This window comes from Halichoerus grypus, chromosome 9 (genome assembly GCF_964656455.1).
Source record: "Halichoerus grypus chromosome 9, mHalGry1.hap1.1, whole genome shotgun sequence".
Classification (NCBI taxonomy): Eukaryota; Metazoa; Chordata; class Mammalia; order Carnivora; family Phocidae; genus Halichoerus; species Halichoerus grypus.
In genome coordinates this window covers 101708516-101780604 of record NC_135720.1, presented here as the reverse complement: position 1 = coordinate 101780604, position 72089 = coordinate 101708516, and the positions used below count along the sequence as shown (strand labels likewise).

Genomic DNA, 72089 nt, shown 5'->3' with positions numbered 1-72089 from the left:
TACCATGCAAATTAAGAATATACAAAGTGTTCAGGACAGTCATATGACATTCCTGCATTCTTTACTGGAATACCAATCTCCAGTAATTATCTTCTGATTCAAAGTCAACAGCAATGATTCCTGCCTCTGCTTTGCTTTTTTTTTCATTATTTCACTGGAAATCTGGTTCTGTTTATCTTGTGATGTACTGAGGAGCATACCTTCATTCCATTCTTTGCCACCTCTTCTACATAAGTCTTCCAATTCAATATGTCTACCTGTGATGACTGCCTATTCAATGAAACCCAGCCGACTCTTGCTTCTTCACCTAATGCTTAGACCCCAAGAGGAGTGAACAGTAAGGGATGCATAGGACCAGTAGTGCTTGCACCCTCCCAGTACAAAAGACGTGGCCAGGACAGCACTCTCCATGGCATCCTACCTTTAAACTAAGCTTCCTATCTTTGTGACTAAAAACGGAATGAATGAATCCAAGAGAAAGCACTAGCCATTATGATGAAGATCACTCTATTGGAGAGAAAATGAAGAATGGTTTATTGAGAAGCAGAGCTAAGAGGTTATGTTACAGGATCTTGACAATAGAGAAAATAGGCAAATTTAGTATTTATGTAACTTATTTATTGTGAATTTTTTCTTCACTAATTGACCATACTATTCCACAAAGGATTTGAGCTAGTCTAAAGAAGATAATAAAATAAACATATAAATTAAAAAATAAGGCTAGAAAAATATTGATAATATAGCAGGGACAGATGGAGGGAAATTTAGAAAATACAGCAATCTGTGTTCTTCACCATCCTGAAGTCACAGGGAGAGAAGTGTTCTTTGGTTCTTGCTACAAAGACTTTTCCCATGCGTTAAAGGAAGCCTGGTCCCTGGGGAAGTTTACTGTAATTCACGTTACTCTCCCTAGTAAGCCAATTTAATCTTTTCCCTCTAAATAAATATAGCTTTTTGACGGCTCCTTGCTTATTATCCTTTTTACTTATAATATTGAACTTCCTGATTACTGCAAGTGATATTTTTTTAGCGTCCAATTAAAAGTTTAGGCTACTAGTGACTTTGTAGAGCACAGCTCTTCTAAATCAGCCAACTGGTGGACAATATTCACACATTCTTGGTCTTTGCGAAACAAGTACTGAACGTGCAAATATAAAGGAAAGTGTCAGTTTCTATAATGGCTTGTTTCCTATCCTATTTCTGCATGTATTGAACCCAAATGAACCTGAATGGTTCATTTTTTTTCTAAAAGTAGCTTCTATTTTATTTTCTAAAAAAAGAAATAAAAAAGAAAAAAAAGAAAATCCCTTTCAGCTATCCACCAATTGGCCCAGAAATTAAATATATTTTATCTATTTATGAACCATGATAGTTAACTTTGTTAATGCATTTATTACAGAGCAAAGCCCATTATTATATTCTGGTGGTAGGAAGTTCTGGTTTTAGTAGATTAATACTGAATGATCATTTCAGAAGTCCTACCAGCGTGAATTAGAAATTAAGTTGTATTTAAAAAATGCCTAATTGGAACATTCAAATTATAGATGCTCATGATGCTATAGTGTCTTTCAGTTTTTGTGTGATTCAGGACTACCATTAGGTAAGATCTCATTTTTCCAAGCTAATAAAAAGTATGTTTTTAAAAAATGTTTAAAATATAGTCTTTAACAATTTCACTAAAAATAATGTCTAAAATACCCTCTGAGGTTCTTTACTATACTAAATACTTTAATATGTATTTTAAAAAAAATACATACTATTTACATATGTATAGATATATATTATTTTGAGTTCTGTTATTATGCAACATTTATTTCTCACATGTAACTTTGTATTATGTTTTCCATACTTTTCATTTTAATGATCACATAATATATGGTCCACTAGGCATATTTTTGCTTCCTTGAGTGTTATATTGGCATTGGGCACTTTTTCTTTCTTTCCTGCTTGCTTGCTTGCTTTTCTTTCTTTCTTTCTTTTTGGCATTGGGTATTTTTTTTGTTTTGTTTTTTTTCCCCTCCACTATTATAAATGTACAGCAAATATACCATAAGCTTTAGAACATAATTTTGGCAATTCAAATTCTTTAAAAATTATTGAGACTAGCTGTAGGGCCCACTGTATGATCAATTTCAGTAAATCCTCCTTGTGCACACGAAAATCTGTGTGTTCTACAGGTGAATGCAGTGTTCTATACATGTTAATTAGGTGAAGTTGATCATTCTTGCTTTTCAAATATTCTATGTCAGCACATTAATGTTGCCCACATATATAATTCTTATTTTAAACTTTCTAGTAGGCACATTACAAAGTAAAAGAATGGGTGAAATTAATTTCAATTATATATTTTACTTAATGCAATATACCCAAAACATCATCATTTCAATGTGTAAGTAGTATAAAATTAATGAAGCTATTTTTTTATCTTTAAATTTTCCTTCAGTATCTGATATATATTTGATATTTACAGCACATTTCAATGCAAGTGCCAAATTTTGACCTTTATTTAGATTTCACAAAATTTACTGCTTAAAAAATTGATAGAGACTCACATATCCGGGTTGTTCCACCCAAACTTAAAAGTTTTCAATACCTCAATTAAGTGCCAAAAATAATTCTCCTTTAATATTTACATTAATGTCAAGAAAACTGGTTTATCTGTTTTAGAATATTTGATTTAACTTTTGAGGCAAAAGCATATAATTTTCAAAACTATACCTGTTCAAGTTTAGTAAATTGACTAACTTTTGTGCCAACTCAATAATATTAATATCAATTTAAATGCATATTGCTAAAGTTGAAAAGCAATTTTAAATTTATCAATATCAAGAAAGCATCATTCAAATTTTCTTATAGTGTTTGCAGCCAATTTATATAATAGTGTTGATTACAATGAAAACTTCTATATGTTGATTCATGTTAGAAAAATGTGTAAAACTAAGTATTACTGACTTGTATTATGTAAAGTTGTGCTGTTAATATAGATTATTGTACCTATTTAGCTAGATTTAATAAGCATTTTCTTTCCTTAAAACCTGAAAATTTAGCTCATTCATATGCAGTGTGATATCAGTGAGGAAATACAAATCACACTCCTAAATTTTTGTCTTTTTGATTATTAGATATTTGAAAGGCATCCTTTGTTTCAAGGAAATCTTGAATTGGAGTTAACAGTACAATAAATATTTGTAAAATCTTCCACAATGAACATTGGCAAAGAACATAAGATAATTAAATTCACTGTCTTCTATTTCTTTCAGTAGGTCCACAAATTGGTGATGAATCCTACCACTTGCATATATATATACTGAACAATTTTTTAAAAAGATTTTATTTCTTTATTTGACACAGAGAGAGAGAGAGCACAAGCAGGGAGAGCAGCAGAGAGAGAGGGAGAAGCAGGCTCTCCACTGAGCAGGGAGCCCCATGTGGGGCTCGATCCCAGGACCCTGAGATCATGACCTGAGTCGAAGGCAGATGCTTAACCGACTGAGCCACCCAGGAGCCCCTATACTGAACAATTTTAATAACTTCTATGCATGAGATTTTTCATAGAGACTGTTTCAGAAAGGTGAGCACAGTATTTTCAATATGTATCACATATTAAAATGAATTAATGAGGAAAGCATGAATTTCTTGTTTAAAATTCCAATAAATATGGATTTTTGATCTAAAATTACTGGAATAGTATCTGCTGTGTCAGAAACTAATTTTTAAAAATTTAGTTTAAATTTTCTTTGACAGCTGTAAAAGACTTAAGAATATCTATGCCATCAGGACACAGTTTTAGGCTGCAAATTTCCAACTTTTTTGTAAGTTGGGAAGCCCTTGATACATGCCCCCCAAATTAACTGGGCAGAGTCTGTTATATTATATAACTCCTTTAAAGCTAAAGAAAAGTATTTGCATTTTATGGTCTTGTATGTTATGGGCAATGGTTTGGTGGCTTAATTAAAGATCTTTTACTTTGTGTAAAATTTCTAATTTGGGGCTTTTCTTATAACTTTCTGGCTGACTTTCTATATTTAAAATGATAATTTTCTCATATCTATATCTAAAAATGGTTTTCTATTTTGTGCACAAATCAAGCTGCTTTATAGCTGGACAAAGTTACAAGTCTAGCTCCTCTCAAAAATTGTTTAACACTTTTTATTGGACATTCAATTCTGATTTCAAATGGCTAGTTTTGCCAATTCTTTTTTGACTGTTGAAAGTGAACATGGAACACTACATCAAAAACTAATGATGTAATATATGGTGATTAACATAACATAATAAAATAAAAAAAAGAAAGTGAACTTCTTATATAATGCTGAAAATATCTCTTAATATTTTCACTTTATCTTTAAACAGTTTTTTAACCCAACAAACAGCTTTTTTGCTTTGTTCTGTCATAAAAAGTTAACATTGCCATTTATTGTGAAATTTGTAGCATCTGTTTTCCCAGTTTTTTTATAGTCACTGTATCAGTTATAACACTGGTTTCCGCATCTATACTCATGTCTGCATTTGTAAGGTGCCTTAATTTTAAATTAAAAAATTGTTCCTACTAATTTTTTAAATTAAAATATAATTTAATTACATTGTAATTAATTAATTACTAATGCAATCTACATAGTCTTTAATTCTTGCTGTCTCCACAAAATATTCACATAGGCATATTAAAATGTTACACTGGTATATAGAAACAAAGTCATTCCAACTTAATCAGTTTGTTGACACCAACTAGATTGATATCTTCATATATTTATTATATTGGAACTGGTATAAGCACCTGACACATGTATTACATATGGCAATAATATCTTACAACAGCTAAGAGTGAAATGCACTTACCAAAACACAATTGTGTTTAGCAAAAAAATATTTTATAGTCCTTCAGTTATAAAAGTTGAATTGAATGATTTAAAATGATAAATAAAATTAAAAATTCAATTCTTCCGTTGTAGCCACAGGTGGTTCATGGCTAGTAAATTGGACAGCACAGTTCTAAGTTGTTATATGTATTTTTACATTTGTTCTATCAGATAGAGTATGTTAAGCTCGTTCACTATGATTGGGAAACTTTATTTTTCCTTTTAATTCTGTCAGCCTTAAATATTTGAAGCTATGTTAATATCTAATTTGCTTTTTAATTTATTTATTGTATTTCTAATTTCAGTTATTATATTTTTCAGTTCTAGAACTTCCATTTTATATCTCTTCTTGTTGATTCTAGTTCTCTGGTTCATTATCTTTTTATTAAATTTTGAACTTGTAATCACAGTTTTTGAAGGAAGTGATTCTGTTCATTAATTACAGTATCATCTGTCCTATGTCTTTTATTTTCTCTGGATATATGTGCTTGGTGATGTTTTATTGTATATGAAATATTGTAGAAGTTTTGGATGATTATTTTCTTCCAGAGAAGAGGACGTCATCTTACTTCACTCAGGGCTTAAAATGATTCTAAGTTTTAATCCAGTCATTTAAAAGACCTGATCAATTTCCACCCAACCTTAATTTCTAGGATGCAGTACTTCTGAAGGCTCGGATTGTTTATCCCTCCAAATAAGCACACATCTAAACTCCAGTTTTTATCTTCTCAGCACAATGAGATTGCCAATAGTTGTGCGGAGATTTTCAGCCTCTTAGCAAGTACTCTGTTGACCATAGGCGCCAAGTTCACTTTTCCGAGAGCTGCTCCTCTCTATAGGATTTTGGTCCTGATTGCATTGGTAGCTCTAAACTACAAATATGTCTTTCCAACCACTGGAAATTCTACTCAAATTTTCTTCTATTATCCAAGTTTTATTCGGCTTTTATCTCTTTGCCTGTATTACTTATGAACCAACAAATGCCTTGAAGGGAAAAGCTTTGAAGAAGGTTAGACTCACCTCTTTGATGTCTGTCTATAAAATCCTGGCTGCCTGGGTGGCATTTTGATACTTGCATTCAGATTTTTTTTTTTTTTTTGTATTTTACAAACTTCCCTTGTTATTCTCAGTGGGAAAATTGGTTTTCTCCAAGGTAAACTTTTATAGCTGGAAGCGAAAGTCTTTCTAAGTCATAGAAACTAGCACTGTCTATAGATTTTTTTTTTCCCTCTTGATTACAAAAGGATACATATTTATTGTAGCAACTATAGAAGACTCAGAAAATATGAAAATAAGTCATTCATCTTCCAGATAATTACTTTTAACATTCATAAATGCTATGGACTAAAAGTTCGTGTCCACGCAAAATATATATGTTGATGCCTTAACCCCCAATGTGATGGTATTTGGACAGAGGCCTTTGGGAGGTAATTAAGTGATGAGAGCAGAGCCCTGCTCTGGGGGGATTAGTGCTCTTATAAGGGAGACACCAGAGAGCTTGCAGTCTCTCTCCCTGTCATGTGATGACACAGTGAGAGGGCAGATGTCTGCAAGCCAGGAAGGCAATTCTCACCAGAACCTGACCATGCTGACACACTCTGATCTCAGACTTCCAGCCTCACAGAACTGTGGGAAATGAATTTCTATTGTTTAAGCTACCCACCCAGTCTCTAATATTTTGTTATGGCAGTCTGAGCTGGCCATATATACATATATGCAGCCAATATCTCTACTATATACATATCTTAGTTTTTGACTAAATGGAATCCCATATATGCTTTTTATAATCTGATTCATTTAAATGTATCAAATATTTTTTGTTTCATCGAATATTATTCTACTACATATTTTACTAATTGCAGAGTATGAATATGTCCAATTAGATTTTTCCTAACTTTTTATTATTTAAAGTAATGTTATGATGAACATATGCATGCATAAAGTTTTCTGTTTGTCACATTTCATCATGATAGATTCTTCAATGTGCAATTTACTTAAATAAGGAAATAGTTATGTGTATATATGTATATGTGTATATATACAAATATATAAACTTCTTATTCTAGAAAATTTTAGATACAGAAAAGAGTAGAGACGTAGTATAATGAACCCCTAAGTACCTAGAATCCAATGTCATCATTTCTGCAAGCTTTTAAAAATATGAATTGGTCCTCAATTTCAATAATGAATAAACAATTGATTCCTACATGTTAGGGAACTTTAGGAAGTGTTAGGATTTTGTTTTTCCACTCCAAATATTTACCTTTTTAATTTATTACATTGTCAATGTACAATAACCTCAAACTTCTAGAAGTCCAATTGATATCTATATTCCTGATTTCCTTGAACATCTGCAGGGCTAAATTTACATTGCTACTTCAGGAACTCTAGAAAGTCACAGCAAGATCTCGGGCATTTTATTTTTCCTTGGGGACCCCAGAGGGGTTGGGAGAAGAAGAGGGAAACATAGAAAGGGGACTTTGGGCTCAAGGTCAGGTTCCTAGAAAGTAGAAGAATTAAGAAGGGTACTTATGGAAGAGTTGGGTCTGAATCTTGGCTGCAAGAATGAAGGGATGTGTTTTTTCTTTGGGAGATTGGCCATGGTTCTTAGCAGAAGTTAGCTAGGAAATGTCATTTTGAAACTTTCCAGACTCAGGTTCTATGGGACCTGAGAACCTGTCCCTCAAGGAACAGATGTCAAGTTCAAAGCAAAGGGTTACCTTTTGAGGACACAAACCACTTGGAGTCTGATGATTTAAAACTGGCTGAAAGAGCTGCATCACCTGAGGAAAATTTTGCTGCGTTGAGACTGTCAGGGCCTAATAAATGAGGCCGTCATCAGTGCTGGAGAGGAGTTAGAAATGGTCAATAAAGCAGAGCAGCGATAGAACAGACACTGGAGGAGTTAACAGAGAACTGAAGGTGAAGAGCACCACTGGTGGAAGGAAGAAGCAGCAGTGGCAGGTCAGGATGACATGTGCTCGTGACTTGAAGCCTAAGAATTGGAGGGAGGTGGGGTGAAAAGAGTGGCTCAGGCCAGCGTCCTCTTGCTTCATAGTCTGGGCTCTGGATTTTCATCCTGTGAACAACATAGCCTAAGAACATCATATGAGATTTGCTATTATTCATTTCGTTCCAAGTAACTTCAACCTATTTTCTTCCACCTGGAATAAACCCATTAATCCTCAGCAAAGTGGGACCATCATGAAGGAGGTGGCTCTTGAAATGGACCTTGAACCTCATGTAGGATTATAAGAGTAATGGTGGAAAAAGTTTAGACCAAAGTACATGCACTAAAGCTTAGAGGCACAAAAGCAGGTCAGTAATTAGCAAGCAGTGAGATACCTGGTGACTGCCCCACAGGTTTTCAATAGGAGGGGAGGACCAGCTGGAAAGCACATTTGAGGCTGTGGAGCAGACGACGGCAATGGCAGCAGGAACCGGGGAATTAGCAGAATCATTTGGGAAAAAATTACTTTCTTCTGATTTCTCAGAGTAATAATCTAAAATCTCCATCCTCATTTTTTTCTTTAAATATTTTCTTTGATTTAAAAATCAATAGGGGAGTTTAGAACATTTGGGAGAATAGAACAAGAATAGAAAAAAAAAATCACCCATAATTTTACCACCTAGAATCAACCTTTTACATTTTCTTCTACAAATTTTAATTTACATATTTGTGACATATGAGCATTTACTAAGCTTTGAATGTTTAATTTATATGTATAATATTACATCCTAAGCATTTCTTCATGCTATTATCTGGTTTTCATAAATACCAATTAATGGCCTCCAGTATTCCATGATGTAGGCATACCATAGTTTAATCATTTATCTCCTGTTAGATTTATGGATTACCCCTTTTATTGGGAGGATAGTGAGCTTGCAACACAGTGATAAAAAAGATCTTTAGAGTTTAGAATAATAACTAGAAAGAAAGAAAATTTAGTAAGAATGTATGAGTCTTTTGATAAATTAATTCATATTTTAGTTTCAAAAGAATAACAAGTACCAGTAAGATACCAGATGAACTCACATGAAAAGGACCCAGGAGCGTTATTTAATTGAACTCTCATTGAAGTGATAGTTGTGACCTGTGATTAAAAATAAGGAATATATACTTGGTCTTCATCCCCGTCTCTGGCACAGAGTTCCTAAAAACCTTGGAATTTCCTAAGTGATGAGAGCAAGTAAAAATGTCTTTTGTTATGTTAATTAGGACCCTACTAGGGGTTCAAGGCTGGTTGTCATGGAGCCAACCTTGTGATTAGAGGGCTGAACTTTCAGTCCTACCCACCTCCCCAACCTCTCAAGAGAGGAGAGGGGCCCACGAATGACTAATGGTTAATCAACCGTGACTGTGTCATGAAGCCTCCACAAACCCCAGAAGGACAGGATTTGGGGAGCTTCCAACCAGGAAGCTTGGTGAACACATATAGACTTGGGGAGAGTAGCAAGCTCTGAGAGAGCATGGAAACTCTGTGTCTTTTCCCTGCACTTGCACAGTTGCATCTCTTCCATCTGGCTGTTACATCCTTTTATAATAAAATGGTGATCTAGTAAGTAAAATATTTCTCATAGTTTTATGAGCCACTCTAGCAAGTTAATCCAACCTAAGGAGGGACTACCATTTGTAGGAAATTCTAGTTTGTAGCAGCTTGGTCAGACACACAGATAACAACCTGGCTTTCAACTGGCATCTGAAGTTGAGGGGGGTGGTGGAGGAGGAGCAGGCTTGTAGGAGTGACCCTTAACTGGTGAAATTTGATGCTATTTCTGGATAGATGGTGGCAGAATTGAGTTGAATTGTAGGACACCTTGCTGGTGTCTAGAGAATCACTTGGTGGTATGGGGGGATGTCTTCTTGCTATACACATGTTGGAATTTGTCTCAGAACCAAAAGAAACCAAATAGCTAATGTGATCTTAGGTTTTTAATAAACACAGTGTCACAGTAAAAGTAAGTAAAGGTCCCTCTAAACTCTGATACATTTATTAAGGAAAAAAGAATTACTTGAGAATAAATGAGAACAGGACAAAGTCAATACTTCCCAAGGCAATCACCTTGAGAAGGATATATGTAATGATGAGCTTGAGATTTCAACTTTTAAATGTAAATTGGTGTTGAGAATGAGTAACATTACTTTCCAGGAATGCTTCCCCATGACATCATGCTAACAGTTCTCTCGGGGTCCAGGGTATTAAATTAAGGAAGTTGTTGGACAACAAATGCTAATTTCCATTTTGTGCAGTAGATGAATCAGCAAAAGGCAATTAGAGTCAAATTCTTTAATAAAACCTAACCACTCAGGTCCTTAAATTCTGACCATGAGTTTATAATATACATGCAATATGTAGATGCCAATGAGAAAGGTTCAGAGATCGGGTTGAATGGAAATGAGGACCCTGGTGTATTGCATTGAAATGTTAAATTATAATTACTGTTTACTCAATATGCTTTTTTGGAATGCTTCCTAGGAGGCAGGCAAGGTGAAGATGTGAAGCATACAAAGATGATGAGCAGAACACAGTCTCTGTTTAAGAATTGCACAATAAAACGAGGTCAGCAAGGGCACAGAGGATTAACTGAGGTACAAAGCGACGTGTGCACAGGAGCTAGAAGAACTGAAATGAGTGAGGAATTAGTGACTCTCTATTGGAGTGTGATGACAAGACTGGAATGATACATACAGGTGACATTGAACTGATTGTGGAGGACAGAGGACGAGTATTCCAGAAAGCAGTGGTAGCGTATGAGAAGGTAGAGATCATCTCTTTGACAAAAGTCACATTCTAGCTAGGCAACAAACTAGGAGGTTTCTGGGGTCTATTAAGGCTTGAAAGTAGATAAATATATTTCAGAAATCATTTTAATAAAGTGGTTGTAATCAAAGACATTTTCTTCCTTTAGTTAGCCAGAAATGTATTCATAATTTTGTTGAGCAGTGTGCATTACGGGCCAAATATCATTTATTCTTCACAACTCTGTACCGTAGGCATGATATTGTTATCTCCATTTTGCTTCTGGGGCAACGAAGTCTAGAGAGTTCCAGTATCTTCTTAAGATCACTCAGGCAGTCCTGGTATTTGAACCCATGTGTTTGTCTGTAAGAGCATTCACTCAACTGCTTTTTGTTTTGTGACCATTCGGTTTGCAAGCTTTTCTCTATTGTGTGAGACTTCTTTTCAGTGTACAGACCTCTGTGGGCAGATGCACATATACAGTGGTGGTTTATTATTGCCTGACCACATGGATCATATTGTTCATTTTGTAGACATCCTTTGGAATCATTAACCCTCATTCCTCTCCTGTATAAATGTTGACAACAAACCTTTCCATGCATTGTTCCAAACACTGCCTCTATTAACTCATTTAATCGTAAGTAACTTGCCCACAAGCAAACAACTAGGAAGTAGTGAGTGGAGCTGGTGTGTGAACCCAGGATTTAGGACTCCAGAAGCTATGCTCATAACCACTACAATATTTTCCTATTTAAATCTTAGTTACCCTTCAAATTCCTACACTTGAGCTCATCTTGCCTGTTAAACTGTCTCAGACTATGTAAGGCTTCTAACTTACATCTAAGCATCTAACTTACGCCATTGAATTATGGCACTGGAACTTTCCTACATTATGTGGTTAGATATTGCACTGCACATCCTAATTTTTCTGCTCTTACCAGACTAAAAGCCCATAGAGGTAAGCATCTATGACTGACGTCATCATAAGCCACATCTCTCCCTTCAATATTTGTCACCTGGAAAACGCTTAATAAATATTTGTGTAGTTACTAAGATCATAATTATGGATACTAATATTCCATTATTGCATTGTGCTATAAAACATTGATGATTCCAGGTGCTATCACCATACGCAGAGCTATTTATCTCGACCCTAAGTGTCTCTGCATTTTGATCTTCTAAGAAATTCTTTATTTTGTTATATATATATGTATATAGAATTATATACATAACATATATATATTTATAAGTATATCTCTATTTATATATATATCTCCCTTGCTGGTGACCTGTAATCATGTCTTCTTTTGATTAACAAACTCAATTTTTTCCAGTTTTAGGTTCATACCAAAATTGAGCAGAATAAAACTGCTATAAACATCTGTACACAGATGTGTACAGGTTTTTATGGGGGCATAAGTTTTAACTCACTTGAGTAAATACCAAGGAGTGTGACTGCTGGATCATATAGTAAGAGTATGTTCAGTTTTGTAAGAAACCACCAACTTGTCTTCCAAAGTAATCACTTCTGTTTTTGGGATCTCTAGTTTTCCTCTGTACTTTTTTTTTTAATTATTGTGGTAAAAACGCATAACATGAAATTACCTTCTTAAATTGTTTTTTTAAAGATTTATTTATTTTAGAGAGAGAGAGGGAGCATGCACACAAGTGGGAGGGGCCAAGGGAGAGGGAGAGAGAATCCCAAGCAGACTCTGCACTGAGCATGGAACCCCATGTGGGGTTCAATCTCACGACACTGAGATCATAACCTAAGCCGAAATCAAGAGTTGGGTGCTTAACCAACTACACCACCCAGGCGCCCCTACCCTCTTAAATTTTTAAGTGTACAGAATAATATCATTAACTATATGAACATTACCATACAGCAGATCTCTAGAACTTTTTTTATCTTGCATGACTTAAAATCTATACCCATTGAACAGCAACCCATTTTTACCTCTCAGAAGTCCCTGGCCACCACCATTGTACTTCCCGCTTTTATGAGTGGACTACTTTAAATCCTCATATAAGTGATTGAGCAGTATTTGTCCTAAGTACAATCTCACTTCTGAACATTTATCCAAAAGAATTGAAAACAGGATCTCAAAAAGATATTGGCACTCCATTGTTTATTACATTCACAACAGCCAAGGGTTGGGAACAACCTAACTGTCCATCAACAGATAATGAATAAAGAGAATACGGTATATACATACAATGGGATATTATTCAGCCTTAAAAAAGGAAGGAAATTCTGTCATATGCTACAATATAGATGAACTTTGAGGACATTATGCTACCTCTGTACTTTTAATCTCTTTCCAACATCCTGTGGTCAGGGAAGCCAGATAACTAAGCTTGTTAGAATTGTGTCTAAAGTAACAGTAAAAAGCTACACAGATCTGATTAAAGAGGTTCTGTGATGCACACACCCACATGGATATGTATGAATGTAGAGACTTTTCTTGGTCATTCTTGTTTTATATTTTATTATTCATGGTATACATTGTTACATAATTGTAGTCAATATAAAGAATATAACTAGAAAACAGGAACAAGCAAAAAATGTTTGCATTTCATTTTGTGTTAAAGATATGTAATGAACAGCAGTAATAGTTTATATAAAATTTGTAAATAAAATCTATTGTTCAGAAATCATCATGTCGAAGTCCATGATCCCCACCGTTTTTAGCTGACTAGCTGTCATATTTATGTTCCTGGTCAACATGAGAAAGGTCGGGAAAATTTTGTTTGTTGTTAAAATAAATTTTGAGGGTTGATAGATTTTTAAAATTCTGTCATTATGTTATAGCATTTTTTCATTGAGAGGAAGTGTCACCTGAGGGATTCTCCAATTATATCTGAATGGAAATTTCAGTTGGTACGAAAATAACTACGTTTTAAAATATCATTTACTTCACTTCATTCACTTTTTTTCCTTTTTGAAAGTCTCTGTGAAGTCTTTCTGCACTTTGCTCCCTGTAAATCTCTGGAGAGCCAATTCCATGAGAACTTCTATAAATTCCCTTCAAAACACACACCCACACAACTCTTTTTCAAGGTTTTTTTTTTTTTTTTTTTTAAATCTGACAGGCTCCATGTTTCATTTAACCACAACATTCAGCATTTATACGTGTTCTGGGGACTTGCGCTAGAACTCACGAGTGTGCCCAGTAATACTTCAGCTGGTTTGGACTCCATCTTCCTTGCTGCTTCATTTGGGCGGGAAGCTGTGCAGAATCAAGATCAGTGGCTGATATGCCAGCAACCCTACCTCCTCTTCTCTGAGAGCTTTTAGGAGCTTCTCTTTGGGAGTGTTGGATGGAACATGTGGACAGCCCCACACTACCTCCCCTGTTGGGTCTTAAACTGATAAGCCAGGATAGTTCATGGAAGTTTATGTGGTTCAATCAAGGAATAATAACATTTAATAACCTAAAATGTGGATATGATGAGCATAATTGCCTTGTTGATCTAGGGTGAAAAATTCTTGTGAAGTTAGCTTTTGGGACTGTTTCCTTCCTCATTCTTATAAGGCAAATACCACTATTAGGCAAATACAGTCTCTCTCCCTCCCACATACATGTGCACATACTTATACAAGTATAGGTTTGGCATAGAGTAGTGACTCAATAAACAGTAGGGAGTATTGGGGCACCTGGCTGGCTCAGCTGGTAGAGCATGCAACTCTTTATCTTGGGGTTGTAAGTTCAAGCCCCATGTTGGGTACTTAAAAATAAAATCTTAAAAAAAATCAGTAGGAATTATTATTATTACAATCATCACCATTATTTTTTTAACATCATCTTAGTTATAGTCATCAGGTGAAAAAAAATTTTCTTTAGGTAGTTGTGGTAAGTTTCTCCATGAGGTGCTGTTTGATCTTTGTTTCTCTCACTCATTTTTTTTTTTTTCGATCTTTGTTTCTCTTGAGAAGTTTGTTCTGTCCTCATTATTTTAGAACCTATGGACCCTGACTGATATTTCAGAATGTATGTAGCTGATTTCATGTTTCACTGTGTTTTATATTCTATCATGTTTTGAGCAATTATCTGGAGGACACTGGGTTCTCCTGTTGGGTTTCATGGATGGCATCTTACGTTATGACTTGGGGCATGTTGTGATGTGAAGGGTCCAATGCTCTTCCCATTTCTTGCTCTCTTGATGTCACTGCTCACACACATTCATTTCTGAGGAATTGTTTGCTTTAGGAGGACTCTATCTCATTATTTCATGAGATGTGAGTTCATAAGAGTCATGAGGAGGGTTTTAAATATGCATAATAAGACCTGAATTAGAATCCCCAGTGGGGCCCAGGCACTTAAATGAGCTTGCTAAGGGATCGTAAGATTCAGTTAAAGTTTTAAATCACTGAGCTAAACCTGCATTGTTATAAATTTCATCCTCCCACTGTTCAATCATTCACTGAGGCAAATGCCATTGGATACCCAATTCCTTGGCCTGTTCTTTCTTTCAGGAAACAGTTTAATGGCCATTGCTGGTTTTATTGATTTTTCTTTATTGTTTTTCTGTTTTCTGTTTCATTGATTCTCATTTTTATCTTTATTACTTCCTTTCTTCTGTTTATACTTGTTCTTTTCTCATTCTAGTTTCTTAAGATGGAATCTTAAGTCATTGATTTGAGAAACTTCTTTATAAATTATGTGTTTACATACTTTTGATGAATTCAACCCTTTATTATTATGAAATGACCTTTATTCCTTGTAATTTTCTTCACTCTGCAATTTACTTTTTCTGATATTAATATAACCACAACAGCTTTCTTTCGATCAGTGTTAGTGATGTAGTTTTTGAATGTAGGTGAGATCCGGGGTTAAGAAAGAATTCTTGAAATGACTTTGGGGCAAAATAGTGGCTTTATTAAAGCACAGGGACAGGACCTGTGGGCAGAAAGAGCTGCTGCACTGGGGTTATGAGGGATGGCTGATTATATACTTGGGAGTTGGGGTAAGGAAAAAGGGAGGTTTTCAAAAGAACTTTCATACGCTAAAGAGGACCTACAAGATACTGGAAGCCTTGCCATTGTCAAGTTGAGGCTGTTTTTCCCTCTAATAAAGCATTAACATTAAGACAGTTGGGAGCTTCCTGGGAAATGTTATGCTCTGCCTGCCTCAAGTATTTGTCAATGGGCAGCGGTTATAAAGACATTAATTTTATCTACATTTCCTTCTGGAAGTTAGGTTATTGGTAAGAATGCTTTTTCCTTGTAAATCACTAAGACATTTGTAAACTGAGGGAAACTCATGTCTTGCAGGATTGTAGTCTCTATACATTAACCATTTGTTTTTCCTTCCCTTAGCTTTAGGGCAGCTAAGAGTACCTGAGGAATGTCACACATGTTCCACCTGGGAGTGGGAGGAGGTGTTGTGGGGTGTCAGCTTGTGCTTTGTCCTCAGCTTGCCTTCTGCTCCCTCATCACTAGTATGATATATCTTTTTCATCTTTAATTTTTTTTTACCTATTTATGTCTTTATATTTAAAGTGCATTTCATGTAGGCAAAATGTAGTTAGTTCTTGCTTTCTTACCCAATCAGATAATATCTGACTTTTAATTTAGGTGTTTAGACCATTTACATTGAATGTGGCTATTGATAGTGAAGTTTATATCTCTCATCTTGTTGTTTGTTTTCTACCTGTCCCATCTGTGATGGCTAATTTTATGTGTCAATTTGACTGGGCCACAGAGTGCTGGATATTTGGTTAAACATTATTCTGGATGTGTCTACAAGGATATTTCTGGATGAGATTAACCTTTGAATTGATATACTGAGTAAAACAGATTGCCCTCCCTAATGCAGATGGGCTCTGTCCAGTTAATCGAAAACCTGAATAGATCACAAGTGTCCTCCTGCAGTAGAGGAAGACTGTGTGTCTTCAAGCTGGGACCCCAATCTTCTCCTGCCTTTGGACTTCACTGAAACTTGCACCATCATCTATCCTGGTTCTTAGGTCTTAGGCTCACACTGGAACTGTATCATTTACTCTCCTGTGTCCTTAGCTTGTCTAATGCAGGTCTTGGGACTTCTTAGCCTCCAGAATCATGTGAGTCAATTTCTTATAATAAATCTCTCTAACACACACACACACACACACACACATCCTATTGGTTGTTTCTCTGAAGAACCTTGACTAACACACCATCTAACTTTTGTTCTTCTTTTCCTCTTTTACTTTTATGATACCATCTTATTTCTGTTGTTGGTTTATCAGTTACAACTCTTTCTTTTGTTATTTTGGTGATTGCTTTAAGAATTATTATATACATCTTTGATCACACAGTCTACCTTCAAGTGATAGACACTTCACATATAGCATAAGAACTGTACAATATTATACTTCTGTTTCTTCATTCCTGTTCTTTGTGATGTTGTCATTCACTTTACTTTTACATATGGTGTACATCCTACACTACATTTTTATTATTTTTGCTTAAACAATGAAATTTCTAAGAGATTTAAGTAATAAGAAAAATATCTTTTATGTATATAATTATATTTATGCATATAATTGTATTTCTATTGTTCTTCACTCCTTTGTGTAGACCCGTATTTCCATCTGGCATCATTTTCCTTCCACCTTAAAGACTTCTTTGAACACTTCTTGTGTAGTGTCGGTTTGCTGCTGCTGAATTCTTTCAGCTTTTGTGTCTCAAACTGTCTTTATTAGCCTTTGTTTTTGAAATGCATTTTCTCCATCTATAGAATTCTAAGTAAATCTCTGCCCCTGCCCCCTTACCCCTTACTACTTTTAACACTCTGTCCCACTCCTTTTTCTCTTGCATTGTTTCTAGTGAGAAAATCTTTGTTCCTCTGTGTGTGATGTGACCTTTTTCTCTGGCTTCTTCTAAAATTTCTTACAATCACTGGTTTTAAACAAATCAATTATGATGTGCCTTGACGTAGTATTTCTTTGTGTGTCTTATACTTGGAGTTTATTGAATTTGGATCTGCGGGTTTAGAGTTTTACTCAAATTTGAAAAAAATGCAAATATTTTTTGGAACATTTTCCTGCTAAAGTGACTCCAATTACACATATATTAGGCCATTTGAAGATGTCCTACAGCCCACTGATTCATTTTTAATTTTTTTGTTATATTTATCTGTTTTTAAAGAGTTTATTTATTTATTTGAGAGAGAGGGAGAGCAAAAGCAGCAGGGAGTGACAGAGGGAGAGGGAGACATAGACTCCCCATTGATCAGGGAGCCCAACTAGGGGCTCCATCTCAGGACCCCAGGATCATGACCTGAGCTGAAGGCAGACGTTTAACTGACTGAGCCCCCCAGGGGTTTCTGATTCACTTTTAATTTTTTTGAATTTCTCTTTTCTCTATATGCTGCATTTTGAGTTTTTATTACTTTTTCTTCAAATTCACCAGTTTTTTCTGATCTAGTTTGTCTAATGTACTGTCACTCCCATCTAGAATATATATATATATATATTTTTATCTTGGACATTGTAGTTTTCATTTTTAGAAGTTTGCTTTGGGACATTTTTATATTTTATATTTTCCATGCCTCTAGGTAACTTTCAAACATACATGTGGAACATAGTCATAACAACTGTTTTAATGTCCTAGCCTGCTAAATTCTAACATTTGCCTCAGATCTGAGTCAGTTTTGATTGGTTGATTTATCTACTCATTAGAGATGGCATTTTCCTGCCTTTTTTTTTTTTTTTTTAACCTCCCAACTCTAGCTCTTCAACTTGGGAAGTCTGGATTCTTCCTCCTTTGGTCACACTTGGAAACTCTCTCAAGGCAGAAAGTGGTGTCAGGGAAGGACAGAGTGACATAGGAGTCTCATAGTTTCATAGGAGGTGAGAGGGAAATCCTTGAAGATGTCTGCAATGTGAATCTTCCAGCCGGAGAAAGGGCCAAGGCCCTGAGGAGGAAATAAAGAGAACTGAAAAATAGCTAGCTATCATAAAACTTAAATGTTGTACTAATTTATTTATCAAGTAATTTGTTATAGGGCGTGGATATCTAAAATAATTATTGCATCCTGTGAAATGATTTAGATAAATTCAAGTTTGTTCCCAGCTAAGATGAAAGCAATCCTTCAAAACCATGACCCCAGAAACAGTACAGGCTAATATTCTGAAAATAAAATGTTGCTAGATAAATTATTTGTTGTAGCTCAAGTGACAAGTTGGATTACTTCAGTTTAGTTGATGCATAGTTTTTTGTTTTGTTTTGTTTTGCTTTCTGTATGGAAGGAACATTCATTGAGATGGCTTTTTACAATGATTGCTTTCCTTATCTAAATGGAGGAACAATTCTGCATCTTTCTTGATGCCCAAGTTTATATGTTAAATTTCAGGGATGCAGCATTAACTTGAAACCATCTCTTTGAGTGTTATTGGTGATAAGTCAAGATGACAAGAAAGGAGATTAAGGAAAAATGAACAAACAAGAAAGTCTTCCTTTATCAAAATCTGGAGCCTGAGGCTTAATAAAGAGCTTATAAGTAAAAGGCTGTATTGAAGGGTCAGAAAAATAGTACCATGGCTAATCATCTGAAGAATTTAGAAGCAAGAAAGAAGAGATAAAAGTAAACTCAGACTCCTATACTCTTTTTCTTTTTTCATGAGGAGATGAGTCAACATTATCAAGTCTCACTGTATAGGATCTCGGCAATGTCATCCTGGTTCCATGCCTCTTGTTCTACTTCTAACACGGAACTCTTTTCCTTCCTCCTTTTCACCAATTGATTCACTCAACAAATATTTCCTGCGTGCCTACTGAGTATGTTTCTGATATTGTGCTTGGCCCTGAGAACACTGTCAATGACCAAGAGACATAATTTCTGTTCTCATGAATTTTTCTGTCAGGCACGTAAAAAAGGTAGTTGCCAGTTTTACAAAGGAGAGGTTCAAGATTATTTGGGACTATGTAACATTTGGGGATCACAGTTCAGTGGACTAGATGCTAGAAACTCTTGTCCTGGTGGTGGCACTGAGATACTTTTGGCTGAGCTCCTGAGGTGTGTGAGATGTGCACTTCACAGTTTCTTGTCTTGGGTGGATACTGGGGTCCCAACAGCGGTTAGGTGCTGGATCTGATAAAGGGATTCTTGTCCTGGGTTTGATGTTTTTACCTACTTCAGTATCCTTAGGAAGTATATCCTCTCACTTCCATTGGCCCATTTGTTTATTTCTAAAATAGTGATTTACTGCCACAAGATTTTGGAGACATTTTAAATTCCTATTAATGCTTATTGGATAGGTATTTATCCCAACTCTAATTAAAAATTTTTGTGTTGTAGGATACAAAAATACTGATTTGAAGAGATACATGCACCCTAATGTTTATAACAGCATTATCAACAATAGTCAAATTATGGAAAGAGCACAAATGTTCATCGACAGATGAATGGATAATGAAGACGCAGTATATATGTATACAATGGAATATTACTCAACCATCAAAAAAGAATGAAATCTTGCCATTTGCAATGACATGGCTGGAACTAGAGAGTATCATGCTGAGCAAAATAAGTCAGTCAGAGAAAGACAAATGTCATATGATTTCACTTATTTGTGGAATTTAAGAAACAAAACAGATGAACATGGGGACTAAAAAACAAAGAGGGGCAAACCAGGAAACAGACTCTTAACTATAGAGAAAAAAGCGTTACTGGAGGGGAGGTGGAGGGAATGGGTTAAATAGGTGATGGGGATTAAGGAGGGCACTTGTGATAAGCACTGGGTGTTGTATGTAAGTGATGAATCATTAAATTCTACACTTGAAACTAATATTATACTGTATGTTAACTAACTGGAATTTAAATAAAAACTTGGAGAAAAAAATTTTTTTGTGTAGTGACCTTGAACCCCCATTAAAATGGAAACTCTATGAAGGCAGGAACAAACTTTGTCTTTTTACTGTTGTATCCTCAGCACCTAGTAGATTTCCTGACTTATAGTGGACAAACTGATATTCTTTTCTTTTAAATAGAGAATATTACCCTTTTGTCATATGGACACTATTATATCACATAGATGATGTCAACATCTTCCAAACCATTGGTGTCTTCTCCTTGAAATTCAGTGTTTGGGCTTCTTCTTGGACACTTAACTCTGACTTTCTCTAACTGCTAGTTATCTTTTCATACAGACTGTAAGGGTAACTAACCCTGGAACTTGGGTCTGCTGAATCTACAGTCAGAGATTTCATTTTGTGGCAAGCCTGAATTTATACACAAGGGGTAGTTTGATCTTAGTAGAGAATCTGCAGGCACATCAAGGAAATCAGTGTTCTTTGTACTATTCTGTACCTCTCCCCACAACCCATTTAAGCATCTTTTCATTATTCTCATTCCAGCATCATTCTTTGGAGAGATATATAATGACATTTAAGTTTTAAAAAAATCATACACCTCCAAGAAAGACAAATTTGTCCTCTAAGTCCAGGCTTTTAAAAACTAGGTATCTTAGGAGCGCCTGGGTGGCTCAGTCGTTAAGCGTCTGCCTTTGGCTCAGGTCATGATCCCAGGGTCCTGGGATTGAGCCCTGCCTCAGGCTCCCTGCTCCGTGGGAAGCCTGCTTCTCCCGCTCCCACTCCCCCTGCTTGTGTTCCCTCTCGCTGTGTCTCTCTGTCAAATAAATAAATAAAACCTTTAAAAAAAAAACTAGGTATCTTATCTCCAGACGAAGAGTAAGTGGGTGCGTGGGAGATGAATTGAGGCATGACTTATGATGAGAATCTTTTAAAAAATGGAATCATATGGATAGCAAAATATGGAAACAACTTAAGAGTCCATCCAAGGATGAACAAAGAAGATGATATATATCTATCTATCTATATCTCCATATAGATATTCGTATACATATATAGAATAGAATATTATTCAGCCATGAGAAAGAAAGAAATCCTTTTGTGAAAACATGGATGGACCTTGAGGGCATTATGCTAAGTGAAATAAGCCAGGCAAAGACAAATACTGATGGTATCACTTATATGTGGAATCTAAAAAAAAAAAAAAATCAAACTCAGAGAAACAGTAAAAAAGCGGTTGCCAGGCCTGGGTGTTGGGAGAAATAGGAAGAGGTTGGCAAAGGGTACAAACTTTCAGCTATAAGATGGATAAGGTCTGGCGACTAGAGTTGATAGCACTGTACTAGACAATTGAAATTTGCTAAGAGAATAGAACTTCAATGGTCTCACCAAAAAATAAAAATAAATAAATAAATATATACATACATACATAAATACATAAATAAAATATGTGAGGTGATGGAGGTATTAGTGGAGGGGAATTTTTTCACTATGTATATGATGTCCACTTTAAATATCTGAGAATTTCGTATGTCAGTTATATCTCAATAAAACTGAAATTAAAAAAAATGAGATCATGGTGCGCCTGGGTGGCTCAGTCGGTTAAGCATCTGCCTTCAGCTCAAGTTGTAATCTCAGGGTCCTGGGATCGAGCCCCACATCAGGCTCCCGGCTTGGCAGGGATCCTGCTTCTCCCTCTCCCTCCTGCTCATGCTCACTCACTCTCTCTCTTTCAAATAAATGAATAAAAAAATAGATGAGATCATATGATTGGAAAAGCACAATCACAGTGTTGGTGGGATAGGATATTTAAAACAGATTATATTGGAAAATCTGGGAAAATTTCTTTTTGGGGCCTGGTCTGAAATCATCTTGTTTTTTAGAAGGCTTGCCTAAAATGACTGTGTTTATTGAGACGTTAACGTTTTTTTTTTCTTTAAAATAAATAGAATTACCCAGTTTTCCCCATGAAAACTTATTTGAAGCATTGTTAGGTGTGGGTTAAGGGCTTCCCTGACCTAGTCCCAAAGTTTAACAAGAGTATCCCAGGAGCTGAGCAGTATAAACTTTATGCAGGTGCTGAATTTCTCTGTATCCCAGTATTCCCATCAACAGAAAAAAAGGGTAACAACCAAACCTTCCTCATAGCATTGCTGTGGTCTTGTACGGAACAAGGCGTGGGAAGCGCTAAGCACCGTGCGGGTAATGGGGAGCGAACCTGTTCCGGGCTGGACATTCGAGCCTGAGGCTGCTTCATGCCGCAGCAGAAAAGCCTCATTTTCCTTGCTGACACACCTTTTAGGGCTGTAATCCAGGTGAGGAAAAAGTGTTAATTTTTAGGATTTAAATATGATGTGTGAGCCTCTTTTTCTATTTTCGTGGTCTTTCTCAAGCAATTATATTAGGTAATTGAACAGAGTATGTTTTGATAAAAAAAAAAAAATGGCCTAAGAAGACAAACAATTAATAAAAGCTTTCGGATTTAATTCTTGATTATTTAAAGATTGATCTGAGATGTTGAAAACTGCAAAGAAAAAAAGCGAGGATACGGTGTTTTAAAGCACAGTCAGCAAACGGTGTTATTCTAGTTTCCGATCAATATAGGGGCCAAGTAGCTGCTGCTGGTTTTTTAATCACCAAAAAGTTAAGCTTCCAAAAATTGCATCTCTCCTCATAATTCAATAAGATGAGATTATTTTTTCCAAAGATATGATTGGTCTTTTCAGCAGAGGGGTGGAGAGAGCAGGAAAGTCTAGAAAATGAATACCTTTCACTTGATAATGTTTAAAAGCAGTTCAAGTGCACAGTAGTAGCGTTTGCTTTGGGAAGAACCAATAAGAAGACATTGCAAGATCTGAGTAAACCCAGTCCGAGAAGCCCAGGGAGAGAAACTTCTTTCTGGCAGTCCTTTAAATTGGTGAGTTTTAACCAGGGGATGGAATAACTAAGAAACAACAGATTCTTAAGATTTACTGTTTGAAAATAGGACTTTGCATGGAAAGGTCAGTCGGAGGGAATTATGAGGATGGGCGAGTCATGATTCACCGGGCACACAGACAATGGGATCCCCTGCCCTCCCCTTTGTCTTTGTGGCAGTGAAAGCTAGGAGCAAGTTAGAGTCCTTCCGTCTGCATCTTTATTCTGAATACCACTGTACATTGATGAAGTTAATTGGACTTTTTTTCTCCTGTTGAGTTTAGGCCGAAATCTATCAACTAAGGCTTATCAACTTTATGCTTCGAAGACATCTCAGAAACAGAATTTCAGAGCAGGAATAAAACAAGGCAGGCGCTGAGCAGTAGAACAATGGGAAACTGTAAAACTGCAGTTTCTGATCCGTCTGAAGTATCTGGGTTTCGTGCCAAAAACTGTGTGTCTTCTCTATTTGTTCCTCCTATTTTTTTTTTTTAAACCTTGTGTGGTGTGGTTTTCTTTTCGAGAAGGAATGAATAGATTCAATTGCTTAAAATTCTGCATGTGCTTCGTGTTGGCCGTTATAATTACCGAGGGCAACTTCATTGCTATAAATCACTGCTAACCTGATCTGTAGAGATGTCTGAGTTCAGGGTTGGAGTATTTGAATTTGAGAAGTAAAAAGGGAATTTCTGACCCTTTCTTAAATGTTGTTTTACTTTGTCCAAGTGTCTTTTTACACTAAAATTTGAGGGCTGGAGGGGGAAAGAAAATGTTCCCAATGAAGGTGCAGACAAAAGTGTTCCCAATTCGAGCAGGATGGGCAGGTCTGGTGTTCTGTAACAATGTTGACGGGAATCCTGAGGGTCCAGTTTCATCTCTGGGGTTGACAGTTTCCTGTAGGCTTGAGGCCAGGTGCCACCTTGATTATCTGCAGACTTTTGGGCTGTGGGATTGCTTCCCAAGGAAGGGCTCGGGTGTATTGGGTGCCGGGGAGAGGAAGAGAAGAATGGGCCCCAGGCCAGAGCCCAGCAATGTCATCTGGAACTTGAGTTGGAGGGACCCCTTGTTCTGTGAGTGAAAAGTATCCAGGGCTGGCAATTCAAATGGTAATTATTATATGAAATTTGGGCCTCATTCCTTTTACCTGGGGGAAGTGAGTGGGTTGGAAAGAATGTGGGGATAAATTAACGTAAAACTTGTTACTCAGAAATTCAGGAGAGGAGAGATGGTTGAAATAGGAGTTACATGACAGTGGATACTTCAAAGAATTAATAGGAAAAATTAGAGATAATATTAAAGCAGGCCTTCCCATGGCTCACAATTCTCCTATTACCTGGGACTTGCCAATTTGGTTCAAGCTGAATCTGCTTCGGAATAAATTGACCCGGTGGTTATTATTCTGAACAGACAACTCTGCCCATTTTTACATGACTTAGAAGTTATCGAATTGAATTGATTGCTCTCTTGCTGGCTTGGTTCTGTAGAGGAAAATATTCTTCTTTCCTTCCTTTTTGCCTCCCTGCCTCCCTCCCTCCCTCCCCATGTTTCCTGCCATTTCTAGTGAAGCGGGTTGAAAAAAATTCGAACTATTTTTTTTCTTCACTAACATCATATTTAACCATGGCGGAAAAAGCTGAAGGGTGTATATGCATTTTTGTGTGACAGCCCACCTCTGCTGATCAAAAGTTTTCTTTGTGGTTGTGAACAGTTCCCCTGTAGAGAAGGCAGGGATCTCATTAGCACCACTAATAGATAAAGGTGCCCTCTCTGCTGACCTGGATGGGGGGTTTCTGAGCCCCCACATTATTACTTTTATTTCTTGACTGCCACTTTGCCTGTTGAACTGCTGTAACTTTCCTTTTAACATATAAAAGAAAAATACAATATCCTTATATTTGCCCAAGAATCCAAATCTTTGGGTGACAGATTTGATCGACAACCTATTAGTATGGGTATTGTTACTGCTCGATGCACAGGAAGCACTTGTAGCTGCTCACACAGAAAAAAGAAATCATCATGAAGAGCCCGGCTGTGCTTATTGAATTTACAGAACACTCAGTGAGCAAGAAGAGACAAAATTACTGGGGAGAAAATCCCCAAGGTGTCACCTGGGGCTCTGACCTGTGGCCGACATACACGCAACACAGTGCTGGCTCATGATCAGGAGCACGGATTTGAGCTGCTGCTTGTGTGGTGGGATTTCAGAGCTCTGAGTAGAGTCCTTTGCGGAAAAATCTTCTATCTCAGCTCCTGTGAGGTGCCCCATTAACGGCAAAGCCCCAGGGGAAGTAACTCATGGACTCAGAAGGGGCCTGGTACATAATCTGTGGTCATTAAATATTTATACAAATGAACACATGGATGAGTGTAGACTTTTTTTTTTTTTAAAGATTTTATTTATTTATTTGACAGAGAGAGACACAGCGAGAGAGGGAACACAAGCAGGGGGAGTGGGAGAGGGAGAAGCAGGCTTCCCGCCGAGCAGGGAGCCCGATGCGGGGCTCGATCCCAGGACCCTGGGACCATGACCTGAGCCGAAGGCAGACGCTTAACCGACTGAGCCACCCAGGCGCCTGAGTGTAGACTTTTCATTAATTATAAATAATCTTAACAAATCCTTTATTAAAAATGTGGACGATAGATATGAAAGTAACAGCCATGTTGCATAATTAGAAAATAGCTGTATCATCAAGTACCCCCCCAATAAAAAGTAAACATTAAATAATGTTTTATTAAATAATTAATTAATTAATTAAATAATCCCTCGGCATATATTTTTCTAAATATTTCTTTCTATACTTTTCTTTCTCTTAAAAAAGTTTCATAGCTCTTCAATAATTAGGTTTTTTTTCCCCAAATATATTGTGAACATCCTACCACGTCAACAAAATGTATCAACTCCATTTTTTTAAGAGAAGAATTTGACAGGAAAGGAAAGGGGCCACGGCAGGAGACACCTGTGCTCCACCGGGAGGCAGAGCGTGAGGGTGAGGAGGACAGAGTAGAACAAAGGAGCCAAGGAAAACTCCACTTCCTGGTCTGTAATCATCTCCTTCCTGCACAGTGATGGACCTGTGCTGGCCACTGGGCTTACGGAGCAAAGATGTCTGGTTCTGTGTTGTTAGCCCCTCACCATAAAACACTAGTCTAATGAGTGGCACAAATTTCTGGAGTTGATGGCAAAATGAACCTAACCACAGATCTTTCTTTTGGACTTATTGTGGGTAATCCTTGAAGACAGTAGTAAAAATGGGCAAACACCCACTTCATAAAGACCTATAGAAGCCATCCATAGGACTTTCAAATTTTTAAAAACGTATGTTGCCTTGCTTACGTTTTATCTTTATAAACTCATTCTTTTTTTTTTTTTTAAGATTTTTTAATTTATTTGAGAGAGAGAGAATGAGAGAGAGAGAGAGCACAAGAGGGGGGAGGGTCAGAGGGAGAAGCAGACTCCCTGCTAAGCAGGGAGCCCGATATGGGACTCGATCCAGGGACTCCAGGATCATGACCTGAGCCGAAGGCAGTCACTTAAACAACTGAGCCACTCAGGTGTCCCAGCTTATGTTTTATCTTAACAACATAAGATAAACACTAACAAATTTACCCGTAAAATTTGAATATTTCAATTCCTGTTGCTCATCTTTCTTTGACATCCTTTCCCTAGCTTCTGGTTGCTTCTTTGTTAACTTTTTAGACATTTCATGATCCTCATGCTCTTTCAAATGTACCCAAGGATTACACAGTTTCCACCTCCTTTCTCTGTGCCATAATTGATAAAAGCTCTATCACACCTAATTTCATCTCCATTGGCTGCTGCTAGGTATCAAGTAATTAATTTCATAAACTCCCTCATGTTAAAGTTTTCATGGGGGTTGATAGACTAAAATCTTTTATTCTCAGATAATATATACCTAGCAATATATTTTGGGGTGATAATCCCTTAAGGCAAAAAATGACAAATGTCTCAGAGGCCAGAGGAGGCCAAAAGCAGGTGCGGAAGCTCATTTTGGGCAGAACGCTCTCAAACATTTTGCATAAGTAGCCATTCACATGCCCAAACCTTTTGCTAACTCCTGCCCAACACCAGAGACAACTTAGCCCATCAAAGGGAAAATTTAGTGCCTAACATTTTTTGAAGATAATTCTAAGACCGAATAAAGTGAACAGAATTGTACTGACCTCCTCAATACTCATTTATTGTGTTTATTTCCTCTTCAGAGGTGCTTCTTTGCCATTCTTTTTTCCATAGTTGCTAAATAGCTGTTTTGTAAGTGTGTCCAGTTTAGACCTGAGGATTTGGGTCTGCCTATGTCTCAAGTTACCTTTCAGTTTTTATTGTGGAATCATAAAGGATTTTTTTCAGGTTAATTTTAGTAACACAAAATATTTAAAATTTTTATGAGTGATGAGGAATGGGGATGTTTTCAGATTTTTCTGTAATAAGCTATTATGAGAACAGCCTTAACAGTATAATTCATGGTCAAAAGGACCATTAATTAGCAAATGTGAAGGCAATAGGGTATATTTTATTGCTTAAAGGCTTATGCTGATGTGAATAATGTGAATAATCACATATAATTTACTCCAAGAGGTTACTTTGTATCTTTGCAGAGAATCATAAATTCAGTGGCGATCTTGAGAGGTCATTTATTTATTTTTTCTCCACTGTTAGACAGGATGCTTCTCTTGCAACCTTCTCACACCTTCCCTGAAATATTAGACTCTTCAAATAAGTTCTTCCAGTGTTATGCAATATTTCCATAGCAGCCAAAAGCTCCTGTATTTCCACTGAAAGCTAACTTTCTCTACGTGCCATATACTTGTAGAATCTCCAGTCACAAATGCGTTATTTTAATTCTTGATTCTTTAATGCAGCTTACTAAAGCAGCATTTCTCTGGGTATGCTGTCTCTCCGAGCACTAGTACCAGGAGATACTGTGACAGAAAAGAAAGTTTCCATGGCTCCAGAATTTGGTAGGCTCTGACTACTATTGGACTCTCTTGGAAATGATCTTTCCATAGCTATCATAGTCTCTGGAAGTTGTCCTTCGACCACAGTGTTTGAAGAACAACTAGAACACAACCAATAGCTAACACACAAAAAAAGCGAAAATAAGTGTGCAGGTGATTCAGACGTGCAGCTGGTGGAGAAGTGTTGGTTTTGATTGCGGGTGTTCTCCCAGGGATCGGCAGATATGGTGGTGAAGGGTCTGAGCACGTGGGAAGATGGGAAGCCATGTGCCATAGGCAGTCTTCCGATACAGGAGGTAAAATGGGAAAGCACATAACCAGTCTTATGGTATTTACACAGTGAAGTAACTCAGGCCCATTCAATACTGAAAAAGGAATTCCCTTAGACGGATCTCTGAACAAGTAGAATCACGACTATGGGTTTCACTCATATTTTAAGTAGTACGGTTAGTGTCGTTCTGCAGAAACCCTTGTGATGGTCCCATTGCTTCATCCTGCTTTCATCCTACTCCAGTGATGAAACAACACCCCCACAGAGTAATGAGAATGAGCCCTAGCCAGTGATGTTCTGTTTCTATGCATTGGTACCTCCACCTTTTCCCTTTAGGACTAAGAGTTATTTTACACACGGGTGGGTAAACAAGAAGAAGAATTAAGTAATTTAAGCATGATGAAGTACCTCTCAGGGAACTTTAAAGAGTGAAGGGAAGAGAGGCTCTTTCCTCAAGTAGGTATTGAAGGAGCCAGATTCACCTTCCGAAGGATGTGGACTGTGGACAGGGACCTGAGGGTCAAGTGGAATTTGAATAAGTCTAGGAAGAAAGGGTACAGAAGCTACATGTAGGGGGCACCCCATGTGCAAAGTGTGGAGTTGAAAATGAGCTTGCAGTGTATGAGGAAGAGTCCCAGAATAACCAATATGTTTAGGATTTTCCACTTCCGAATTGTCTCACTCTGCCTCAGGAAACTACCTAAGTTGTACTTTTGAAAAGAATTGGAAACACCTACCCTCAAATGTTTTATTGCCAAACTTGAATAATACAAATTCTGATCAGTGGATCCAGAAAAGAATAAGCCCACATATGATAACGCAAAAGTAACTTCTCTGCCAGGCATGTTAGGTCCTCCGGAACAAGATCCCATTTCACCAAGCCAAGGTGGATCTCACTTCTCACCATCATGGACTCTATTCCCTGAAGCAGATAGCTTCTGTTCTTTACATGCTTTATGCTCAGTTTTGCCTCCAGACCCTTGCTTATGTCATTTCCCGGCTGAAAACACCCTCCGTGGTTCTCACTGCCCATTAGAACTCCCCATCTAGTTAATTTCTCAGATCACATCATTATTTCCTTGTTTTAGTAACAAACTATAGAAATGATCCCTGAAAGTATAGTCTTTATTTCCTTGTTTTAAAACCAAATATGTCAGCATTCTATTGTTTTATATTCTTGTATTATTATTTTCTGATCATTAATTGTGTCTTTTTTTCTCTGTCCAAAATGAGAGTTATACTCCTTAAGTCTAGGTAAGTCTGTGATACATATCTCTTATCCTGCCTTATCCTGGGTTAACAGTAGATGTTCGATAATTACTTCAATTGTTACCCAAGCATACGTTTATTTGGCATAGGACCCCCCAGAGGAAATTTGTCATTCAATAGTATACTCATGGATGGGCACGTTTGGGAAAAGCAGGTGTCCCAGCACATAATAAGCAAACAGTACTCCCCATTTGCAATGTGCTTTCACATCCAACGTCCTACTGTTTCTACAAGAAGCATGAGTGGTGGGTAAGAATGATATTACTCACTTTATAGATGAAATGACCGGGGTCCAGAGAGTTCAAATAATCTGCTCCAGATCAGAGGGTGGGTGTCGCAGCAGGACCCAAACCCTTATCTTACAATTTTGCATCTAAAGTGGAGGACAGGACAGGTCAGGCAGTGGGAATGGGAAATCTGTGGCGAGGAGAGAATTCACCAGAAGGAGGCACAATCAAAAGGGAATTAGGAGTTCTACAGGTAAATTTGGACTTGGGGCAACACTTGAGATGGTGAGGATGGGGTGTGGTGGTGGGGGAAGGGAGGCTGGCAGCCAGAGGCTTCTCTTTCCGACAGCTCCACTTCTTAGAGCTCCTAGGAAGAAGGATTTTGAACGAACATTAACCACATGACTGTCCTCAAACTGTGTGTGGAAGGTGACAGGAGCCCCAGCCACTGGGCACGGGGAGGGTCATGGGTGGGTTGAGAAGTCCTATGTTTGCTGTAAGTTGGAAGTTAGGAAGAGGTTAAATCTGTGTCTTTCGGAGAGGTTGAGGCATCCTTAGGTGTCGGCTCATCAGTCTGTCACCAATTATGGGGCATAGGACTCCAAGTTCCACCTGGGTTCTGTCCCACATGGCTTCCTAGAAGACTGAACAGTGACATCTATTGGTTCAATTTGAAATAACAAGTTCAAAAGTGGCAGAAACATCCATGATTAGTATTTCTCCCCCTTGCAAAACAAACAATAACAATCATTCCAGAAGAAGTTATGACATCAGCAGTGTGCTTTATCTCGGGAATAACACATCAGTCAACTTTCAATATTGGGGATAGGGTGTGACATATTTTTTTTTTTTTACAGGGCCCATCAAAGACTTCTGTAAGGCTTTTAAAATCCAAATTCAATAGAAACACTACAAAGGCCTGTGTGTTTTGGGAGTTCCTCATTGCTAAAGATTTCATCCTGGAGCAGGGCTGAGCAAATTTAGGAAATGGATTTGAAGGGGTGGTGGTGGGAAATAATGAAATTGCTTTCTGTTTTAGGAAACTTGCAACCCAAATCTTCCTGTGCATGAACCTTGTGAGTTACAGCCAAGATTGAATTCATTTCTAAAAATTTCAATATATCCTTTAAAATCTCCTAGTTCTCAATTTCACTTAGTGAAGATCTATGTTCCTTTGTATTCAATGCTCTAGTAACTAATGACTTTATTTCTTCTTTTGGAAAACCTCTAACACTCACTGAACATATAACCAATAGAGGTGCTCTTCTGGGCAATTTGGATAATTAAAAATATATCATACTCTGGAAAATTAAAAAACATTTTATATATTTACAATATATTTTAAATATTGTTGGAATGCTTTCCCTCTCTCCCCCTTTACATATAGATGTATAGATGTATAGATCTATATAGACATACAGATATAATGTACACTCCCTATAAATATCTTCTCTTAGCTTAGCCCTTTATAAAACTTGCTAAGCAACAGTAAAATGGATGGGGTTTGGCCTTCAATGTCTTATTCACCCAAGGGAGGGGTGAAGTGACAAGAGAGTAGCATGATAAAGAAATGACATAATGTAGGCTTGGATACTCAACGTGGACACTGAATAGTTGGATGCTGACATATTTGGTTCTTTGAAGAAAAGTGTTAAAATACTCACCAGTTATTAATTAGGGAATCAAGCATGACTCCAGAAACTTGCATTTTCATTTTAAAAGAGGGGGGCATGGTTATGAGCTGGTTCAAGTTGGCTTATTCGGGTCTGTTGCCATCTCTACTGATTTGCTTTCCAGACTCCTGTCCCTTGAGCACAGCATGGCGCTAAACCACACAGCCCTGCCCCAGGATGAGCACCTGCCACACTACCTTCGAGAAGGGGACCCCTTTGCTTCCAAACTTTCCTGGGAAGCGGATCTAGTGGCTGGCTTTTACTTAACAATAATTGGTAAGCTTCCTTAATTTTTCTGTGCGAAGACTGCATCTAGAAAATGCACAGGCTAATATATTGATCTTGCCCAAGGATTCACAAACTTACACAGATATTTTGACCGGAGGTGGAGAGTGGGAGGAAGGTAGAAGATGGGGGCCACATTGCGGGGTTCAGTGAATGTTTCATAGAAATGACTTGGTTATCTTTATTATTCCCTCAATAATTAAAGAAGTTTTACAATGAAATCATTTATCTTGAGACTATTTTGGTTGCTTTAGGACTAGGTTTGTCTTCTGAATAACAAAATTAATGATAATGATATCTTATTTAAATAGAGTGCTTTTACTTAAAAAAAATGCTTTTGATACAATCATAAGATGATAGGCTCAGAATGGACCTTAGAAATCACCTAGTTCAGCCTCCTCTTGTCACAACTGAGGAAACAGTCCCCGGGCTGTGGTCACAATGGACACACTAAGTTTGCTGCACCTAAAGTAGAGTTGCTCTATGATGGCATCACTAAGTGAGTTTGGTGAGAGTTGAAAAAATGTATTGGTAATAAAATGGGAGTCAGCCCAGGGTCAAAAAGTTTGTGCATCATCCAAAACATGGTGCACCTGCTTCCAGACTATGCTATCCAATGCCATGGCCATGTGTGGCTGCTGAGCACCTGAACAGTGACTTGTCCAAAAGATGTGCTGTAGTGTGAATATACGCGAGACCCTGAAGACTTAGCACTAGCGAAAATAATGTGAAACAGTTCATGACTAATTAAAACAATTTGACTACATGTCAAACCCATACCATTTTGCCTATACTAGGTTAGATACTTTGTTTAATGTGGCTACCAGGAAAAAATTGAAATACATATGGCTCACATTTCTGGTTTACATTGTATTTCTATTGGACAGCATTAGTCTAGGCGATTAGAATTCGACCACAAAACTTCTTAAATTTAAGACTGTTGTTTTAAATTTGGGTCACCAGTACACAGGTGGGTTACGTCTTTAGGTGTGTCTGCCTTTAATCTTTTCAGATTTGGGTCAAGCTTTCTCTCTCTCCCTCTCTCCCTCTCTTTCTTTCTCCTTTTCTCTCTCCCTCCTTCCCTCTCTCTCATCTATTTATTACGGGCTAAGAATTTCATTTAACCTCCTGAAATTAGCAAAAATCATTAGAAAAGTCTGGCGACACCTCTATGGTCAGTGCTTGAGGCAAAAGGAATCGGTGAGATTGAATCAGAAATTCCACTGTAAAGGGATTCCCTGGGTCCTTGGCTTTATGATTAGCAATTATCACACTGATTTAAATTCTATTTCTTATCAATGGACCCTCGTGTCCTTTCAAACACAAGTATATATTGAGTGCTCCTTCTATGCCACTGTTTAAGTTTCTGGGAATACAACAGTGAACAAAATGGGCAAAGTCTCTTTCTGCACAGGGACTATCTGGTAGTAAAACCCACAATGCATTTTCATTTAACATAAGTACTTTCAATTATCAGAAAAGGCGGAAAAATTGACATCTTAAAAATTGAATTTGTCTCAACCAATTGCAAGAATTGAGTTAAAAAATAGCACTCCAGATAAACAAAAGAGGGAGAGGGATCACAGTCCATTCCCCACCCTGGTATGGAAGATCTTAGGAAGAGAGGCAATGAGGCTGGGTGGGTGGGGGAATCAGGAAAATTTCTCCCTTGTTGTATGGGGGGATGGAAGGAAAATTCACGGTCAGATTCAAATGGGCATGCCGAGGTGAAGCTAGAAAAATAGGTCCAAGAGGAGTCCCCAAACAAAGGGAACATCAGGTGACTCAGGGAGCTGGGGGTGGAGCCAAAGACATGTTCCAGAACAGTCATTCAGGATGAGGCCAGGGTCATTTGGAGGGATTTGGACTCATCTAGACCCAGTCTTGGACTTGGTGCTATGTCTGGTTTTTACCCCTCCTAGGATAGGTATGGGGATATGCCCAGATATCTTTTTAAGGGACCAGAGTGAAATGACATTCTCAGTGAGTTTTGTTAAATCCTGGAAGTCTTAGGGAAAACTGGAAGATGAAAAGATAAATCTGAGTTTGGAATAGAGGAGAAATAAATTAGAGACCCATTTCCACCCTTCAACTCTTTTATTATAGATACTTGGTTTATTAACAGTCTATATATGAGATTTCATCATTTTGTATTCCTAGAAAGATTCAGGATTTTGATAATCAAAAAATGTCCCTCCCCACCCCCACCCCTGCCTTTAGCCTTTAGCTTCTTAATCTTGTTTTCCTCAACTATCATCAAAAATGTTTGCATTCTCTTGATAATCCCCTACGGATAAGATTGCCTATAGGAATCACCTACATGCAGCTCATAGAGAGTTGACTATTTTTTGATACTGCTTTGGGCACATGAAACACGAGTAAAGATAATTTAAGAAAGGAAAAATAAGAAAACCAATATTCTTAAAAGAGAAGTAGGAAGACAAAGGGTGCTTAAAGGAGCTTTGTGTATCAACTGCATATGTATGCTTATTGTTTTTAGTCTTCTTGGATACAAAGTAGAAAGCATTTGTTTAAAATTCTTCAAGCCATGTTTGCATATTAATTTCCCAGTGTGCCTTGCTAGCTGGTTTCCTTTAATGAGATGTAGGTTTCATTTTAGTTGGTTTGCTCTAGAACTCCGTAATCTCGTCTATTTTTTCCTCTTCTGTCTTAGGAAAGCTAAAGAGGTTTTAACAGACCATTAGGCAGCTCTGACTCCAGGGATTCATAATTTCCTAAGAGCACAATGCAGTTCGTTCCTGGTGGTTTCATACCATCAGCTGAAACACACATTTCTTTCCTTGCCCCCAAAATGAATTGTGGTGGAGAAGTAGAAATTAAAATAGAAAAATCTGGGTTTCTCCTGTTAATACTCTCCTTATTCCTTACTACTAAAGGCAGCTGTACCAGATTCTCATTTATACACAGCTACACTATGAAGCAAGAATTCCTGAAGAAATCTACTCTACATGTTAAGCTATGGAAGTAGGTGTATTCTTTTCTTAAATAAAGTCAGTAGGGATTGGGTCTTTTTGGATTTAAACTGGGTTTGTAAGAACTTTTGAACAGTATCATTGTAATGCCAAAGCCAACTAGTCATTAATAAAAGGATATAAAAAAGTGGGAACACATTTATACCATTTTTTGCAGGTTGGTGGGTTGAGGGTCACATTCTCTCCCTTTGGTGGGAGGGGAGAGCTCATATTATCCACTGTCACCTACTTCCCCTTAATACCTAGTCCAGAAGTAGCTGCAGACACCCAGCGTCCATGTGTCCTCAGGAGGCAAAAAGTCCTGGGATGTGTCTCCAGGAGATGACCCTTTCCTTGCAGGGGGTTATGCCAGCCCACTCTGGCCTCTGCCTCTCCTGAATGCTGGTGCTCCCTCAGCAGTCCACAGTGATAGTGAAAGCACCTTGTCTGGTTGGGGTCACTTCAGCATCAGAATTTACCAAGAGCCAAGGGGTTAACCCTACTTCTTAGAGGGAGGGAGTTCTATAGAGCCGATACTCGGTAAAAATGGCGGAGGAAATACTCCATCCTGGGGGCCAGTACAAGAACTGACCATGGGGATTCCCACCCCCTCCTGAACTTCACTGGGAAGTTAGCAGTTCCTTTTTCTGGGTAAGTTCAGTCTTACAATCCCTGACTCCTATCCCTTTGGAGGCAACCCATCCCTCACCTGTCACTTGCAACTCATGCTTTTTACTTCATCTTCTTAATTTAGATTTTTATTTAGAGTCCTCTCACTACCCTCTAAATCTATGGTGTCCATTTTTGAAATTGAGAAGTGTTTCATATCTGAGTGAACTCCAAATCTTGGTGCTGACAATGGGAATTTATATTTTTCCTTGTAGGGATTCTGTCCACATTTGGAAACGGGTATGTCCTTTATATGTCTTCTAGACGAAAGAAGAAGCTGAGACCTGCGGAAATAATGACTATCAATTTAGCAATCTGTGATCTGGGCATTTCAGGTAACACAACCGTTTCTTCTTTGGGGGTTTGAGCTGTGCCCCATTCTAAAGTCCTCACTGGCTCAGAGATCACCCCTACCCCACCTCCTTTCGCTCCTCCTTTCACCAATCATCTTTACAGAGGTTGTGGTAAGTCAACGGAGTGTCGTCAGGCTAAAGAGCTCATCCATTTAACATTTGTTGAGTCCTTTCTGTGTGCTGAGCATGTTAGATGCTAAGGAGACAATTTGGAATGATGCATGATACCTTGTAATGCTACACCTCAAAGTGTACTGGCTAAATGATTGAGAAGACAGAAACTTACAGATCACTGTGTTGAGCTCCTTTACACCCCTGCCACCCACACGGGACTCTGTTAAAATAAACACCAAGGGGCTAGGTCTTGAAGCTTAAATGATGGGCGAAGACAGTGTGAGAGGTGAGTATAGGAAGACGGGAGAGCTGACCTGCTGGTACATTGAAGTGTGGCTTCGGGACTGATTGCAAGCATAGGAAGCCTCCAGGTCAGTTGTTCTCAGAACTGGATGCACAAAAAAGCCACTTGGGAAACTTAAAAAACACAAAACAAAACAACAACAGAAAAGCAAAAAACTTCACAGCTGGGTTTTATATCCAGAAATTTCTATTGAATTGGTTGAGAATGTTACCTGGGCATCAGGATATTTAAAGTTGGTATTATCAGGTAAGTTAATATGAGGTCAAAATTGGAAACCACTGGATTATTTCTTGCTTCTTTGGCTTCTCTGATAACCCAACCAAGGAGGAACTGGAATAAAATTTCTCTTTAACTGTAATTAATTTTTATAAATATAAATGATTTTGGATAAGTAGCCTCCCTTTGCTTTCATCTATAAAGTCCCAGGGTTGCCTAGATACGCTCGAACGTGCCTTTGGATCCCAAATTCTGCTGTTTGGAGTATGGTCTTAAGTTACTAGAATTGGGGAAATTGAGTGTGGACAGCACACAGCAACTCCTCTTTCCACTGGAAACCTTTTAGCAGTTCCCCATCTAAACGTCCTTTTAAAAATGTTTTCTGATATTTGTTTCTCCCTTCATAAGTGGATTTTTCTGCCGCTGCCAATCTCCAAAAACAAGGCTCAATAAATAAGCCTCTACCTATTGAGTCACTGTTTATCACTAGCAGATGTGTTGCCCTTGAGAGTCTGCGTGGTGTTCGTTACTTGGGAAGGCTTTACTCAGTATGGACAGGCTTAAATATCATGAGCTCTTATCGGACATGCACATGCACATTAAGAGAAGCATATTGTGTCAGGCCTCCTGGGATGAAAACAGCTGAAAGGAACCCCGGGCAATTTGCAAGGCTGCACAATGGCTGCAATTTTAGTAATAGCCACACGATGGCGGTGTCGCAACATGAATGATGGCTTTCCCGGTCACCTCTCCTGAGCCCAGACGGCTCTCTCCCTGGTACTGAACGTAAAATGCTCGAATGAAACCTACCATTTCATCCACATCCTTCACCAGCGAATAATACCAGGTTCATGTTTAAGGCTGAATTAGGCTAAGCTTGAATAAAAATGTCCTTCAGTGGTCTAATACACTGAAAATGCTTTCCACCAAGCAAATCTGCTCTAGAATTGCACAAACCACCTCATTACTCTGCCTATGTCTTCAGAGTAATTCATCAAGAAAGCATTTTCTTCCATGTGATAGCTTTTGCAGATGAACCCAGATCATTTTTCAACTTTGAGTATCTCTAATACATTTTCCACCCCAATAAACCTTAAACATTTTTGTCTGTTTTATTTTTTTCCTTGGTCAACTATATCCCATTATAAGCACCTTGAAGTGCATAGTGGAGACCAGGTGTATTTCATCTATATAACTAATATTTGTGGTTACATGCCGGTGGCTCTCAATTGTATATATGTATTAGAATCACCTGGGGAGCTAAAAAAAAAGTATATGGAAATATATTGATGTCTGAGCTTGCTCCAGATAAATTAAATCAGACTTTCTGGAGGTTAGAGTCCTGGAAATTGATACTTAAAGTAAAACAAAACCAAGCAAAACAAAGCAGGACAAAACAACTCCTCCAGTGATTTAGTGTGCAGCCGGGTTCAGAACTATTCTATGAAGTGAAGAAGAGAGACGCATTCTAGATGATGTTCCAAAGGTTTACCAAAGGCTCCACTCCAGAAGGAAGCTGAAAATAGTCCCAGCCACAACAGACACTAATTTCACTGCATCCGAGTCACTTTCACTTGTCTCTTGATGCTTTTAGCATCCACCCAGCTGACACTGAGCTCAAGCTTTGAGTTCGTGTCTCCTCCGCTTAGAATATTTCCCCTCTAGACATTTACCTGTGATCTCTACCAGTGATTTAGACATCTCCCGAAATGTCACATTCTCAGAGAGGTCTTTCCTGATCCCCTGATATAAAACAACAATTTCTATCTATCTCCTTCTGCTTCATTTTTCTTCTCAGCACTAATGACTATCATTCCATCGTATCATATCTTATATTACAAATTATGTATTTCTCTTATCTGCTCTCCCTACTATTAAATACATTTGTCAGTCTTGACCTCCACTTTGTCCCCTATCACCTTGCTCTGTAATTGTTACATAAGAGGCACTGAGTAATTAGTTGCTGAATAAGAAACAGTTCTTTTACACTCAGTTTCCTCACCACTGGGATTAGGAAGCCCTAATAGGGGGGTGCACAGTCCAGCAAGATGGAGTGTGAAATTAGCTACCTGGACAACTAGACAAACTAGAGGAGATGTGTGTCTGACTTACAGATGGCATTTAAGAAATATGTGTTAACTGACTACACTAACAGGAACTTGGGTGTACCTCTGTTTACTGAAGAAGGGACACACCTGGGGGCAGGGCTGGCACCTGTGAGTATCAGTTACTTGGTTTTCCTAATGCGATAAGTTTAGGGAGCCTTATGATAGATAGATATAGATAGACAGATAGATAGATAGATAGATGATAGATCACATAGAGGTCGTGGAGAGCTTCTTCAGCATGTTCCTGTCCGGGAAGGTGAAGATTGAATACAATAGCTGATTACAAAGGGTGCGGGGTGTAAATTAAAGTAGAACAATGCTTTCTAGAAAGTAAAAAACACAAAAACACTAACAGAGGCTGAGGAATAGTTTATTTTTTATTATTTATTACTTATTTTTATTTTTTTGTAATTTAATATTTTTAAATTTAAATTCAGTTAATTAACATAATGTATTATTGGTTTCAGAGGTAGAGGCCAGTGATTGATTCATCAGTCTTTTGTAACACTCAGTGCTCATCATATCACATGCCTTCCTTAACGTCCATCACCCCGTTACTGCATCCCCCCACCACCCTTCCCTCCAGCAACCCTCAGTTCGTTTCCTATGATTAAGAGTCTCTATGGTTTGTCTCCCTGTCTGATTTTGTCTTATTTTATTGTTTTGAGGAATGGTTTAAATCCCAGAAATCTGGGTGTGGTTGCAAACAGTTTGAACCTAACATTAACTAAAATAGCTGTCTCTTGTCTGAATAGAATATAACTCAAGGGTGAGTTGAGGCAGGTGGGTAACCTTAACTGGAGGGAATTTCCCTTGACAAATTGCTTGGCGCTCTAGTTGTAGGCAAACCGTTCATGATCATCTCTTGCTTCTGTCACCGCTGGGTGTTTGGCTGGATTGGCTGCCGCTGGTATGGATGGGCTGGATTTTTCTTTGGCTGTGGAAGTCTCATCACCATGACTGCTGTCAGCCTGGATCGATATCTGAAAATCTGCTATTTATCGTATGGTAAGTATGAAGGCTTCTCATTCCCTGATAGTCAAAACTAGTGGATTGTCAGACTGTAAATATTGTACCGATAGGTAATGAACAAAGATTACTAATAACCTAAGAGACTAAGAGTATCTCTATTTAGAGCCCATTTTGTTCTAACATAAGTTTAAAGATTTGAAACTGTGTCAATGTAGATTTCTTTTAAAGATTTTTTATTTATTTATTTGAGAGAGAGAGAATGAGAGAGAGCAAGCACATGAGAGGGGGGAGGGTCAGAGGGAGAAGCAGACTCCCCGCCGAGCAGGGAGCCCGATGCGGGACTCGATCCAGGGACTCCAGGATCATGACCTGAGCCGAAGGCAGTCGCCCAACCAACTGAGCCACCCAGGCGCCCTGTAGATTTCTTTTAATACTACTTTTGTAGGGATGTCTGGTGTTTGGCTACAGTGCTTTTGGCAAACATCATTTCCTTGTATAATCTGTGTAAGCTTCTACCGTGTTTTGCCATGCAAACAAAGAAATAAAATGCATTGAAAGGACGTGAGGTCCGAGATGTTTTAGCTGGTTCCCCACATGGTAAATGTAATTATAAGAAAGATGTTTCTGATCCTCCTTTAGGCCTCAGGGTCCCTGTGATTTCAGAGATGAGGAATTCCAAAAAGTCCAGATCTAAGTTAGGAAGCCGTGCAGCTGTGCTGGCAAGAAAGGACACACGCAGAAATATCACTCAACACTCTTTTTGTGGTATTATAGGTAGAAAGATGAGGGACTAGAAGCATTGATGGGGGTAGAACCAGCTATGAAAAAGTTTCCAGAGGCTCAAGATCTTTTTTTTAAATAATGAGACCATTCAACATGTTAAGAATAAATTTTTATTACTTTTGCTTCTTGGGGTTCTGGGAACTTATTGAATCCCAAAGAGAAGAATTTGGGCCCTTCCGTTTAATACTGAGAACCAGGTGCAACCAGGGAGCAGTATTGGCTTCCTCTGGAAAAAGCTGCTCTGTTTATTAATCTGTCAATCAGAACAGTTGTGACCGTGGAGACGGAGGATGGTCTGGAGCCCGAGGTGGGAAGGATCAAGTTGACGTGATACTTTCAATGTGGTAGAATTTTCCTTTACATTTTAAAGCACTTTTTTTTAAAGATTCCATTTATTTATTTGAGAGAGAGAAAGCGAGAGACAGAGTACGAGCAGGGGGAGGGGCAGAGGGAGAGAGAGAAGCAGACCCTCCATTGAGCAGGAAGCCCAACTCGGGGCTCGATCCCAGGACCCTGGGATCATGACCTGAGCCGAAGGCTGATGTTTAACTGGTTGACTGAGCCACCCAGGCGCCCCTTTTCCTTTATATTTTAAAAGTTTATAGTCCCAGACTCCAAGGAAACCATGCAGGGGAGGTTAAGGTCATGGACCATCATCTTCACAAACTAGCAATCATTTTTTTTTTTTAATTTGCATCTCTTTTTCTAAACAGCTTAACCCTTCCAATAGAAATAACTTAAATCAGAATTTCCAATAAAATAAAAAATATTCAATTATGTATATTCTGGATGACTTGAGAGTCCTATACTTTCTAGAAACTTATTTTTGGTCGTATCAAGTAGATTGTAAGTATACTTACAGATTTTATAGATGAGAAGGCAGAATTTCAACTTCCTGGGGATATATGAGGAATACCTTGATTTCTCTGCTTTTTAAATATTTCCTTGAATTAAGACTTGGTGTCCTTTAAAGAGATGATACTGCCCATCCCCAGCATCATTGCAGGGCATCACTCCATATGGGAACTGTATATATTTTTCCAGCTTCTTTTAAGATTGAACCTCAATAGAATGGTTTCACCATTTGATTTGACTCATGATTAAACCCCTCTACACAGTGTCTTAAAATGTTGGAATTAGAAGACCGCTTGGGAACATGGAGACCTTTCTCCCATTAATGTGATAAACTGTTTTAAGGCATCCCTGACAGACAGCCACTTGGCCTCTTCTTGAATAGTTCCAGGGACCAGTGACGGGGAGCTTACTATTGCACAAGGCAGCCCATTCTCTGATTGGTCTGCTCTCATTGTTACAATGTTATTCCTTATATTGAGACAAAACTGCCTCCCAGTAACCTCCACCCATTGGTCCTAGTTCTGACTTCTGGAGCAACACAGAACCAATCTACTAATCTACTCCCTCCTGTACTTGACAGCCTTTCACCATACTCGAATGTAAGTATACAACACCTCGCCAAGTAACCCTAACCATAAATGCTTATACGTATGCGTATGCACATTCCCCTAAATATATGTGATGATCCGTGCCAATGTTTTATCCATTATAATGGATAATCAGGAGCTGACATATATTGTGGCTACATGATTGTTACCTCACTCTGGTTGGGCTTGAGAAATTTGGATTTTATGATACAAAATGCCATGTATTTGAGGAAAAAAAAGAGACAACAGAGTATAGATACAATCTATATTTCTTGTTAGTGCTGAGACAAACACAGGAGTAAAAATCTGTGTTAATGTAGTAGTCCTTTGTAGTTTGCAAATCAGGCCTTGCATTATTTCATCGAACCCTTATCAAAACCTGTAAGCAATGTATTTTTATTTCCTCCATTTTACTGCTAAGAACATGGGCATCTAGAAAGGGCACACGAAGAGGGTCAAACACTAGAACGAGAAGAATTAGGCCCTACTGACTTCCCAAACTGCATACGGCTCTGAGCAGAAGCAGGCCTTGAGTCTGTGTTGAAGAGATCATTTGGCTTTTGTTGACTGTGTTCTGATATTTCTTCTCTGCTACTCCAAAACCAAGGCAGTAAGGATTTACTTCTCTGGCCCTTTCTCTTTGAGGTGATAAATGGGGTGTGGAGGTAATTTCACGAGGAGGCTGCAGCACTAGCTCAGGCTGCCCTGTCTTTGGTGGTTATGGTAAACTGTGGAAAGGGATCACTAGTGCTCTATGGCTTTTCTTAGATGACTACACCAGTTCTTCTTGGAGATCTCTTTTGGTCAATGGAAACTAGTTCTGAAAAACCTAGAGCTCATTTTTTGTTTTCCTGAAAGTATTTTCACAGAATTACTTTTGCAGAACATGATGCAACCTACCTAGATTCTCTACCCTTCTTGCTATGGCTGTGTGAGCATGACTGCTGTGTTTGTCACGTTTGAAGATTCAAAACCTGCTCCCATGAAGCAGGGTCAGCTACTTTACCGTCTCAGCACGCAGTCATGGTTGTGGCCCACCGACCCCCACTGACAAGCGCTTAGGAAGATGAATGAGATAAGAGACGTGAAAGCTTTTATGGAGAAGGGTATTGAAAGGCACAAGCAATGTGTTATCAGTTCTCACTTTCCCGAAAGGAGTCTACCTTGGATGAACCATTAATACATGCTTTTGGGGGCTTGGTCCTTCTGTTCTACCAGTTGGCCCCGTATTGGATAGGATCTCAAAGGTCATTCTGGGTGCTTTCTTAAGATCCTTCCTTCATTGTCTTTGGCATCCTCTCATCTTTCTACTGTCCCCTTTCCTCAGCTTTTATCACTTACCCCTCCTGAGGCTCCTGCGTGCCTATGGAAACCTTCCCTGTGAAAGCACTTCTGATTTTATTCGCTTGGAAAAAGGCCCACGGTCTGGAACTTTTCTCCCTTCACTCCACTCTCCCTCAGAATTCAGTTATCTGACCACTTCTCCCAGAATCCAATGGAATAACTCTTTGGATGTGGAATTTGACATATCGAGGGGAGGTATTCGGGTGTAGGGCAGATTACATCCCGGTAATGCTTTTCTTCTACCTCCAGGGGTTTGGCTGAAAAGAAAGCACGCCTACATCTGCCTGGCAGTCATCTGGGCCTATGCTTCCTTCTGGACCACCATGCCCTTGGTCGGTCTGGGGGACTACGCTCCTGAGCCCTTCGGAACCTCGTGCACGCTGGACTGGTGGCTGGCCCAGGCCTCCGTGGGTGGCCAGATTTTCATCCTGAACATCCTCTTCTTCTGCCTCTTACTCCCAACGGCTGTGATCGTGTTCTCCTATGTGAAGATCATTGCCAAGGTTAAGTCCTCCTCTAAAGAAGTAGCTCATTTCGACAGTCGGATACATAGCAGCCATGTGCTGGAGATGAAACTGACCAAGGTAACTACAGTAATAATTTACAGAGGGGTTTTCTAATCAATTAAAATGTCATAGGGCAAAGAGGATAGGGAATGTTGGGGGCTGGGAGAATTTTAGAATCTCTATTCTTTATGTACTTCTGAAATGTGCTATTATTTATCTAAACCTTTGTAGTATTTCTTTTCCCTGTTTCTGTCTCTGTCTCTCATTTACACACACACACACACTTCTAATATTTACTAAATTTGTATGGTGGCTCTACTTGGAGCTTATTCTCTCTATTGAATAAGATATTCTTGGTTCTCAAAAATTATTTAAGTCATAATAATAACTTTTACGCATCATAAAATACCTCACAGTATTTATACTGTTTTGCATTGACTTTGGTGGGCGTGATTAGGGACATTTCTGCCACCTCACATTATTTACAGAGTAAGAGCTTACCGTATCTACTATCCTATAGGAAATTTATCTTAATACAGGAGCAGTTTCTGCAGGATCACGTCCCTTGGTAAATGCTAGTTTCAGAGCTGACAGCTCCTTAGATACTGTAATGTGAGGAAAGGAACACACATTTTGAGAATAGACTAGGGTTCTCATTCCATTACCAATACTTGCCAAGTTTGTGATCCAGAGCTATATACTGAACTTCTTTGAATCTCTATTTTCTCACTTGTGCAACAGGAATAGTAACATCTCCTCAGATTGTGGTGGAGATTTGATGAGACAACACATGTTATTCTGTCATTTGGTGCATAGAAGGTGTTAAAGAAACAGTAGTTCCTTCATTCTTTTGTAACTTTTAGGAATTCTGGGAAAGTATAAGGCAGTGGTCTTCCCACTTTTGTCCTGTCTTACGTTTATATGGAACAAAATATTTTTCCAGCACATACTCAATATAAATGACATACAGCTAATACCATCAAATTGTATATTAACATTAGTATGCCCTAATTTCTATTTTACTTTTAAAGATAAAAAAATAAATGTAGATTGAAGTTCTAACCATTCCTTCTGGTATCAATCAATCATATTATTGGTATCCCAACTTCACGTGTCCTCACAGCCTAATTTGGAGACCACTTGTCTCAGGACCTATAGTAACATTTCCCTTCAGGCCTGTGCTCTCTTGTAGTAAGTCAGGGCCTTTGTTCTGGTAATATTCCTCTTTTCACATTACAGATGTTTTGAGATGGTACAAGGATCTCTTGGTCGTACAGTGTGAGCTAGAGATTCTTAATGGTTCCAGTTGACCTTTACTTCCTAAACTCCATATGCTGAGTAAAAGAAAGCTCCAAGGAAGTTTTCGTTACTCTAAATCTATACTCATAATCTAATAATAGAGCAGTTCTACCTGGACAAAAATACAAGATCAGGAATCATAATATGCTTTTTATCTTATCACTGGCTGTAAAATAGAAAAAAATATTTCCATAAAATCCAAGGTCATGATTTAAGTTCATTTCCAGCTCTCCTTTTAGCTCTTATCTGTGACTTTTAAAAAAAGTATTAATCCAAATAAATGAATCCAAGTTAAATTTGGATTACGTTTAATCCAAACCCTACTCAGAACCAAGTACTGTTCTAAGAACAAGGTGAATGCAACAATAATAAAAATTTTCCTTCTCAATACTTTATGGAAGTATGTTCAAGGAAATGATGTGATGTCCATCACACTGGTAGGTCAATTCGAGTTTACCTTGTAGTCCTGCAGTTTGGCATACCAGAAAGCTGCTGAGATGTCATATGACCTCCTCTCTCTTCTTGCCACCCTCCAATGGAGTTGGCCTCAAGACATTTTGATGGTCTTGATTAGCGAGTCCAGATCCTCATTCCTGTGAGGTCCTTCTCCAGTTTCTCTGAGTGTGTTATTAATCATATGCTCTCCTTTTAGTTGAATTGCCTAACTCAACCCACAGCTAGCTTTCATAAATACCCTAGCATCTGGTTCTTTGTGTATTCTGGACGGTGGGCAATTTGTTTAGTGAGTGATTCTGAAGCTCGTTATGCATGCGAGGTGAAACTTGGCACGCACCATTTAATTTGGTTTGTGGTTATCAGTCTCCTTGGCCTGGACTGGACTGCATAGAACAAATAACCAGGCTCACCCAGCCCGAAGAGATGTTAAATGAAAAGTGTAGGCATCTATATGTATGATCTTATTTTAAACATATCCTCTTCTGACATATACTAAATGACATTATATTATATATAATGTCTATATGGCATAATATATGTTATATATTATACAATATATCTGTACCTCTTTTGTATATATAAAACTTATATAAAATAACCTGAATATAAAATGCTTCTAATTATTAACACTTATGCAAAAAACATAAATCAAAATTCAGCACACATTGATAAACACAACTTTCTATTTTGGCATCTTCTCTGCTAAATTTAAAATGTTTTCAATTACCATTTAATTTTGATCTTGATTTTTTTTCTACTGAGTAAAAATAAGTAAAAACAACCTCACACTGGACCTTTTCATAGTCTTAAGAAGCTTTTTCTCCATTCAACTACCTCTCAGGATTGGCAGTTTGCTTATTCACTTGGTGCTTCTGATCTTTTAGAATAGCCTTGTCTAAAAGCTTACTACTTAAAGGCCACCTTCTTGGATTCTGGGATTAAAATAATTTACTTTTCTGGGTACTGTAATGATTTCCAGCTGGGTTATTATCTGGGCCTGCATTTTGCCAGGCTGGTCTTATCCACCTGAAAATTGACATCCCACCTACAAATCTCTCTCTGCTTTGTAGTTTCTCTTGAATTAATTTTTTAAGAATGATGGTTTTGCTAGACTTTTGTACCAGGCTGAAACTTCACAGATTGCCAACAGAGGTATGCAAAAAAAGACCAAGAAATAAAAACAAACAAGCAAACAAAAACTCTCTTTATATTTCTATGACTCAGTATCATCTCATTTTCATTTGCCTGTATATGACTTTGTAAAACAAACTTAATATTAAACAATCAAGATAAATTCAGTTGAATTGGGGGGTCTTCCTTGTCTTCCCAGGGCTATCTATAAATTCTAGGGAGGCTTTTATAATTCCATGGTGTCAGGGGGTGGGGGCTCCTGGTCTAATTGTCATTTATTGCCCCTGGTATTGCTGAGATATTTAAGTTTCTTTCTGGTCTCAATCATCAGTTGTCATGGGTCACTTTACATCCTTTTTGTTCCAACTGGAAGCCCTCTTCAAGTTCATCAGCAATTCCAGCTACTTCCCTGTCCTTTGACTGCAATTCATCATGTGCACGTTGGGAGCTTGGCTGGGACCCTGGGAAGCAAGGCACAAGTTTTTGGCTCTGAGATCCCCAGATGCATTAAGGGTCTCTTGCTCCCCAACACCATCCTTGGCCCCTTGTGCTCAGCTCTGTGGAGTAGCATCAGGACAGTTTCTCAAGGTCAGTTACTGGCTCCTCTGAGGTCCTCCCTCACCTTTGAGCTGTAGACCCTTACCCACTCTTGGGTGGGAAACCTGTAATCATGCGCATCCCTCTAAAATTGTCCCCATTTAGTAAGATTAATGCCTCTGGTCCTTCAAGTTTCTGGCTTTGGGTACTCAATGTCATTTTTTGTATACTCAAAACCCCTGTCTCTCAAGTATTTTCTCTCCTGTAAGATTTAAATTTCTATTTTAAAACTCATAAGCTGAGAAATGAATGGTTTACTTCTTTGGGTATTTTGGCTTGAAAAAATCTTCACACAATGCAGTGAACACTCTTGCTTCTGCTTTAATGAGGGGGGCGGTGGAGTCCCAGGAAGAAAATACCAGAGGCATAGACTAATTTTCCCAAATATTATTATGCTGTATGGACTAGTACTTAATACTTATTCATTTAGCACAGATAGATTATCTATGAGTTCCAGGTCTATAAGTAGTGTCTAGATCCTCTGGGCATCTGGATTTCTCTTAATTTCCTTTATTTCCACCAGAAAGCCTTCTTGATCACCCCTGGCTAGTTTAAGTCCGTCTGCAATAGGCCATCAGAGCACTTGACACATTCACTTTATTGAGCCACATGCTTGTCCTTCTTTGCAAGTAGTAGGTAGGTGAACTCAAGTGTTACACATCCTGTTTGCTACTGAGCCTCGCTGTCTGGTGCCTACTAGATGCTTAATCAAGATTGCTATAATGAATACATAATTGAATAAATTAAGTTAATCTAATTACCTTGATGAGTGTTAAGTGGTCCCTTGATCCCTGGCTTGAGTTCCTCTGTCCCTTTTATAACTGACAGGCATTTTGTTTTGCTTTGTTATTTCACATTGATCGTGAAGTCTTTTTAAAAATTATAAATGTAAATCTCTGCTTTCCTCACATGATTCCTCTCTTTGATTGCTCATCCAGTTTATTTATCATTGAAGGTTCATATTCAGAGAACCCCCTGGGAGGACTCTAAGGGCAGTATGTGGGAAAGCTGAACTGCGTTGCTTTTTTATTTTTTAAACTAATTAATTCATTTCCTCTGGTTCCTCATAAGTGTTCTTAGCTTAAATGTCACTTCCCAGAAAAGCATTCCCCAAATTGAATTCAGATCTTCCTATTACCATGGGGCAATGCTGTCTTTACATTTTCTTCTTAGAACAGGTCATAATTTATAATTAATTTATAATTACATACTTATTTTTGTGATTATTTGCCCAATGTCTGGCTTTAGCATTCGTCAGTAAGGCCTGTGGAGTGACAACCATATCCTTTTGTTCATTTTGTGTCCCTAGGACTCAAACATGATACATTAAACATTATAATATAATGTGATATAAATAATATAATATACATTTAATTATATTATATTAATACAAGTTAAATATAAATACAAATATATAAATAAATACATATAAAATATATATTTGTTGAAGGAAAGAATTTCAAGTTGGGGTCAATCCCAGTTTTGCCACGAGCCCACCGGGAGTCTCACGTAGCTGACATTTGTTATTTATTTCTGCTGCCAGTGGCTGAACCCCTGTCTGTGTTTGGAATTTCTGTGTTGAGGAGTTTCCAACATTTTGAGTCTTGGGTCGTGGAGGGGAGGAGCCACATGTCTAAGCAAAGGCTGACTCCTAATTTAAAAGATACGGAAGGTTAACATAACATAAAAAAAAAAAAAAGATGCGGAAGGACCAGTCATTGACTTTCCAAGGTTCCCCTGCAGGTGGAGTACGGTTATGACCCTAGGCTCCAGCCAGTCTGTCTCAGGGGCCAGTGATACCAGCAGAGAGGCAGGGAGATGTCTCCCCCGGGCATGGCTGCAGCAGTGCTTTCTGCATTAGAGCTGGTTCAGGCCATCGGTTTGGGTGTCATTTCTGTCGGCTTGGCGTTCCCAGTGATGGTCTGTCCTAACCAACCCATTCCTTTTCTTGTCCCACTTGGCCGAAGTCCATTTCTTGGACTCAGAATTGTGACAGATTCACCTTGGACAAACCACTTCTCCTTGCTGGGCCTTGGTTTTCTTGTTTGTGAAAGGAGGTGGGGCAGGGGAACTAAATGCTGTCTAAGTTACCTTCTAAAACTCTCAGTTGTATAAAAATGGCTAGATTGGTTGGATTGACAGCAATAGCTCTGACTGCTAAAACCACCTGGTCTCTCCACCTGAGTACATTTCCCCACTGAGTAGCACTTTCCATACCTTAAGGGCTTGGTTCGTCTATAATGAACAGTGAAGTCTCCCTTGTTTTGTTGAGCCAGATACTTAGAGATTTGTATTTCCTGCCAGCCGCTGCCTCATTGGGGAATGCTGTGTTCAGTTTTAGACCCAAACCCTGCAACACAGATGTACAGAGTGACACGACTTAATTTACATCCTCTCCTTTCAATCACAGCTTTTGCTTGTTTATAGAAGAGTGGTATTTTAAGATTTGAGAAAATTGCAGCGGGGAAGTGCAGACCCCTCCTTTTTCTAGGTCTTTTTTTTTTTTTTAAGTACAAATTAATATCTTCTACTTGGATCACCCCCAGGGCTCACATAATGGTAGACACAGCAAAGCTCTCAGAATTCTTTTCTTTCTAAGTGCATGATGAAGGATCTGGGACAGTTGGCCTTAGTTGTCATTCTATTGATAAAATGGAAGGAAGAAACTCAAATTAGACATGCTTAGAGTTGTCGAATGACTTTATTTCTTCAAAGATGGTGTGAAAGCTAAATATCACCCTTATTTTTATACATATCAGGAACTGAGGGCCAATGAAGGTAGGTCACGGTTGCTAAGTTGCCCCCTTTCCTCTTTGCCATTGGTAGTGTCACTCAATGGCAGGCTGACTACATATGGCGGGAGGTGGCCTCATAACTGGCCTTTACTCTTACATTACTATCTTTTCATCTCTCTCTCTCTCTCTCTCTCTCTTTTTTTGATTAGTTGGGAGCAAATCCATGTGCTTGCCAGCTAGACTCAAGATAGGAAAACCAAATCTTATTATCTGTATGTTCTGGTCAATTGTATACTCCCCTGCCATTTACTCAATGCACACATGTAGTGATCTTGCTTCTTGTGACCTTATCTCACCCCAGCCACTGCAATATGCTTGATTTCAGTAGTCTAGCTGGTTCTGTGATGTGGTCAATCTTGTTATTGGTAGGGAATTTATTCCATCTTTCTGGCTCTCCTTGTAAACTTCACTTCTACATCAATTCCATGTCCTCTTCTCATCCATTTCATTATTCAAGATAGCACACAGCTTCAAACGTTGGCTGAAGCCCTACTCATATCCGAGCAAAGGAGCCTGGTGCAAGAACTGAAATGCCAACTCTTAGAGAATCAGGGGTTCTGTCTCACTCACACTGGTCATTGGAGTTGAACCACAGTTGGAATCCAAACCCGAGTATCTCTATCCACGATGTTTGCACTATTGCACACTGCCTCAGCACGGAGAGAGGGCAGGACTTTGCTTCTTGGAAATCATATCTGCTGGAATGGTTCAGATGAATTGGGCCCAAAGACAGAGGCTTATATAATTTGGAGAATTTACTTTCAATCCCATTGTTCTATTACTGCTTTAATTGATCAATTGATCAATTATGGACAATATTGCCCATGTGACACTTAATGCCAACTTGGACTGTAGCTGGAACGTACAGATATCCTTTAGTCCTCTGCCGCAAGATATATTTAAAGTGAACTGGGTTGCAGATGTGTGATTCCTTTGTAGAAGCCAAGCACATATTCTGTGAATTTCCTCCCACAAAAATTGCCTAATTTAAGAATTGAAGTTTTACTGCTTTTCCAGTAAACCAAAAGGCAGTGATACATGTGAAGCGATTAAAAAATAAACAACTTAGAAAAAAGCTCACAGGTCCAGGTGTCTGTGCTAGATCTGGTTTCAGGATATTTGGAATAGAAATTCTGGAAAATGAAAATGAGGACACACTCAGAAATGAGGAAAGAGACTGATGAAAGATTAAACATGTTCCACTTTGAGTAGAAAACACTGGGAAAATGAGTGTAACATGCAAGTTTTGTAACTTTTATGGAGTTTATCTTAAAATGCCTTTAATATTTAATGTTTTAATGTTTTGTGGAGTATATTTTAACAGGAGAAGATCGTAGAAAATAAATGGGTCTCATGTTGACTTTGTATTCACTTCAAATACAAAGTAATATTCTGCAGTGCTTTCAGATCTAGGCTTTTATCCCTCTTTCTGCTCTAAACTTGATTTCTAGTCATTCAGTTTAAGGCACTTAGTTTTATCCTAATCAGAAAAACCACAACGATTCATTCGCTATGTGTTTAAAAACCACAGCATGGTTAATTCTCTGATGTCCTTTTAAAAAGGATAACATAATGCAAATGTTTGAAGTCCTTTCTCTCCCCATTGCACACTCTCATAAAAGTAGAAAATATGTAAAATGTAGAAAATATTATGGACTAAGTGTTAATCTATTTTTTGTCAATGACTTTGACAGCAACACAGAAAACAGCTTTTGAGATACTGTGAAATCATCAGATGAGTCACCAAAGAGAAAGGATGGAGCTATGTTAAGTTCCCAGACATCTGCTAAAGCAAGTTTTATTTATGTTATTGTTTATTTGGGGATTTAGAAAAAAGACCCTCACTTTGAGCCTTGAGGCATCCATTCCATTTACAAACAAAAGTCACATAGACCAAATGAAATACAATTTCTCCTGGGTAACCCTTTGCAGAGAGGTGGGAAAAAAGCAAGCAAGCAAGCAAGCGAGAGGGAGGAGTGCATGTGTGATCTGGGTCTGGTTGATAACCGTTAAGCACAGGTAAGAATTTTGGCTCAGGACCTTAAAGTAAGGCTGCAGGACCCTGACACAGGGCATCAGGACTCGAAGGAGGTGTGGGCTCACTTCATTCATCTCTTTGAGATTTAGACTCTATTTGTAAAATGGAGTGAAATGGATATAACTGAGGTGTGTCTCAGCTGCAGTTAATATTTAGAGATGAGCCCTGAGTTTCTTAGGTGGAATTTTATAACCTGAGACACATGGTGGATTTTCCAGGCTTCTTAGTTGACACAGCTCACAAATGTGGGGTTCTCAGGATAAACACCCTACTGACAGGCTGTTCTGCAGGTCAAATAGGGCTATAGACCATTCCTTGCATACAATAGCTCTGTTCTCATGGGAGCATATTGAAATGCACATGCATAGAAATGACTTTGTTATAAAAGAACTTAGCCACTTGGATTTCTAAAACAAAAAAGCATGCATAAATATTGTTGCTCTGTTACTAATAAAACATTTTGTGTCTCATTCCTCATCCTTGATTCTCTACACTAGCATGTCATGACTCTCATGTTGGGAACACTGTTCTTTTCCTTCTTAAATGAGAGGATGGGGAAAGAGGATGTGGTGCCTGCCTCAGATAGCTCCATCTTTTCATCTTTCCTGGGTTTTGGGGAACTCAGAGATAAAAGGAAGCTCCCTTTTTCCTACAAATCATAAAGATGGGTCTGATGATGCTCTTCCTAGTCATGTGCCCATCCCTGTTCTTGCTCTTGTAGCTAGGGGCATGCCGTCCTCTGGTCAGGCTTGGGTCACGTGATGCCAGTTCCATACAACAGCCTAGGGGTAGAAGGGATGCTGGCGATGCTAAAGTTTATGAGGAAATGAAAGACATCTGGTCGATTTGCAAAAGCAGATGTCCACTACCCAGAGTGCTAATTTGAATATCGTTTCATTATTTATTTTATAGAAAAGCAGTAGGTAATAGTATAAAGATACTTCGAAGTTAGTACACTCTCTCTTAACTAGGACCTGAAATAGCTCATGTTTAAAATGAACACCAAGGCTTGGGCTTCAGTTGCCAGTGTCAGTATTCAGAGGAACAGCCCTTTCGTTTCTTGTTTAGACTGTTGCCTAAACAAACCTGTTAAAAGTGGAAATTCTATGTGGGCCAGGCATTGTGTCTGCTTTGTTCATCGCTTGATCCTCGACACAAAACATATAGGAGATGCTCAGTAATGCTTGTTGATTGAATGAATAAACAATGATTTTTCTACCTCCAATTTCTTCCTGTGCCATTTCATTTTACAGGTAAATCTTCCTAAACACGGTTCTCATTAAGTCTCCTGCTCAGAAACCTACTAGGGCCTCAAAGCATGTGGAATTAAGGGCAGCCCGGTCATAAGTTATACAAAACCCTGAATACATGGATATTATCTTTCTTTCTAGCCTCATCTATATGCCAAAGTAAATTGCTTGCTAGTTTCTTTTCTTTTTTTTCCCCAAAAATATGGAGCGCTTTACAAATTTGCATGTCATCCTTGCACAGGGGCCATGCTAATCTTCGCTGTATGATTCCAATTTTAGTGTATGTGTTGCTGAAGCAAGTACTTGCTAGTTTCTATGCAAATCTCACACATACCTGTGCCTTTGCTCACGCTGATCTTACTACCAGTCCTTTATTTCAACTTGCCAACATGCAGGTTATATGCCATGTCCCTCATGAGACCGTTCTGAATTTGCCCCGTACCATGTAATTTGGTCCTCCTCTGCTGGTACTTAAATCCTATTCTTCTTTGTACTGTAGTTTGTATTCCAGAGGGCTACAACCAGGCCCTAAGGTGGGCTGGTGTCCCCAACAGCACTTGGCATTGTGTCCGGCACCGAGCACTTGGTAAAAAGCGGTTGTTGAATTCAAGTGAGATAATCTATAGGGTCAGGTATGTAGTTACAGGGCATTAATTAGGGCTACGTTAGTACAGGGACTGGGTTGCAGATGGTAAGAAACCAGTGAGGGTGTTTAAAACCCTCTTTCTAATTATTCTTTGATCTGAAAGTTAAGAGGCTCCTAAGGTAATTATAATTTTGTGGGAGAGAAAAGTGCTTTCTGGAAAAGTCTTGCTTTATGCCACTGTGTCACTTTAGTTAAAACTTGGTGATTCTATTTTATTTTATTTCTAGTGAATTTCCACTATCCAAGCCTCACACTTGAGAAAACGAGCCAAAAGAAGTAACACTTAACAGAAATCTCTGAGGAAGATTCATATTAAAATTTCCAAAAAGGGCAGAGTTTCTGTTTCCTGAGGCAAATAAGAGTGATTTAAAATTTCTTCAAGGTGAACGTGTTTTCCATCTAGTTCCAAATATGATGGAACATATTTTCCATCAATGTGGGTTGAGAAGTCTGGAAATTTCAGGAGCATGGATGTCTTCTTAGCATCATTTCCTACCCAACGTAAAATCTGACAGCTTTTATAGGGTTAAACTTTGGGTCTTTTTGGTACATTCAAATTCTGGAGTGAAGAATGGATAGGATGTGGTAAATGGGATAAGTCATTGTAATAACTTCTTCTGGCTGAACATCTCTGAAGTCCACATAGGAAATGTCTCCTACAGGCAAGGTAAATGGACAAATAATAGACTTTCTTGGGTGTAAATGAGCTACTGCTTCTCCTCCCCCCCATAATTTCCACCAGGTGTCTTGACTCTGTTCTATTGCTTTCCCTCATCAGGTAGCAATGCTGATTTGTGCTGGCTTCCTGATTGCCTGGATTCCTTACGCGGTGGTCTCTGTGTGGTCAGCTTTTGGAAGGCCAGACTCCATCCCCATACAACTCTCTGTAGTGCCAACCCTACTTGCAAAATCAGCAGCAATGTACAACCCCATCATTTACCAGGTCATTGATTACAAATTTGCCTGTTGCCAAACTGGTCGTTTGAAAGCAACTAAGAAGAAATCTTTGGAAGACTTCAGGTAAAATTTCAGAAGCCAGAAATGAATGCTACTGTTTCAGAATCCCGTGGGGTCCAAGCCACTCTGTTATGCTGTCTTCTTAGGGTTAGAGCTCATCACTTAGGAGTAGTCTAAAGAGGATTTTCTGTTCATCAAAATTCCTGAAATCAAGTCATCAGATATGTTGGGTTGGATGTCATGGGTAGATAATGAGAAAAGTAATCCCATTTCTGATTGTAGAGCAACTAAGATAGGAAGCTATGTCCATTTGAGCGGCCACTATTTCTCACTCTTCCTTATCTGGGACCAAATCCATTTTACTCCAAGAGTATGGTTCCACATGGCATTGATCCAAAATTAGGTTCTCCCAACAGAAAAGATTCTCCTGTTTGGGATGTTTCTACCATTAGCTATGAGTATAGGATTTGGGCAGGCAAGGAGAGAAGGGAGGTGACATTTTTACTCTCTGACAGGTTCTTTATGTTATTTTCACAAGAGCCCCTATTGTACCTTCTCTTTGTCAGATAAGGAAATGGAGGTGCAAGTGAGGTTAAGGTTAAGTGAGCTGCCTGTGCTTACACAACCAGGAAGTAGCAGAGCAGAGATTTAAATTCAGGTCTATTGGGTTTCCAAACAGTCTACACTATTTCTGCTATAAAATGAACAAGTGAGTCCGGGGATCCAGCACCATTTTTCCTAAAGGCTCAGGGTGAGTAAAGAGTTGAGGACGATGTGTGGGCTTTGTGTCCATTCAGGGCCAGTCTTAGCAGTGGAATGTGGATCAGGCACCTGAGAGCATGGTCTGAAGTGAGGGTTGTTGAGAAGGTCCAGGTTCTCTGATTTCTATTACTTCTTACTCACTGGATGTCTAGTTATTTTTTGGTACTATTTTTCCTGATTAAGTAGGGAACAGAGGAGAAAAAAAGGTAGAACTAGCTAGGAGAAGATGTGGGTCTTTATCTTGTTCTTTTACGACGCTTGAGCAAGTGACATATCTTTTGACCTTTAGGTTCCTCACCATGTAGGGTACAGGATCAAATGAAAAAAAAAATAAAAAGGCACTAAGAAAAAGTAGTATTGTTATTGTTGTTGTGGTACAGGGGAAGAAATACACAATTTGGAGATAAAAGACGAGTGTTTGGTTGATTTTTCCATATCTTCGGGAAAATGAGCCTAGAATTGGGCTGAGCTGATTGCAACACCCATCTTTTGAAACTGTAAGAATTACACCAAATGCGTGTTTGGAGAGGGCTGGGTAACAAGTGTTAGTGGGTTTTTTCTTTCACATTGCTGGTAGTTAATGCCTTTTCTGTTGAACTGAATAAATTCAAATGCTAAAATGCATCTACTTTGGCAGTAATAACACTTTGCCCTTATCAACTATTAATACTTTATTATGAATGCAGGTTAGAGAGAGTATTTTTAATAGAGCAGTTGTGGGAGAAAATAATGGGCATTTCTTCCTCTGAAAGAGATGATGGGAATTTGACAGGAATGGCTGAAGGCAAATTTCACCTACCTTGTAATTTTGCCTTGGACTGATTCTGTGTTCTGTACATTTGCTTTTAAGTGTGAGCAGCACATAAATATTCAATGCTCAATAATGAAAAGAGAGAAATTTATGAGGAAGGCAGTGACTTGGGGCCACAGACCTTTGGAGAAGCCAGCCAGGCAAGAATCCGTTCAGTTCACCTGCTCCCATTAGCTATTTCTATGAAATACAACAATTGCTTTGCTGGAGGAAGACAAATGCTGTTTCCTTACTCCAGAGTCTCGAAGCTTTCAGTGGAAAAAGCAGGCAGGCAGTAGTGCTGAAAGCAAGAAGGAGTCCTTGGGTTTTCAAGTTTGGAACACTAAAGAGGTGTGATGAGTTGCTGATTTTTGGAAGGCTCTCCTTCAGAGAACTTTCCAAGGAAGCAAAAAACACTTTTTCTGTTTTTCATCTTTGTTGTAATTAAGGAGCTAAGAAAATGGTAATATTGAGGCTGATAGAATGAGTTGAAGTGGTCTAAAGCTAGTCCAGAGTGGTTAATGCACTACTAGAACAATTCAATCAAATTAAACTAGATTAATTGATATCCTTGTTTTTTCCTCTTCTGAGCTCTGAAATGAATTTGCTTATAATGGGAGACCCTCTTGGGAAATATTCTGAATTCAAATAAAAAAGCTAATGTGTTGAATATGAGATTGTAGAAATAAATTTTGAGTAATTTTTACAGTTCATTAAAAGTTAACTCATTTTTCCTCCCTAAATTGAGTCCCCTGAGATTTTGGTAAAAGCTGATGAACTACAGCAAAAAATATGGCCAAGAGCCCATCTTGAAATGCTATTATTCATCACATCTGGGTATCCAGATGTAGTCTCCCGTATTTCATAACCAGTGCATCTCCACTCTGGCTGTGGATTAGAGTCAAGTAGGGAACTTTGAAAAACCCCTGCCTAGACCCCACTTGCAGAGATTTGGCTTCAATTGGTCTGGATTGGGCCCAAGCGTCATTAGTTTGTTTCATTGGTTCATTCTCCCAGATGGTTCTTACACCCAGCCGTTGTTGAAAGCCGGTGAACCAGAGCCTGGGAAAGAAACACATTAGGAGTGCAGCTCATGTAGTCAGAGGCTTCTCCCCCCGACCTACACAGAGACCACTGAGTGACAGGGGAACCAGACTTCTGGTGCTAGGCCAATCTTAGATGCAATATAAATGATCAAATGATACTGGGGGTACATAGTGGAAGGATCGAGGCATTTTACACTCCTAGTATTTTAGTAAAGATACAGAACAGAAAACAAAGTCCTAAATCCTGGCATTGACATTCTAATAAAACTCTCCTGACTACTTTACTTCTTTCCAAAGAACACTCTTTGTAGGTAAGTCACAGGGCCAACTGACTGGTAGGTCGATAGGGAGGCAATGAATTTTGTTCTGAGGATGGGAAACTCACTGGGGCATAGGAAATGTGTCATGAACAAGTGGCTTGTTTTTGGAAAGCTCCACTCAAGGGATTTCTTGACTTTGAATGTTTTAAAGTGAATTATTTTCCTTCCATTCTAATTCAAGTCTTGTGCATATAATCTTCTTGGTAGACATGCCCGCTATGATATATATACACAATATGTGTATGTGTGTGTATATATGTTAAGTTATGTTTTCCTTCTCCTGTGTTTAGGCTGCACACTGTAACCACAGTCGGGAAGTCTTCTGCTGTGCTGGAAATCCATCAAGAGGTATGAAGATGGACACAGCATCACTTATGGACACAATTATTCACATGTTTGCCTCTTCACTGCTGTTGATGTTTGATTGTGACTACACTTTTCTCTTTATATTATATTTTTATATTTTGTACACTTTCCCTCTTTTCCCTTCAGCCAGGATTTGCTGGGAAATTCCAATGGCCAAATGGAAATTAGATTATAGGATACTATTTAAGGAATATTACTAGGAATATTACCAGGAATATCCCTGGAATTTTCTTTTTATTATATTTTAAAACCTAATTGTCATGCCCCAAAGTATTAAGTCTGTGATACTAAGAAAAATGTTTCATCATTTTATTTATTAGGATGTTACTTAATTTCATTACATCGTCATTATTATTTCTTAATGTAGGGCCAGGATGGCAGTTTCGGGGTCCATTCAAGTGGGTGGGTGAATGTTGGGACTGTGGTTCTTTGACTGGTGGATGCTTCTGATTCTTGCAGCCATTCTCCTCTCATGCTGACAGAAGGTCACACTCTAATGGTAGTGATTCCACAAAGCAGTCCTCTAGGGAAATCAATTTTGCCTTAAATCCCTAAATGGAAAAATCTCTTGTATCTCAGAATTTGAGAGCAAAAACAATTCCCACTGATGATAATTTTACCCACATGGATTTTCCAAATTAAGCCGCACATATTAACATAGTGGATATAACAGGGCATTACTAGCTATAATTACTCAAGAAACAAATTTAGTGAAAATAGCTATATATAAGTTTTTTTTTTATTTGTTTGTTATATGTTATCTTTGTTCTTTCTTTTGTTCATGGGTTGTTTTCAACAAATACTGCATGAGGTGAAGAAATGCAGATAAGAATGGGATGGAATGATTTCAAAAGGTAGATGCTTGCCCCTTAAGAACTAATGAAAGGGGCAGGCATGTAAATACTAGCTCCAAATTGACCTTCTTTCCTAATCCAAGGAGTAGGACCATCTTCCTTGCAGTTCTTTTCATTCCAGTTCTAGGCAGGTGTCCCCCATGCTCCATGCTCCATTCACCTCCTCCTTCTGTTATGACCCTAAATCCTGCTCAACAATTCTGATCCTACAGTTCTGATAACAGCTGGTGAGAGAAGAGGGAGAAGGAAGGGAGAGGCCCCTCCAATACCCTTGATAATCTCTCCACTCCTTCTGTCTGAAGATTCATAGAGATCAGACCTTCCTCCAAGGCTTAACCCTCAGTACCTGGTAGCTTGGGTTTTTTCTCTATTAGTTTTCTCCAGAGTTGGAGTGAAGATGGAGTTGATGTGCATCAGCGGTTTATGATAAGGGCTCAGTAGATGTGTGTATAAAACACTCTCTGATTTAGCAAAAGAAGTGACCACTCTGCCTGGGGCTTGGGACTGCTCACCCAAGTGGGGACAAAAGAGGCAGGATTATCATTAGAATAGAGGAGCAAGGGACTTTTAGGCAGATGAGTAAATTACAGAGGAAGAGTGTGGCATCTCAGGTGGAGGGAGACACAGGTTCAGAGCACAGTCAGACTGCCTGTGTTTGCAGCTCACGGCCCTTCAGCAAACTTGTAAAACAGGGATAGTAACAACATCTTGCTCACAGGGTCCTTGTGAGGCTTAGGTGAGAAAATATGCACGTAAATCACTTAGCACCATGACTGCAATGGAGGAAGCAGCCCTTACATATTAGCAATTGCTATAATTGTTATGAACATGCATGGTGGTGGTCAGAAGTGAGGCACGAAATTGTGATCAGGCCAGGGCCTTGTTGTTGATGCTCTTATGTGAATCTTACCTCAAAGGGGAGAGGAACCCTGTGGGATTTTAGGCAGGGGAAAGAAGTGATGAGGTTTATAACTTTTAGAAAGACCAGTCTGAGGGCAGTGTGGAGGGTGGATTGTTCTGCGTGGGGATGGGTTTCAAGAGTAGAGGTTGGGAGACCATTTGGGCAGCTTTATAAAGAAATGACAGTTATGTGGACCTGAATTAAGTAAGGACTGGTAACAGACATGGAGATGAGAATATAGGTTTAAAATATTTTAAGTGGGAGATCTTGACACTTGATTGGACGGAAGGTGGAGGAACCAAGGATGACAGGGAGGCATCTGCTTAGGAAACAGTGAGGCTAGTGGTGTCTACCAAGGGACACCGTGCAGGAGGGGAGAAGGATGGGGGCAGACACCAAATCGTATTTGTGCTATTTGTCCACAAGACAGATGAAGATATTTAAAATAATAGGTAAAAATAATCCAAAATCATACCTGATGTATGGGTATTAGAATTTGCAAGTTAAGCAGGTAGGAAAAGAACGAATGTTAAGGGAGAAATTGCTGGTTTCAAAAGACCTCAAGAAAATGAAGTGAAGAATTTTTTGTTTTGTTTTTGAAGGAATAATTATGGAAGTGAATGATGGAGGGAAGTAGAAAAGAACATTCAGACTAGTGTCCAGAAGGTGGAATTTGACACTGACATTGTATAGAAGTCCCTGAAGGTAGACACCGTACCCTGTCGTTTATTGACTATTTCTAGGGTGTAGTCTTTTACACAGCTGGGAAAAGCACGTATAAGAAAGGATTAGCATAGTTATGGGGGGCAGAAGAGTGTAAATACTAGGAGCTTTGGGGGGAGATCTGATAATTAACTTCTGCTTCCAGTTGAAAAATATGATTTAAAAACTGATTCTACATGCTCTGGTTCCACATTTTTTTGAGTGATACTGTGGGAGCTGGGAGACACCAGAATTGTTACTAGTACCGAAAGGGAAGGAGAAAGTTGGTCCTTAGGGCAGAACGGAGAAGAAAAAGAATGAGCCCTTGAGGGTTGGCTTGTATATACCAGGCTGTTGGTGGATAATTGCCCCTTCCCCTGGGGCTTCCAATGATTGGAGAAAGCTCTGTGTAGTCCCCAAACACTTCTACAAATTCAATTTAAGCTTACTTTAGCTTAGAAACAAGACATATTACATTTTGTGCTGGTGAGGCTGTGTATAAGAAACTCTGAAACCTTGAGCAGACACAATGCCTCATCTCCTTTGGGTTCTGGTAACTGGCCCAGTGCCTGCCATGGGAAGGGCGCTGGGAAATTGAATGGTCGAAATCAAAAGAGCAGCTCTCAGGTTTGAATCGGGAGAGATGTGGAAGCATGGAATAGAGTACCGAATCTAGATGTAAAATCCTAGATCCCCAATTTATGTTTTATTTTAAATTCACTTGCTTCTATGTACCTGTTTAAATATGACTGTCCCATTAATAAATTAATGAATAAATGAATTTGTGAAATGGGGATTAAGAATAGAAATGCCCTATTACCTTCAAAGGTTGGATTTCAAAAATCATAATAAAATCCAAAAATATTTTGATTTTTTTCCAAGTAGAGTGAGGGAATAGGAATATATTATACAGTTAAACCCAATTATTTAACTCTCAGAAATGCAATTGTTTCAAGAGTCAAGCCTTATACTTATTTAGAACTGAAATGGTAACTAGAATTTTTGTCTCATTTATGTTGCCCTGGAAAAACACAGTACCACCATTAATGGTTTTTAGAAATATGAACCCCAAATCTGCCAATGGGAGTGCTTCTCCATTAAGTTAGTGCAAATGAGGGAGGAACAAGAAGGGGGAGGGAGAGAGGAAGAGGTGGAGAGTGAGGGGGATATTGAAGGGATCGCTGATACCTGCAGAATAAAATATCTTAAATTCTGCTGAAATGTCAGTGGATGATTTATCTAGAGTGAGGATATACCATTATCGAAAAAAGGCTAGTGAAGGTAGCATGAGCTTTCGATTCAATAACTAATTTTGTAGAAAGTGAAGCAGGCCTATTGCCCAGAAAGCTAAAGAGTTGACTTTTCTGCCCTCCTTTTGTGAAAAGAAGCAAATGGCAAGAAATATAAGAGCTATCAGGGATTCGGTAAGAAAACACATTGGCGGGATGTCAAGCCGTGAGCCCACATAGCAAAGCCACCAGTCACCACTGTGACCTTGAATGATTTTTCAAAGATTTTATAACTTTCAACATTCATTAGGTTGTGGAACTCTCAGGAAAATATATTTAAAATAATTTTATCCAAGAGATTTAAATCAGAATAAGCACTGGCTTTTAAAGTACTTTTCTTGGGTACTTTGAACCTGCTTTTCTTAACCAGGCCAGAGAGATGAGATGCTATAGTAATTGTATATAGAAACCTTCCCAATTTGATCATAGACTATGTATATGTATGTACGCATGTGCACATATGTGCACACGTGTGAGTAGAGTACTCTCACATGTACCACAGGCTCTAGAAAAGACAGACACGCATTATATACATTACATGAAACCTATTTGAGGGCAAAAATTATTCTAAATTGTGTATTTGCATTATTATTGCTTTTGTTCAAAATACTGAATTTACTTATTCAGCTTTGAATTCTGGAAGCTTTTATTAAGTGTCTGCAGTATACACAGTTCTGAATATTTTGAGAGATACAAAAGAAGAGGAGGATGTGTTCTTTAAGAATTTGGGGGTTTGGCAAAGTCTTGACTTCTATTTACATTGCAAATGATTTTAATAGTAATAATTTTTATTTTTATTTTTATTTTTTCACTATATCATTTTAACCCCAGGTCCAGCTTTACCATGAAAAATCTCACTTATTAAAGCAACTAAATTTCAGTTTTTACTTAAGCTAGTTTGAGTAGTCTCTTGCAACATATTTTTGACCAACACCTGTACTATATTTGAAGAGGAACCAATATAGATGGGGATCCATAGACGCCAATAGGTTTTATTTTGATGGGATACTTTGAGAAACTGCAAAATGCCAGGACAGATCCTGGGAACTGATTTATACATGTGCCTCTGTGCCCCAGTTGAGAAGAGAAATATGGGGCTTCCGCCAAATCCTCTAGAGACAAATTCATTCTTTGCTGGGGCAATGATCTCCTATAATCTCTAGGAGTTTGAATGATTGGTTTGAGCAAAGGGAAAGTTCACAAATCTGTTTTCTTTCCAGGATACCACAAAATTGGGCTGGCCAGCTGATTTGGTACACTGAGAATTGCACATTTTCTCTCAAAGACTAGAGCATCAGAGAGAGAGAGCATCATATAGAAGTACAGTACAGTCACAGAGTTAGCTAGGCCTGATCTCAAACTCGGGGTCTGTCATTTACCTGCTGCATGGACATGGGCAAATACCTTGATCTCCCAGTGTCTTCAATCGTCCTAGCTGTGAAATAGGGACAGTCTTACCCTAATTAGGATTTGTTGTGAGTAATTTGAATAAAGTTCGTAAGATTCTTAGGATAGTTCTGGCCCATTGAAAGCATTCCATAAATGGAAGCTATTATTATCACCACTGTTAGAAGAATCATATAAGTATTCTGAGTGGGTTCTGTAGTGATAGCTGTAAACTCTTTTCTTTTTAAAAATTTTTAAATTGTTATTTTTAAAATTATTTTAATTAACATTTAATATATTATTTGTTCACGGGTACAGGTCTGTGATTCATCAGTCTTACACAATTCACAGCGCTCACCATAGCACATACCCTCCCCAATGTCCATCACCCAGCCACCCCATCCCTCCCACCCCCACCGCTCCAGCAACCCTCAGTTTGTGTAAACTCTTTTCTAAAGGTAATACAAGTATGTTCTTCAAGATGTCTGGTCACTATAGATCTGGAAGATGTTCAAGCTATTTGAGAAAGTGAGAAACATGACACCAAGATTCTGTGGGAGTGACCACTGGTATCTCTGCTACAGGGATAGATTGGCAATTAAGACAATTAACAATTGCCATCTTGAGAAGATGTTGGCCCATCTGAGCCATGGTTGGGGGCAGCAGGTAGTGGTTGAGACCAAAAGAGTAGAGGTTTGCTCTATTCCAGTGGGAGTCATCTTGGAATAAAGAAGCCAGAGTACCTCTAATGGAAGGGTCAAGATGATCAGCCTTTTGTAGACAATTCACTGAGGTGAGAACACTATAATTTCCCACTATGTTTCTTCGTGGGAAAGAGGAGAGTCAGAAATTCTGGGGTTTGAGCTAGTTATGGAAATTGTCAAATAGTTACCTGACTCCTGGTTCCTAGCTGGAGAATGTATTTAAAGCAGAGAATATTCCATTTTGAAAGCTTATCTAGGATTTTTAGCCTACCAATATTTATGTATGATTTGTATATAATGTGGTCTAAATCCTTGTTGCCCGGAGTGTAGTTTTCAGACCCAGAGCCTGGGTATTTTTTTGGAGCTGGTTAGATATACAGAACTTGGGCCAAACCCCTGATCTATGGAGTCAGGATTTGCAATTTAACAAGGTGATTTGTATGTCCGTTAAAGTTTAAGTCAGTGTTAAGGTTAAGACTAATGTGGTTATGAGTCTTTCCCCGCTGTACATGGTAACAATCAGAACTTGCCTGAGTAATAACACCCAGCCAGTGGGCAGCTGGTGTGAGAGCAGGGAACTGGGGGCTTGAAAGCTTCCCTGGACACTGGGGATAGGAGTCTTCTGTGAGAAGTACACACTCTAAGCTGTGTTCTATCCTCAGAACAAGGGTATAGTATGGCACCAGGTATGTTGGAGGGAGAAATCTAAGACAATAGCCCTCTGTGGAATGCTGGGTACAAGGCTCCCATTCTCCTCCCCAGGAAACCAGGGGAGGGGAATATGAGGCTGTTGGGTGAGTCAGCATATTCCTCACATACAGCAGTATTAGTAGGGATTAGTTACCCAGAGCTAACTTGTTCACAGAGAAGGATATTTTTTCTTAATACCAAAAGTTACACTTTTGTATTTTCTATTTTGAAGGAGTCATCGACTTGTAACAACCACCCTTCCCGCATACACACACACCCAAATGAACAAAATCTAATTTTGTTAGAGGAAAAGAAAAGCATCTGATCCACTTGAAAAATGAGCCAAGTTTGGCAGCAAGCATGTGGGATGTATCCAAACTGCCTAGAATTATATCTGAATCTACAAATTTTGACACTACATCCATGTAGAAGCAAAGCCATGTATGAGCCCAGACGGATAAAAAGCTTTAAAGCATTGGAAGTGAGGAATAATATATTAAAGCAGCAAGTCACTCTAAATACTCACAGTGAGTGGAGAAACTGGCACTCTTCTCTAAATATAGGACCAGCCTGGAGATTATACAAGCGCTTCCAAACTAGTGTTTTGCAGGAACTCGCTGCCAGAGGGGAACTGGCAGGGCATCCAACCAAAAGATAATCCAATTCTGCAGTTGAGCCTGGATGTGGGGGCATAGATGAAGCCCTTAGCTCAGGAGGGGGATGAAACCAGGCACTCTCCAAAGATGATAGCTCTCAGAAGAAGGAGAAGATGGTTCAGGGTAAGAGAAAAGACCCCAGCCACCTCTCTTGAGGCTTTTCCTGCTATTGTTAGCTGAGGTAGCTGGGCAGGCACCAATGAAGGGCCTGCAATGGAAGTGTGTGGACTGGAAGCATGACTGTTCTAGAAGTCAGCAGTCAAGTTAGCCTGGGAGCCAGAAAACCAGGTAGGCACCTCTGTAAGAAGCAACTGGCTCAAAGGTGTTTGTGGCAAGAGTCAACGCCCCTGGAGTATGATGTGTTGAGTTGGAAAGGCAGAAATGAGAGAGAACTTGGAGGTACACTGAGAGTGAATCAGGAGGGAATTTCCTATCTCAGGACCTATAGGTGGACACAGGCCCTGAGAAGATCTAATTAGCTGGTGACTATGTGAGCACAGAGCAACAAATTCTAGGCAAAGTCTACAAAAAAGTTGCTTGCAAAAGTTGATATAGAAAAGAAGCAGGTGTGGCTTCTTTAAACTCATTTAAAAAAAAATTATTATTAGCTCCTAAAGAAAATACCAGAAGTGGTTAAATCATTGTACTCAAATTTAGTTGCACAAGCCCCCCAACTAGAACATCTAGCTGTTGGCCTCACCCCTTGGGTACTCTACATTTTCTAGGTAGTGGTATCAATGCCATGACTTGCTGTTTGGAAACAACTGAATAATTTTGAAGGTTAGGGATGTGTATATTTTTGGCACTATAAGTATAAATGTGATACTGGAGTGAAGAAAGGGAGTTATTTGTTCCATATTCAGCAGTTTAGTGTCTTGGTTTCATTCAGTGTCATCTTGATTTAATTTGGCACAACTATTAATTAAAATAGTATATTACTCAATATGAATGATTTTCAAACAAGCAAAATCATTCACATCAGTCAGCCCACTACTATAGCTGCACGTTTCCTATTATAGTGTCTTATGAGTTTTTTCAAATTAAGTTCTGTGTTTCAGAATGGTTGAAATTACAGGAGCAGCTATATTCTCCCAGAAAATACTCTTCTGTTTTTTTTTCTGTTGATCAACATGAATGAGTAGTGGTGGGAAATCATCGAGGCTTGTGAATCTCAGATGGCAACCATTCTGTATTGATTCCAATTAATACAAATAGATGAAATGTGTTCTCATTATAGTGGGAACTACACTATACGACACAAGGTCGTATAAAAGGTTAAAACTCAAGTTACTTACCAGGAAGTAAATTTCTCCAAAGGAAATAATAACAGCCACAATATTATTAAGTTTAACATGTCACAAGCATTGCTCTAGGTGCAAAGGTCAGCAAACTACAGCCCTCAGGTCAAATCTGGCCCACTGCCTATTTTTGTAAATAAAGTTTTATTGGAACACAACCACTCATTGGTTTACATATTGTCTATAGTTGCTTCCCCTTTTGAGGTGTTGAGAGAGAGATTGTCTCGAAGAACCCAAAATTTGTTTTCTCTGATACTTCACAGAAAAAATCTATCCAAATCTGCTCTACTGTTCTACATGTCTTAAAAACTCCAGGGGATATTCTTTGTTCCCTATGAGGAAACCAAGGTTCAGAGAATTTCGGCAACCTACTCCAAATCACGCAGTCAGCGGAAGAGCTGTGCTTCCAGCTCTCTCAGGCTGCCTCCAGAACCTGTGCCTCTTACTGCTGTAGAGGCTGACAGATTTGTTCTCTATTTAAAATTTCTCTTTCCCTTTTGCTTGCTTTAAAATCCTACTCTAGGTTTTTTATAATAATTTTACTTCCTTGCTCAATTTACGAAAGTAATGGGGAATTAAGAACCAATTTCCATTCCTTTTATAGTCAGGCGGTCCCAGACCAGGTGCAAGTCATAACTATGTTTATGTTATAAGGGAATCAGTTGTATGGGGGTGTGTTAAGGTGATAACATGTGAGGATAAACTCAAGTAAACATTATTTAATGAGTACTTACTACAAAAAAGAATGCATGCTCTTTTATGAAAAAAGGTCATGGTCTGGTGGAAAAAACAGATGAGTAAAGGATGATTGCCCTGTGGGGAGTGCATGAGAGTGGCAGCATAGTGAGCTGTATGAGCATAGGAGGGCTCTTCTAATTCAGATTAGTGTGGGAAAGGATGGGACCTGTCCTGGAAGAAGAGATTTTTGACAGGAGTTGGTCAGAAGAAATTGCTGGAAGCATCTTCAAAACTTGACAGAGCTTTGTGAGAAAAAGTACACTCTATGAAAAGGCATGATATATTGCAGAGGCTCCAAGAAATTGGATAGAGATAGGGAAGGGGTTGTAAAGTCATGACATCAAGGTCAATAGCTTCTTTTGTTTCCAGCCGACTGTGGGAAACTTGTGTTTTTAGTACATGAAGGTTGTTTTCAGAGTTCCATTTTGGACCATATACTTTGAGGTCAATGTGGTCTTCGTTCTCATCAAAACCCAGCAGTTGGAGCACCTGTCTCAGAGTTGCCTTGGACGCTTGTTTAAAATGTAAATCGGGGGAAAGATGGTGGAGGAGTAGGGGACCCTATTTCAACTGGTCCCCGGAATTGAGCTGGATATCTACCAGACCAGTCTGAGCACCCACGAAACCAGCCTGAGATGTAAGAAGATTTGGATCTCTACAAACAGAATATTGCAGGCGGTTGGTTTCGAGGTATGAAGCGGGGAGCCGTGATTCCGCGGGCAGATATTGGAGGATAAACGGCAGCGGGAGGGTGCCTGGCCGTGGGGATCCTGCACCGCCGGTGAGCGACAGCCTCGCGCACTGGGGACGGGCACAGACTTGCAGACCGGTAGCGGCGGGGGCGGAAACCCAGAGCCTTGGGGTCGCACCTGCGAACTGCAGCCCCCAGGGCGGAAACCCAGAGCGGCAGGGTAACGCGTGTGAACTGGGAGCGGCTGGCGGTTTTAGAAGCACAAAGGGCAGAGATGTGCCCCGACCTGGAGGCCGGACTGGGAGCACTGAGGAGGGGCGCACAACCCAGGATGCTGCAGTTTATAGCAGCACGGACAGAAACCGAGACAGCGTGGCCTGGAGAGCTCACTGAAGAACAGACTGAGGTCTCTCTGCTCTGAGGCAGAGGGCTGGAAACGGTCTCTTCTGCTCTGACTCGCGGAAGAGACAGGTAAAGCCGCCAGAGAACAAAAGCCCCAAAAACTGATTCCCGCTGAGCACATCCCCCGCCACAGGGGGGCAGGGCAACTCCGCCCAAACAGGGTTGCCTGAGTAACAGCGCAGCAGGCCCCTCCCGCAGAAGACAGGCTGGGAAAACAAGAGGCCAGCAACCCTAAGGTCCCAAGAAAACAGGTGCATCTTGCTTGGGTTCTGGTCAATAATTTGGACTCTATACATTCCCTCAAACACCCATCAACAGAATGACTAGGAGGAGGAGCCCCCAAAATAGAAAAGACTCAGAGATTATGACTTATGCTGCAGATTTACAAATGGATGCAGATATAACCAAGATGTCGGAGATGGAATTCAGGCTAGCAATTGTGAAGACAATGGCTAGAATGGAGAAATCAATTAATGGCAACATAGAGTCTCTAAGGGCAGAAATAAAAGGTGAATTGGCAGAACTTAAAAATGCTATCAGTGAGATCCAATCCAATCAAGATAATCTAACAGCTAGGGTCACTGAGGCAGAAGAGCGAATAAGCGACCTGGAAGACAATATAATAGATAAAAAGGGAAAAGAGGAGGCCAGGGAAAAACAACTCAGAATCCATGAAAATAGAATCAGAGAAATACGTGACACCATGAAGTGTTCCAATGTCAGAATAATTGGAATCCCGGAGGGAGTGGAGAGAGAGAGGGGACTAGAAGATGTATTTGAGCAAATCGTAGCTGAGAACTTCCCTAATCTGGGGAATGAAACAAACATTCGCATCCAAGAGGCAGAGAGGACCCCTCCCAAGATCAAGGAAAACAGGCCAACACCCCGGAATGTAATAGTAAAACTCGCAAATCTTAGAACCAAGGAAACCATCTTAAGGGCAGTTAGGGGGAAGAGATTCCTTACGTACAGAGGGAGGAACATCAGAACTTTTTCAAAGTGCTGGAACAAACAAGCCTAAAATTTGTGTGGAATCAGAAAAGACCCCGAATCGCCAAGGAAATGTTGAAAAAGAAAAACAAAGCTGGGGGCATCACGTTGCCCGATTTCAAGCTATATTACAAAGCAGTGATCACCAAGACAGCATGGTACTGGCACAAAAACAGACTTACAGACCAATGGAAAAGAACAGAGAACCCAGATATGGACCCTCAACTCTATGGTCAAATAATCTTTGACAAAGCAGGAAAAAACATGCAGTGGAAAAAAGACAGTCTCTTCAATAAATGGTGCTGGGAAAATTGGACAGCCACATGCAGAAGAATGAAACTCGACCATTCTCTAATACCATTCACAAAGATAAAGTCAAAGTGGATGAAAGACCTCAATGTGAGACAGGAATCCATCAAAATCCTAGAGGAGAACATAGGCAGTAACCTCTTTGACATCGCTCACAGCAACTTCTTTCAAGATACATCTCCAAAAGCTAGTGAAACAAAAGCAAAAATGAACTTTTGGGACTTCATCAAGATAAAAAGTGTGCAAAGGAAACAGTCAACAAAACAAAGAGGCAACCCACAGAATGGGAAAAGATATTTGCAAATGACACTACAGATAAAGGGCTGGTATCCAAGATCTATAAAGAACTTCTCAAACTCAACACCCAAAAAACAAATAAGTCAAAAATTGGGCAGAAGATATGAAAAGACACTTCTCTGAAGAAGACATACAAATGGCTAACAGACACATGAAAAAATGTTCATCATCATTAGCCATCAGGGAAATCCAAATCAAAACCACATTGAGATACCCTTACACCAGTTAGAATGGCAAAAATGGACAGGGAAAGAAACAACAAATGTTGGAGAGGTTGTGGAGAAAAGGGAACCCTCTTACACTGTTGGTGGGAATGCAAGTTGGTACAGCCACTTTGGAAAATATTGTGGAGGTTCCTCAAAAATTTAAAAATAGAGCTACCCTATGACCCAGCAATTGCACTACTGGGTATTTACCCCAAAGACACAGATGTAGTGAAAAGAAGGGTCATATGCACCCCAATGTTCATAGCGGCAATGTCCTCAATAGCCAAACTGTGGAAAGAGCCGAGATGCCCTTCAATAGATGAATGGATAAAGAAGATGTGGTCCATATATACAATGGAATATTACTCAGCCATCAGAAAGGATGAATACCCAACTTTTACATCAACATGGATGGGACTGGAGGAGATTATGCTAAGTGAAATAAGTCAAGCAGAGAAAGTCAATTATCATGTGATTTCACTTATTTGTGGAACATAAGGAATAGCATGGAGGACACTAGGAGAAGTAAGGGAAAAATGAGAGGGATGGGAATTGGAGGGAGAGATGAACCATGAGAGACTATGGACTCTGAGAAACAAACAGGGTTTTAGAGGGAAGGGGGGGTTGGTTAGCCCAGTGATGGGTATTAAGGAGGGCACGTACTGCATGGAGCACTGGGTGTTATACGAAAACAATGGATCGTGGATCACCACATCAAAAACTAATGATGTATTGTATGGTGACTAACATAACATAATAAAATTAAAAAAAAAAAACAAAAAACTAAAATGTAAATCACCTTGCCCTAATCCATACCTCCCACATCAGACTTTCTGTGGAGTGGTACCAATTTAAAACTGTGTGATATTTAACTCTAGTGGTGTTTATTAAACGCCCCAGGTGAGTTTTATATACTCCACAGTTTGAGAAGCATTGAAGGATGGTTTTAAGAAGGAGTAGGAGGAAAATGAATCTAGCTGAGGGCTGAAAAGGGTCTGAATAGTTGGACCTGGGTTGCAGAGGAAGGGATGGATTTTAGAAGTATTTTGGAATTGAAAAATGACAAGAGTTGCTAATTAATTGGATGTGGATAATGGTGGCAAAGGAAAAGGAAATGTCTTTCCTGATTAAAAATACTCTGGCTTAAGTAATTAAAATGAGACAGAGAATATTTTTCTCCCACCTAAAATTGCACCTCCTCTGCCTTCTCTCCCAAGACAATTCAGATACTTGCTCAGTAGCTTCACTATTTTTCACTCTGAAAATGAGCCAGAATGTCTGGAAATGAGCACTAATTTAGTTTCCCTAAACATAAAACTGTGTCCAGAGTAGTTAGTTGGAATGTGTATTTATCGGAATGGAGATCCCGATACATAATATGTTCTATTTTTTGAAGTTGTCATGCTAATGTGAAGGATGTGGAGGCTGGCAAGAAGAGCAGTTTAGTTAAGGAGTCTGATCTGTGGGCAGATTGGCCATGAGAGAACTAGTGAAGACTTGTTTATGAACCAACATCATATTAGTTTTTTTTTTCCTGAGAAAATGTTATTTGATTGATGGTTTTTATCATCCCACACTTGATCAGATACTCCAAAGGAAATTCTCAAACTTCACAAATCCACAAGCTGATCTGCCATAGGTAATCCAGAAGTGGTATGAGAAATCTCTTCTGTGTATGTGAGGGGGACACTTTCCAGGATGTAGTTTGCTTTGGTTGTTCTGAATAGCACAA

The 72089-nt window shown here is 38.9% G+C and overlaps 1 protein-coding gene, 1 non-coding gene and 1 pseudogene across 2 annotated transcripts; 1 reads left to right on the top strand and 2 right to left on the bottom strand.

Moving 5' to 3' along the window:
• Positions 1 to 29578: 29578 nt before the first annotated feature.
• LOC118551254 (small nucleolar RNA U3) lies at positions 29579 to 29680 on the bottom strand (annotated as a pseudogene).
• Positions 29681 to 31869: 2189 nt separating this feature from the next.
• On the top strand, positions 31870 to 58393 carry OPN5 (opsin 5). The gene is made up of 6 exons (XM_036109005.2): positions 31870 to 31999; positions 35865 to 35984; positions 39582 to 39752; positions 43535 to 43869; positions 54782 to 55023; positions 58169 to 58393. Exons 1-6 carry the CDS (start codon positions 31870 to 31872, stop codon positions 58230 to 58232), a joined length of 1062 nt encoding a protein of 353 aa, XP_035964898.1. The 3' UTR covers positions 58233 to 58393.
• LOC118551296 (U6 spliceosomal RNA) lies at positions 53554 to 53660 on the bottom strand. Its single transcript, XR_004925006.1, has one exon. It is a non-coding gene; the product is annotated as a U6 spliceosomal RNA (small nuclear RNA).
• Positions 58394 to 72089: the final 13696 nt, after the last annotated feature.

Bases quoted from the DNA above. Each gene is read 5' to 3' on its own strand.
- OPN5 (XM_036109005.2), top strand. From the start codon at position 31,870: ATGGCGCTAAACCACACAGCCCTGCCCCAGGATGAGCACCTGCCACAC. The intron at 35,985-39,581 runs GTAACACAACCG...TTGGCGCTCTAG, and splicing joins CTGTGATCTGGGCATTTCAG to TTGTAGGCAAACCGTTCATG. The intron at 39,753-43,534 runs GTAAGTATGAAG...TTCTACCTCCAG, and splicing joins AATCTGCTATTTATCGTATG to GGGTTTGGCTGAAAAGAAAG.